This window comes from Ipomoea triloba, chromosome 8 (genome assembly GCF_003576645.1).
Source record: "Ipomoea triloba cultivar NCNSP0323 chromosome 8, ASM357664v1".
Classification (NCBI taxonomy): Eukaryota; Viridiplantae; Streptophyta; class Magnoliopsida; order Solanales; family Convolvulaceae; genus Ipomoea; species Ipomoea triloba.
The window spans coordinates 9,061,505-9,133,593 of NC_044923.1; the positions used below are offsets into that span (position 1 = coordinate 9,061,505).

General features: G+C 33.8%; 4 protein-coding genes and 3 long non-coding RNA genes across 7 annotated transcripts; 3 read left to right on the forward strand and 4 right to left on the reverse strand.

Annotated features, from left to right (window-relative positions):
• Nucleotides 1–11,086: 11,086 nt before the first annotated feature.
• On the reverse strand, nt 11,087–12,267 carry LOC116026588. The gene is made up of 2 exons (XR_004099861.1): nt 11,577–12,267; nt 11,087–11,510 (listed from the first exon to the last, which is right to left on the reverse strand). It is a non-coding gene; the product is annotated as an uncharacterized LOC116026588 (long non-coding RNA).
• Nucleotides 12,268–26,688: 14,421 nt separating this feature from the next.
• LOC116026599 (probable cinnamyl alcohol dehydrogenase 6) lies at nt 26,689–32,057 on the forward strand. Its single transcript, XM_031267923.1, has 6 exons — nt 26,689–26,783; nt 27,938–28,051; nt 29,146–29,373; nt 30,503–30,791; nt 31,328–31,481; nt 31,843–32,057. The coding sequence occupies exons 1-6, from the start codon at nt 26,689–26,691 to the stop codon at nt 32,055–32,057; spliced, it is 1,095 nt and encodes a 364-aa protein (XP_031123783.1).
• Nucleotides 32,058–45,551: 13,494 nt separating this feature from the next.
• On the reverse strand, nt 45,552–48,554 carry LOC116027808. Its single transcript, XR_004099999.1, has 3 exons — nt 48,241–48,554; nt 47,505–47,697; nt 45,552–46,054 (listed from the first exon to the last, which is right to left on the reverse strand). It is a non-coding gene; the product is annotated as an uncharacterized LOC116027808 (long non-coding RNA).
• A 1,229-nt stretch (nt 48,555–49,783) lies between these two features.
• Nucleotides 49,784–51,928, reverse strand: LOC116027906 (zinc finger BED domain-containing protein RICESLEEPER 2-like). Its single transcript, XM_031269676.1, has 5 exons — nt 51,230–51,928; nt 50,807–51,148; nt 50,329–50,726; nt 50,125–50,238; nt 49,784–50,075 (listed from the first exon to the last, which is right to left on the reverse strand). Exons 1-4 carry the CDS (start codon nt 51,852–51,854, stop codon nt 50,191–50,193), a joined length of 1,413 nt encoding a protein of 470 aa, XP_031125536.1. The 5' UTR covers nt 51,855–51,928; the 3' UTR covers nt 49,784–50,075; nt 50,125–50,190.
• LOC116026906 (zinc finger BED domain-containing protein RICESLEEPER 4-like) lies at nt 51,859–52,617 on the reverse strand. The gene is made up of 3 exons (XM_031268334.1): nt 52,276–52,617; nt 51,911–52,202; nt 51,859–51,863 (listed from the first exon to the last, which is right to left on the reverse strand). Exons 1-3 carry the CDS (start codon nt 52,615–52,617, stop codon nt 51,859–51,861), a joined length of 639 nt encoding a protein of 212 aa, XP_031124194.1.
• A 5,904-nt stretch (nt 52,618–58,521) lies between these two features.
• On the forward strand, nt 58,522–59,725 carry LOC116026679. Its single transcript, XR_004099876.1, has 3 exons — nt 58,522–58,694; nt 58,936–59,036; nt 59,618–59,725. It is a non-coding gene; the product is annotated as an uncharacterized LOC116026679 (long non-coding RNA).
• A 992-nt stretch (nt 59,726–60,717) lies between these two features.
• Nucleotides 60,718–61,614, forward strand: LOC116026907 (acylsugar acyltransferase 3-like). Its single transcript, XM_031268335.1, has 3 exons — nt 60,718–60,814; nt 60,904–61,406; nt 61,585–61,614. The coding sequence occupies exons 1-3, from the start codon at nt 60,718–60,720 to the stop codon at nt 61,612–61,614; spliced, it is 630 nt and encodes a 209-aa protein (XP_031124195.1).
• Nucleotides 61,615–72,089: the final 10,475 nt, after the last annotated feature.

Genomic DNA, 72,089 nt, shown 5'->3' on the forward strand with positions numbered 1-72,089 from the left:
ATTTTCAGGTTTGCCTATTTAATATTAACATTTTGCGCATTTAGTATTAAAAGATTGCACTTGTAAAATGCAAATGTGTATTGGACTTAAGGTTTCGATTTTAGAATTTATGACTGAATTTTTTATTTTATTTGGTTTAGTGATTCACTTTTTGTTGCTTAGGGTCTAGTATTTACGTATAAAATTTGTTTTTTTTTTTTTGAAATCGAAACATAATTGCAGAAGCGATAAACAAAACCAAAAGAAAAGGAGTGCTGCGCTATCGCCGCGTTCAGACATCCACCCATATCCAAACACAAGGCTAAAACAAAGATTAAAACAACTCCCGAATTTAATCCACAGAGAGTACTATAGCTAGAACATATATACACAAACTCTAATTATAGTTCTAATACTATGAAAGTAGAAAAAAATTTTTAAAAAAATGAATAGTCAAGAAAGACGGATTAAGCGTACACCTCGGATGAAAACAACCTAATCAAGAAGATGGAGTACACCCTGGAAGATTAATCAATTATTATTATTGTCATTAAACTATTACTGTAGTTGATCTGATTCCATGATTATATTGTATTAAATTCTTATTTATATAGATCAAGAACAGCTAGCGATGGTGGCACTCTATGTAACAACCATTGATGGACAATAGCTCAACTTGGAAGATAGATAATTAACATAAGGTCATTTTAGTATAATCAAGATTCATTTTTAGTACATTAAAGATTAGCATTCATTATTTAGAAACATAATAAGTCTCAATCAAAGTTATATCTCTCATTTATGTCCATATCTTTAGTGCTAATCATTTTGTACATTGTGTTTTTAGAGTTGTACTATACAATTGTTTGGACAAAAACACCCTTACCGTCATAACTTCCATTATCTTTTCCATTAATTTTACAATACACATGCATCTACCATAACTTTTTTTTATATTATTTAATGATAATAACATTTGTAGACATTATATATTGGATTACTATAATAAATAATTTTTTTATTTAGATTTTTTTTTTGAAAACAATATCTAAATAATTTTTATTTAGATTTTAATTAGTAAGAATTTGTAAGTTGGGTATTCTTTAAATATAAATATTGAGCATACTTTTTTGCGCATCGCGCACAGTATTAAAAATAAATATTAAAAATTCAGCGTCTCAAACTGTTTTCTCAATGACAATTTTGTCCTTTCATATTTAATGACTTAAATCATTTGTTTCCACATCAGAATAGTCAAACAATGGTTTCTCCAAGAACCATAGCAGAGATTCAGAAAGAGGATCTGACATTAATATCATTGTGAAGAAAAAAAAAAAAAAAAAAACCTCGAAAGAGAGAGCTGATAAAATTATATTGCCAACGACCACGGTTTGGGGAAATCGTTGACATCAAAAGTTTGTTCGGTTTCGAGTAGATGTAGGCACGATGGCTTAGCTGGAACGGTGGCGGGGCAGAAAACACGATACTCTGTCGCCTTTGGGACGACGGACATGTACTCCGGCCTCGTTTGAGGGTCGGTGAAGTTCTATGAGGCCTTGATGTAGCGCTTTAGGTTATGGAATACTGATTTTCCGTTCGATGCCATGGCGGCGGCGACGACAACGGTGCGGTGGTGATTGACAGGATCTATTCACGAGTTGGAATTGCACACGTTTCTAGCTTGGGGTAAACCATTGTTTGGCTATTCTTACGAGGAAACAGATGATTTAGGTTAATAACTGTGAAATGACAAAATAGACCTTGAGAAAACGGCGCGAGACAACCAAATCTAATTGAAAGACTATAAATGGTTAGAAATCAAAAGTCCGACCACTAAAAATTGTTGATTTAAATATTAAGGACTAAAATGGTTGTGTCACCAAAGTCGGAGGACGGACGCTGGTATTTACTCTTTTTTGGAGTCAATTTCATTTTTGATTCTAAATTTATAGGTTGTATTTCACTTTTAGTCCTTTTTATAAACATTTTCTTTGGTCTTAGTATTATTATGACATGACCATTTTTTGTCCTTTATCAAAAAAATCATTAAAATGTATTTAAATACAAGGGCATTTTGATCTTCAAATATGAATATTTAAAAAAAAATATAGTAAAAATAAAAATATAGTGGGTCATCCATTAAAAAAATCGAAATGCCCTTGTATTTAACGTCATTTCAATGATTTTGTTGATGTAAGACTAAAAATAGGCATGTCACAATAATGTTAGGACCAAATGTGGATATTATAATAAAAAAGAACTAAAAGTGTATTTGTTAGGAACATATTATTTAGATTTTGATAATACCAAATGATAGGAATTTTAGACCTCAAATTATTTTATTTAGACTTGGAATTTTCTACTCAATATTCGAAAAAACCGAATGGTACTTCAAGTAGTCAAAACACGTTCATCTGAATGATAACTTGAAAAGCTAGTCTCAACAAATGATTCGTAGAGTAATCTGAGTGGTTATCTCTCGAATGGTTCGAGAAGAAGATAGAAGACTGAAGATTCGAAGAGTAAAAAACTTCAAGACCATAAAAAGGTTGCAAAGGGCGAAAGTCAGAAGGACATACCTTTAGAAGTGTTAGAAGAACGAATGGTAAGGACAACCATTCATAACCAAAAGGTTGCAAAGGTCAAGGGGCATACCTTTCAAGGAGTTAAAGGGGCGAATGGTAAAGTCAACCGTTCGTATTCGAGAGGTAGTAGGTTTAAGGTTTGAAGCATTAACCTAGTTAACCTTTCGAAAGGACTGTTCGAGACATTCTATGGACCTACAGTCCGAAACCTTAAAACTTGAGCAAATGTGTTCCAGGAATAAAAAGTCCTAGGACAAGCTCACCTACTCTCCGAATTACATCTGGTCTCTATCCAATGGTCAATAGCCATTTGAATTTGGTCTTACCTCGAATGGACTCGCCTATAAATACCCTCTTCTAAGACTGAAGAAGGTGTTGGTCATTCTTACAAAGCTTCTAAGTGTTTAAGTTTCTGAGTATTTTCACATCTAGTGACCAGTGATTGAGAAAGAGAGACAAAACTACAAAGTTCATATCTAGATTCAAGATAGTTGAGCTGCTTACAAGCGAAGATCCAGATCAACAAGCCAGGTTTTCTTTGTTGGAGAAAGGAGATTTTGTTTTCTTCAATTTGTATTCTCTACTCGGTATAAATAAAAAGAAGAAAAGTAAACTCATTAAGGAGTTGAAACACCTGTAGAGTTCACGGCTGGCTTAGTGATCAAAGTGTGGTCGTTTGGTTATTGTACTAGAGATAATGCAACCTCTCTAGAAGTTCTAAGGAGAATAGAAGAGTAGAGTAGGCTAGTTATAGATGAACTACAATAAAAAAAAATCTCACTCTCTCTCTATCTTTACTTACTTTACCATTCTATTGCACATTATGAAGAACCAAACCTAAATCTTCCAAGATAAAACATTCGTGCAAACAAACTAAAAAGGGTTAACACAAACACTTAAGCATACGTACCTTTTCTGAATCCGTGTATCGCACACAAACACTTAAGCATACGTACAAACATCTAAGAAACATAAAGCTACAATATCTTTAAAATAGGAAAGTATAAACTTCCGTTCTGCATTATGTATTTATGTTGTACAAACTTTAACTTGAATTGCTTGGAACTAATAGCTTTTGGCCCGAATTTATTTCAAAACTTTATGGGCCAAATAAAAAAATTCAAAAATATGTTTATGGCCCATTCTTAAAATAAAAAAAAAGAGAAGGAGAAGAAGAAGAAGAAGAAGAAGAAGAAGAAGAAGAAGAAGAAGAAGAAGAAAGGAGAGAATTGACCAAAATTTTTTATTATAAAAAGAAAGATTGAAAGTGCATTTACTAAGTTTTTTTGTCAGACTACTAGGTATTCTGAGCAAGCTCTAACTATAATAGGCCCTTTAAGCCTGTACCATACTCAGATTAATCCTCGTTTACACCGAGTTGGCTCAATTAAGGAGCAAAGAATTGTAGGAAGCACCTTTAAACCCGTACCAACTAATCCTCGCTCACATCGGGCCAGCCCAAATAAGGGGCAAAATGCATTTACTAAGTTAGAAACGCCAAATTATGCCATGGACCAGGGTCTACCTTGCATTATAGATCCTAGTCCAAAAATAACTTTCAGATTCTATATCTATAGTTGACACATTATGTACTTGCAGTTAACAGTTTTTGTACTTGTAGCTGTGTTATTATGTTTCAGCAATTATTAAGTTATTTGTTCACATGTACAGAAATTGTTAACTGTATGTACAGAATATATTAACTGATGGTACAGAATTTTTGTATCAAAATTTACAATGCAATATGATTTGATCCATAGTATAACAATTTGTTAGAAACCGTGTTGACCTTGTGGGTACTGTTAAAGATGAATTTGTTATCATAGAAGAAACTGACATCCTTTAATTTGACTACTAGATGGTCCTGATCTAAAGTACACATGCATTCTTAGAATGAAGAAGTTAATAAAAATATATTCTCAAAGAAAAAAAAAAGTTAAATAAAAATATAAAGAATTAGAATGTTTTACCGTTTAATTTATAAAATATATATTATTTAGAAGTGTAAACATTGCATTTTTTTTAATTGAATTTATGGTAATTTCTATTTACTATTTAACCATTTATTAATGTTTTGTTTCACTGCTTTTATTTATTAATGTTATATTTAAAATTATGAAACAATTAATACTTATGCATATTAAAAAAAATTGGAAGTATATCCGATCCTTATATTTAATTTTCACAGTTTTCATACCATTCGTTTTCAATATTTTTTGAAATGTCATTCCACATTTCTCGTTTCCCGTTTTCCTGTTTCTCATTATTTACCATTTTCACGCTATTTGATTTATGTATAGTAATTGCATTGCTATAAGGTTTTCATATAAATTTAGGGGTGTATACAATCATGACTTTCATAGAATTTTAAAAACTTTTATGAATTTTAAAAGTTTGGAGGTATTCAATTCAAACTTTTAGAAAGTATTTAAAAGTCATGCGGTATTCGATCAAGATTTTTAAAGAGTTTTTAAAAGTCATGTGGTATTCAATTAAAACTTTTAAAGAATCTTTAAAAGTCATGTGGTATTCAAAAATATTGTTATGAATTGCTTATGAAAGTTTGTAAGGATGTATTCAATTTAGAATTTTAATGACTTTTGTGGACTTTTTAAAATAAAAAAGTTGATAAAAGTTTATGCAAGTTTTTTATACAGACTTTTATAGAGTCTTACAAAGTTTTAAAAAATTTTGAACGACTCTATGAAAGTCAATAAAAGTTTATTAAAATCTATCATTTTAAAAGTTTTTAAAAATCTACAAAAGTCATGATTGAATACACCCCCCTTAGGATGTGTTTGGTTCGCAAATGAGAATTGGAATAGGTATTAAATATTTGGTAATTGTAATGTGTTTTGGTGAAAGTATTTTGTATGTTTGGTAGTAGGGTGGAATGAGAATAATTATTAATAGTTGGGGAAGCGGCTGAGGAGGAATGTAATTAAACTCTTAGGGTGTGTTTGGTTGGTGGGTTTAGGCATAAGGTTTGGGTATCAAAGTGATCGTTATTGTTTGGTTGGTAGGTTTTTAGAATACTACTATAGGTTTGGAATACCCCATTAATTGGAAAACTCATACCCTAATAAAATAACAGCACGTTTGGTTCACGGAATGAATTTTGAGGTAATAGGAATGCTATTCCATAAGAATGGAATAGGCAAGGAATAGAATAGAAATTGTATTCTTTTGTTTGGTTCGCGGAAGGAATAGACTTAGGAATTATATTACAGTGTTTGGTTGGTTTAAGGAATAGAAATGAAATATGTTTTAAAAGACAAAAATACCCTTATGTAGTAATAATAATAATAATAATAATAATAATAATAATAATAATAATAATAATAATAATAATAATAATAATGTTATTATTAATATTAATATTATTATTATGTAATAATAAAATAAAACTTATAATAATATTAATAACAATAATAAGAAAAAAGGAATAATAATAATAATAATAATAATAATAATACAAAAACAAAATTATATATAAAATAATTATTTAAAAAAAAACACAAATGAGAGTTTTTGATCCCACATTGGTAACTCAAGAAGGGAAACTCATTTGAGCTTCTCTATATAAGATAATCATTGCTTCCATTTTAAAATTAACAACAAGATGAAGATGATGATGCCTTAAAGAGCCAAAAGCTCGCTTTAATTGCTCTTAGTTATAAATTTTTTTATATAAATAATATAGCATATATATATATATATATATATATGCGTGGCTGCGACACCATGCTGCAGCCGCGATAATTATTATTATATAATTAAAATAAAAATTCAAAAAAATACCTTAGAAGAATTCAATTAAATTTTAGGTTTAAAAAAAGGGTAAAAAAGAAATTATAATAAAATACCTATTCCTGAAAGGTCAGGAATAGGTTAATACCAGGGGGGCCCTGTTAATAGCTATTACCCTTGCAAGGGTAATAGCTCATTCCCAGGAATAATGTTCCTAGGGTAATAGCTCATTCCCAGGAATAATGTTCCTCTGGGAATACAAATGCGAACCAAACAAAGCTCATTCCCAGGAATAATGTTCCTCTGGGAATACAAATGCGAACCAAACAACGGAATAGGTTATTACTGGGAATGCTATGCCATTCCCTACCTATTCCGTGAACCAAACAGCCCATAAGAGTTTCATTCCCCTTCCTCCTTTCTTCCCCAACTATCTCATTTCACCTTACTACTAAACATGCAAAACACATTCACCAAAATCCATTACCCTTACCAACAGGGCTGGTTTTTTGATTTGGGTGGTCCTGTGCTGGTAAATAAATTGGGCCCTATCAAAGTATAAATAATCTGTGAAAAGAAGAAAAATTACAAAGAGAAAATGCAAAAAAGCAGATGCATAACTAAAGTATAAGCTAGAAAACATATTCAAGCAAGAAAAATGAATTTACTAACTGCTACAGGACTTAAGTAGAAGTATAAGCTAGAAAACAAAACAATATATATCAGAAAATGCGTGCGAGAAGAGTTGTGCCTAAATTTCAAGTTCAGTGCCCTGTCAACAAGTTCAGCACAAAAAGACATCCATTTTTTGCAGCCTCTTCTATTTGCTTTTGAACCATCCCTACTTTAGTTTTCCCCCTTTTGAGGGTACAGAGTAAGCTTTGAACCATACTTCTAAGATGCTAGCTAGTGCAACATCCAATAGCTAGAAACCTATAATAGCTAACCACAGCCAACATATGTAAGTAGTGTAAATAAAATGATGCTAAGCAAAAGAGTCATAATTATATATAGGGAAAGAAATGCAAAGACACCTGGGTGGGCGAATGACGAAATTGATGAACTGTTCAATCATCTCCGCTGTGGGCTGTGGTCGTTGGACTCTTCGCACTCTCGCAGGCTCGCAGATCTGATTCTCTCCGTCGCCGTCGCTAAAAGCATGCCAGTCGCTCCCGGCCTTCCGCGACTCCTCGTCTCTCCGCTGTGGCCGTCGGCTTCCTGACCTTCCTCGCAGCTCTAACTCTCTCCGTCGCCGTCGCTTCACGCACGCCGGTCGCTCCCAGCCTTCCGCGACAGCTAGGGGTGAGCATCGGTCGGTTTCGGTCGGTTTTCGGTTAATAACCGAAATAACCGAAATTTTAACCGAACCTTCATAACCGACCGAAAACCGACCGACCAACATTCATAACCGATATAACCGAAACCGACGGTTTTCGGTCGGTTAAATATAACCGAATTTTTTTAGTAAAATAGCTAAATTTATTTTATTTATTTGATTAATGTTAAAAGACTACATTATTAAGGGAAAAAAAATAATAACTTAGTATTTATAGTCAATTAAAATTAATGTCCTCAAGTACAATAGTAGTTTAGTGAGATATAAATTAACTATATACATTATATGATTAACAAATGTCGTGCAATCGTAACTTATATGAATCTATATACATTTAATGGTTAGGATTAGTGTACTCATATATGGAAATATGTACAGTATGTTTTATATATATATACACTGTACATATATTGAATATATATATATGTATACTGACATACTGTACATATATATTCAATATAATATGCACATTATATTATATATATATAACACTACATACACTATGTCAGTATACATATATATGTACATTATATTAAATATATATATATATTATATATATAACACCACATACATTATGTCAGTATACATATATATTCGTAGGTACATATATATGATTATGAATTATGAAACTATAATATTTTTAAAATAATATTAGTAAAATAAAGTAATTATAATTAATGTGATAGACTATGGACTTATAAATGTAAATGGGATGGGGTTAGATTTTTTTTTTTTACATTAGATTAATCTTCGGTTTTTCGGTCGGTTTTCGGTTTTCTCTTGAAAAACCGATAACTGACCGAAAAACTGAAATAACCGAATTTTTTTGACCTTAATAGCCGAAACCGAACCGAAAATCGAAATATTCGGTCGGTTCGGTTTTCGGTCGTCGGATTTTCGGTCGGTCCGGTTTTTTTGCTCACCCCTAGCGACAGCGTGACTCCTCGTATCTTCGCCTCACCTCGAAGAAACAAAAGCGATACAGACACTGCAGCGGGACTAAAGACGAAGCGTGAAATCCGTGAATATTACAGTCTTATTTATTTATTTTTTATTTTTTCGTATAATACAGTCTTAATTTTGGGCCAAAATAACTACAGATACATATATTACCTAATGGGCCCAAAGCTGGACTAGGGGCCCCCAAAATTTTGGGGCCCTGTGCTGTAGCCCAACTTGCACAGCCTAAATCCAGCCCTGCTTATCAAGTATTTGATACCCATATCGATTTCGATTCTCATGTGCGAACCAAATACACCCTTATTTTATTAGGGAATCGATTTTGCAATTAAAGGGTAATCAAAACTCATAGTACTGTTCTAAAAATCTATCAACCAAATAATAACAATGACTTTGATACGCATTCCTTATAGCTAAACCTGCCAACCAAACACACCATTAATTTATTCGATTGGTTTTGTATTTTATTTAACAAAAGACATGTTAAGATCAAGCGCTTACCTCTCATGTCTCGAACGCGTGATCTGACTCTGATACCACTTGTACAATCAAGTGCTTACCACCCACGCTAAAAGCTATAGCTAGTAGCGTAAGCTCAACTATTTCCTTACTTATAAACTTCCATCACATTATTCGAGACAGGCTGGGTGTTGGACTTGGCCCTTGGAAACTTTACCTGCCTTTGCCCAACAATCTCCAGCCACCGGGTTCTAGATATGACCCCTTTACCGGTCCTGCCCAACAAGACATTTATTTTTCCAATTTTAATATATCTTTATGATTTATTTTATTGGCAGAGCCTACTTCTTGGTTTATTGAGTTAATTCCAGCAATGGTCCTCCGGCTATGTTGATTTTTCAAATTAGTCCCCGACTTTTAATTTGGACAATTTAAGTCCCTTGACTTTCAAATTCTTTCCAATGTTGGTCCTTTCGTCAGGGACTAATTAAAAGTCAGGGACTAATTTTGAAAAATCAACATAGTCGAAGTACCATGGTTGGAATTAACTTTTGGTTTATTTATGTACGTTATCAGAGATTTGCAGAGTAACAACTTGTATATGAATAGGATTCTTTTGGCTTTTCCTGGAAAGAACATGCATTTTTAAAACTGTCTGATTACTATCCTTAATTAGCTGATGTACGTACTATGTTTTTTGGTATGCATGTTTACCTCACATGCTCCAGATAAGATTAATAAAATTACAAAATATATATGAATTATATAAATCAGCAGTAATCTATTTGAAACTTATGCATTATAATATATAACTTTTCCTGCTTGTTTAGTATATATGAATAGGACTGTTTTGTCTTTTCCTATAGAGGGCATGCTTTCTTCACGATCTCTGTTTACTATTATTAAATTGTTTTTTAATTGGTATGCTGGCCGCCTGGCCGGTGTACTCACATGCTCCAGATAAGATTAATAAACTAAAAAATATATATATCAATTATTTAATCTGCAGAATATAACTATTACAACTTGTATATGAATAGGACTCTTTTGGCTTTTCCTAGAAAGAACATTCATATATAATATGCTTTTTGAATTGTTATGCAGGTGTACAGTAGTGCACTCACATGCTCCAGACAAGATTAATAAATATATGCGTGAGCACACTATGGAGACACTTCGATGCTAGTTTAAAGTTTAGTAGCTTAGTTCATCCTCGAACAGACGGGCAAACTGAGGTGACGAATCGCAATCAAGGAAACTTAATAATAAAATGTGTTTGTGGAGAACACGTGAAATAGTGGGATTTTGTGCTGGCATATAGGCTGAGTTTGCATACAATAACAATGTCTATTCATCCATAGGTCGATCACCATTCTCAGTGGTCTAGACGAAAGCAACCTATGCATGCAATCGATTTACTACTCTACCTGCCAAGATTGAATTCAGGTTCTTCGGCGGCAGAAAAATATGCTTAGCATATTACTAACGTCCAGAAAGTAATCAAGAAGTATGCTTACTAACGTCCAGAAAGTAATCAATGTCTATTCATAAGCTCAGCCCAAAGAAGTATGGACCTTTCAGAGTAATCAAGAAAATAAATAACAATGCTAAATTGCTAATGTGATTGATCTTCCAGATGGGTGGAATATTTCAAAAACCTTCCATGTTGTCGATATCTACAAATATTTTCGTAATAAACGTCCATTGTATTCCGGTGACTGGAATGTGAGTCATTTTCAGGCAAGGGAGAATGATGGAGTACGTGAAACGGTGAAAAGCATTTAAAGCAGGAATAATTATCAACATGCATGAAGTGGAAGAGTTTTCTCAGTATGGCGGCTTAGCATCCCAGAGTCTTTATTATCCTTAATATATGCAGTCTCCTTAACTTTTTTTTTTTTGTCTTTCCCATTGCTTTCATTTCATGCTTCTAATATTTTCTTTTCCTTTGGTCTCCTATTTAAATCATGCTATGTGTGAGAATAGCAATCAGTTGGTAAATTTGAATCTTTTGGAGTGTTATGTAATCAGTTTTTTATTTGAAGAACTTCTCTGTTTTCCATCGTTATTGTTCTACATCAGCATCACCGTACCCTAGCCTTACACCATACCTTATTCGAAATCATACACTTCTTCTTATAAGGACAACTAATATCCTCCATTGTAACTACTGTAGGAGTATCTAACCCAAGATTCTTAAACCCTTCTAGACTACATACAATATACTTTGATGGGTGAGTAGAAGTTAAATAATCAAAAGGAGAAGGCGGTCGACATGGGGTGACTTAAGACAGTAAGATCAGACCTAATTAATGGAGATCGACGGACCGTCAAAATGAGTCGGTCGGCTTAGCATGAATAGCCTTGATCGACCTGAGGGGCTCCGAGTCTACCATTAGTGGATTAACCCTGCCGCGAAGCTCGGCATGAGCCATTTGTGCCTGGAAAGGTAACAAAGTTAGACTAAATAAGCGAAGGAAGAGTGTTAATGGAAAAAAGATAATTACCTAATAGCTGTGAAACGTAGTTGACTGGAGAACCTAGATAGGGTTAGCATCCTCTAACGACTTCTGGTCCTTAGGGAAGATCACATGCTCTAACAAGTTGAACATGGGAAACTTCCCTTTGACGACACCGTCGTCAGAAGAGGCCTCCAGGCTAAGCTTGATCTTTTTGGAGGTGGTGGCGGTGGCCAAGTCAGAAGGCCGTTTGGAGCCGATGGTCTGCCGGCGAGGTTGTTGATTTGGAGAGGAAGTGACGGCGGCAGTTGGGCTTGCCCCAATAATCAAAGGGGCTGGAGGTCGGGGAGCCGTCAGAGACGGATTTGGAGCAGTGGAGGTGGAGGTTGGGGCTTTGCCCATGTCAGCAGCAGAAGTTCAGGATTTGAGACGAGCTTGGTGGCTTGCGCGGCGATCGGCCATCTCATCGAACGAGTCTTGGGAGTCAGAGGAAGAAGAAAAGGAGATTTCAACAGGGGCGTCTTGGTCCTCGTCACCAACTTTCGCATTGGCTTCTACTTCCGCAGCGGCTTCCTCGGAAGAGTTCTCAGAGTCGTCGTTCCCTAGAGGAGTATATGATCAGGAAAAGTATTTGGATAAAATAATATATGATCAGGCAGGCAACCTATGGTAGCCGCCCCCTCAAGTAACAAGCCGGCGCGATTGAGTGCCTTCAGACGAGACCAAAGTTTGGCTGGGACCGAATACATGCCCTTCAGCATGGCCACACGCTCGGCTGTCTCCGCATCGCAAGGCGCCTCTTGGTCACGCGGAAGAAAGAAAAAATCCAGATGGTAGGAAAGTGGAAGGCGTCAAGGGGAAGGGTAGGATGAACAAAAAAAAAACTCCCTATTCTACTTTTTCAAGGAGTCGGACAGACCGGTCAATATACGACAGCCTCTCCATTGGGAAATCTGAACGAATCCCAGGGCACGATTACCTAACTTCGAGACTCGGAAAAGTTGGTTGAAAATAAAAACAGTGGGAGGAAGACCGAGTGTGTCACACACGGTTAAGAAACATGTAAGGAAACAATGAGAGTTGAGGACTAGTTGCCTAAGGCGAATTCTGAAATAGCGAAAAAAGGTGAACATGAAGGGATGAAGGGGAACTCGGGATCCATAGCAGACCAACCTATAATGAATCCCGATAAAACCATTGTGAGGCGAGTTAGTGATGTATCTATCGCTAGCGGCCAAAATGGCAACCGAGGGCTCCAACAGCGACCTCATGAGATTGAGCCCTTCGGCAGAAAAAGTGGAGTTTTAGTCAACGCGGGGGGGGGGGTCTAAGGACTCAGATCGACCTTGAGCTCGAGCAAGGCTGGTTTGTGAAGATGTACCGGCGTCGGTCGGAGCTGGGTTCAGGGGATTAGCATAAGGGGCGCTGGCTGGAGCAACCGTCTCAGAAGTAGAAAGTTGAGGGGTTATGAGTAACCCCGGCACGAGTGCGAGAAGAGGAAGCCATGTGTAAAAGAGGAGAGAGAAGTTGATGGCCTACTTGAAAAAGAAGGAAATAGACGGTTGGTGAGGGAGGAGAAACGTTGGAAGGGCGGCGAAGAACGACTAGAACCAACGGAGACCAGACGAAAAACAAAGAGAAAAGGCGCCAATGGATCCTCTCTCCACCCCTTCAATTTAACTTTCAAAAGCCTAATTACACTATCATTGGCAGATGCATTATCAACTGTGATAGTAGAAACTTTGTTGATACCCCAATCAATCAAACAACTATCAAGTTCTCTTGCAATTGTTTCACCTTTATAATCAGAAATTGGTTTTAAACTGATAATTTTTCTATGCAATTGCAAGTTCAGATCAATATAATGAGCAGTGATAACCATATAACTGACAGTAGTAGTACTTGCAGTCCATATATCAGTAGTTAAACAAACTCTAGCACTAATCATGCTCTTCAGTAAAGCTTTTTCTTTCATATACAATTCAACTACATCTCTTGTGATTGTTCTTCTTGAAGGGATAATAAATCTTGGACAAACAACACTACAAAATTGTTTAAATCCATCTCCATCCACAAAATAAAAAGGCAATTCATCCAAAATAATCATCTTAACAGTTGCCCTTCTACAAGCTTCTTGATTAAACCCAATCGCCACAAGATTATTACTACCACCTTTAACAACATTTGCACTTTCATGTACTGTTAGATTTTTTTGAGTTGCACTATCAAGATGGTCCTTAAATGCACTACATCTTTGATTATGTGTTTTAAAGCTACTAGTGCCACTAGTTGTTGGACACTTAAACTCTTTATCACAATAATTACATTTATACTTATCCTTGTTGTCATCCAATCTAGTAAAGTAATTCCATACCTCAAACCTTAGAGCAGTTGGTTTTGGTGGAAGTTCACTTTTTGAACGTTTCCTTTTTTGCCCGATCGATGGTTCAATTGACTCATTTGGACTTGGAGTGTCTTGAATACAAGATGAAGAACCATCCATCTATATAGTTAATATTTGATAAAAAAAAAAGTTATTGAAAATTTATAAATTAAAACAGCAATGAAACTACTGAAATTGCGTTTTAGAATAAAATTCCAATGAACTGGAATGCTGGAATTGCTTTGGAATTAATTCCAGTCACTAGAATCGAATTCCAGTGAACTGGAATTCGATTCTAGTTTACTAGAAAAATTTCACTTCAGAATTTCATATTAAGAACCCTAAAATGAAGAACCCAAATAGGCAAATATTATACCTCAAATTTAAGAACACTAAGGGGGTGTTTGGTTATTGGCTTATAAGCCAAATTTTAGCTTATTTGACTAAGTTTAGCTTTTTGACCAACCAATAAGCTATTTTGAAGTGTTTGGTAAATGGCTTATTGGTCTTAGCTTATTGAGCCAATAAGCTGAAAATTGAAAAGCTAATGAATGTAGCTTTTTGTATCAGCTTATTGGGAATCATGTGTATATTGACTATTTTATCCTTTGAAATCAATGGGATTTACTTTTAAATAGGTGGTATGTTTGTTATTTTATAATAATAATAATAATAATAATAATAATAATAATAATAAACATAAACGGGTGATGAGTTTGTCATTTTTAATAATAATAATAATAATAGAAAATAAATACGTAATAAAAATTGTTTTAGAATACTCAATATAATTTAATAAGAGTTAAATAAACAAAAATAATTAACTTATGTCCTTAAAAAAGTATAGATAATATCCAAATTTTATAATTATTTATTAATAAGAGTTTATCTTCTTGTTATATTTAAAGGTCGAAATTATACAATACACTCATATCCTTAAATGTCATTTTACATTCAATCAGCTACTAGTAAACAGCTAATTTACCAAACAGTTTTTTATAACCAGCTAATACGACCAGCTGGTCAAACCAGTTAACGCAATCAGCCTTCAACTACTAGCTAAACCAACCAGCTATCAGCTATAAGCTATCAGCCGTTTGCCAAACACCCCCTAAATCAAGATGAAAAAAAAATTAAAAAACCTAGATCAAGAACGATTAAGAAAACCTAAATGAAGAATTCAAATATCATAATCATACATTCAGACCCTAAATTCAAGAACCCTAAGGCCTAAGTCAAGCTATAGGATAGTATAGAATATAAATTATAAACTACAAAAAAACTAAGGAAAAGATTACCCAGTCATCTATCAATGGCCGGTGTTCAACGGCGGTGCGGCGTGACAGCGGTCAGCGATGGTCAGCCGGAGACGTGGCCGGTGGCGGAGACGAAGAGGAGAAGCGTGAAGTGTGTGGCTGCGTGCGGTCTGAAGAGAGCCATAGAGGAACGGACGAAGTGACGAACGAAGACTTACTGACTTAGGGTTTGACTTAGCCTAATTTATTTATTTAATTTATATATATATATATATATATATATATATATATATATATATATATATATATATATATATATATATATATATATATATATATATATATATATATATATATANATATATATATATATATATATATATATATATATATATATATATATATATATATATATATATATGATGAGTTGTATTTTAGCGGGAGGTGGAAAGAGTGTAGGTGAATAAAACGGGAAGAAGTTCCCGAGTATCGTCTCAAGGAATGGTATAAAGGGTTTGGTAGACAAGGAATTAGACACAAGAGTTCCTATGTTTCAAAAGCTAGTCCTAACGCAAGGGTTGTATAGGTCATTCTAAGGATATATCGAACACTAAGACGAAAGGTGTTGTAAGCAAGTATTGGAAGGGAGGATTCGGACTAGTCTAGCATACATGCAACTCTTGATTTTCTAAGGTACTAGGGGTTTGAAAACGCTCAAAGGACTCACATGAGACAAGGTCACTCACACCACCGCCACTCTCGTGGTCAATGGACTCACTTCTTAGACCATAAAGTCATCCTTGTGAACCTTAGGCTAGAAGAGGCATTATGACAAACACGTTATGTGCCTCTTGCCTTCCTACTCCCTTTTCTCAAAGGTGAGAAGGAAAAGAGGTTGGTGAGTTCTCAAGCATTCCCTATTCTCATAGGTGAAAGCTTGCTACACTAACTCTCAAGTCCGATTGGCCTAATCGGAGTAGAGATCACACAAACATCCCAAACCGCTATCAAGATATCCAAAAAGCATCATTCTACCATAGATATATGACATGAGAGCTCAAGAACAACATGCATGTTCAACTAGTCCTAATCCACTAGGTAACTAGCCACACATCTCTAAACTAATCATCATCAAAGCAATTAAACAAATCTAAGCTATAAGGATTGAGATCTAAACACAACTCAAAGCACAATTCAAATCAACAAAGCAAATCACAACTCAAAATTGAAGAACAAGAGAAGAAATTGAAAGATTACTTGATTGTAAATGGAATTCTTCTACAAATCTTGATCAATTGCAAGTTGACGTCCACAATCTTCTCCAAATCTAGCTACTTGAAATGAAATGTGAATGGAATTGAAGTGGAATTGGGAGAGAATTTCAACCTAATTCTAGAGAGAGAAATTTTAGACTAGACTAATCTGGAAAAATGAATGGGATCCCCCTGAAAAATGCCCCAAATCTCTATTTAAATCGCGCCAAACCGCCAAATTGTTATGCTGTGGACGCGCGTCCGCTGCGCGTCCAGCGGGATTCTGTGCGCGGCTTCGAAACTTCGAAGAGATCTCGGAATCGGACGCGGGCGTCCGGCTCGCGTCCGCTGTGCGTCCTAAGCAGACATCGCAAACTTCAGAGAGGTGATTTTCGGACGCAGGGCGTCCAGTTCGCGTCCTTCCCGCGTCCTAAGCAGACATCGCAAACTTCTGCACGCCATTTTTCGGACGCGGGCGTTCGGGCTGCGTCCACCATGCGTCCGCAAGGGCTGCTTCGAACCTTGATGATCTGGGACGTGGACGCCTGGACGGATGGGCGTCCAAGGCGCGTCCGGGCCCTTCCTTTGCTTCAAACTTCACTCGTGAATCATTCTTTGAAATCCATGCCTTTTTCACCTTTTTGCACAACGTTTTTACCTACAAAATGATCAAACACGTGCGGACTAGGGTCCAATGGCACTAACAAGCATTTTAACGCAATTAAAGCTTAAATCAATCACAAAAGCTAGCAAGTACGTGCAATGTGACCCGAGAACGACCCTATAAGTGTAGCATCTTTTGCACTTATCAATATATATATATATATATATATATATATATATATATATATATATATATATATATATATATATATATATATATATATTGATATATATATATATATATATATATGGTCGCGTTCAAATGCGTACTGGCCGCCCAGGAGAGAAATGCGGACGAATCACAGCGCGCCACGTGTCCGGAATGTAGTTGCACCTAACGTTATAACTAGGTGCACATCATGTTATAACTAGGTGCACCCAGGTGCATAAATGTTAACAAGGTAAATTACTTGCACCTGCAAGTGAAAATAGGTGCACACGTGCAAGTAAAATGTACTACAAGTGCAAGTAAATTGTACAATGAGCATCAATACTAAGTGCACCTAATGTTATAACTAGGTGCACATAGGTGCACCCAGGTGCATAAATGTTAACAAGGTAAATTACTTGCACCTGCAAGTGAAAATAGGTGCACACGTGCAAGTAAAATGTACTACAAGTGCAAGTAAATTGTACAATGAGCATCAATACTAAGTGCACCTAATGTTATAAATAGGTGCACCTAATGCTATAACTAGGTGCACATAGGTTGCAACCAGGTGCATGAATGTTAACAAAGTAAATTACTTTGCACAAGTGCAAGTAAGATGTATTGCAGATGCAAGTAAAATGTATTACAGGTGCAAGCGAATTGTACGGTAAGCATCAATACTAAATGCACCTAATGTTATAACTAGGTGCACCTAGGTTGCACCTAGGTGCATGAATATTAACAAGGTAAATTACTTGCATTTGTAAGTGAAAGTATTTGCGAAAATAGGTGCATGAATATTAATAAGGTAAATTACTTGCATTTGTAAGTGAAAGTATTTGCGAAAATAGGTGCATGAATATTAATAAGGTAAATTACTTGCACTTGTTAGTGAAAATAGGTGCGAAAATAGGTGCACTTGTAAGTGAAACTAGGTGCACTTGTGAGTGAAACTAGGTGCACTTGTAAGTGAAACTAGGTGCACTAAAGTTCCAGTTATTTACGAAAATGCCACCGTGTCATTTTTTTTTAAATTGCATCTGATTCGTTGATCCGGACACGTGGACGGCTATGAAGCGTTCTCATTTCTTACCTGGGCGGCAGTTCGCATGGGAGTGCATCCCTATATATATATATATATATATATATATATATATATATATATGAAAATTGGAGAAATGAAAAACAAAACAAAAAATAGAAAACAAAGATNTGGAGAAATGAAAAACAAAACAAAAAATAGAAAACAAAGATCATAAAGTAAAAATACTTAAATCTTTTTAAAAAATTATGGTCCGTTTGGTTCATGTAAAATAATTGATGAGGAATGAAATTTAAATTCCATTGAAAAAAAATTACTTGGAAGATTAATTGTATTGTTTGGTTAGTGGGAAAATAAATTACTAGGAATATTGATTCTATTATTTGGTTAGGTTTGAATGGTAAGAAATAATGAGTATAAATATCAATATTTCCTTACACAATAATTATGAAAATAGAAAATAATAACATTTTTAATACAACTGACCCTATTACAGTGTATTATCTGTTCATCTATACTTTTTAAACATGTTAAAGCACAAAGAGTCAATATTGTCTCCACTGGAACTCGATCTCATGACCTCTCATGATCTCATGGCAAAATAATAATAATTTATATATTAAAATATTATAAATTTAAAATATATTAAATAATATAGCAATATTCAAATAATCATTATTTGATTACTTCCATATCCAAACTATACTTAATACAATAATCAAGTCATATGAGGGTAGTTTGGTCATACTAGGTTTACCTTTATTCCCAAATGCTACAGAAAAAAAAAATAAAAAAAACCCTAAGATGACCATTTTCTTCATATTTTCAGTAATTCAAATTCATTTGAAAAAAAAAATTCCATACACCAAACAAAGTATAAATTAATTTTCCTCCACTTCTTTTTTTTTTTTTTTTTGAAAAAATTTTCCTCCACTTCTTATAATTCTAATTCCTTGATCAATATTTTCTAACGAACCAACCATTCCATATTAAAAAAAAAAATTACGTGAACTCCCAAAATCTATTCCCACATTTTATTCCTCACACAAATTTTTACTTTAAATATTTGTATTGTGACCCTCAAAATGAAGATAACATATCAATGTTTATTATGTCAAAAAGTAAAAATGAAAGTAAAATTTGAGAATCTATGTACTCCTTTCGTCTCTAATTCTTTGTCACATTTACTTTTTGCATAATTTTTAATGCAACAAACAAATATTATTAATTTTTAATTTTACCCTTCAAAAGTAGGTGTTATTTGTACAAAGTATAATTGTATTTATCTCATTAATTGTCTAAAAATTTAAAAAAATTAAAATGGTAAATTGAGAAATGTAAAATAGTAATTATATTCAATTAAAAAAAAGACATTATTTTGGACAGATAAAATAAAATTAAGACGAATGAAATAATTAAACTCATCTACAAATTAATTAGCTAATCTATACTATTAATAAAAACAAAATCCTCAATTTTAACTTCCTGCCCAAAACACTCCTATACTATTAAGGTTTATGTAATGGCCCAAAACACTCCTATACTATTAAGGTTTGTGTAATGTTATAAAATATGGTAATACAATTCCTAGGATTTTAACTTCCTGCCCAAAACACTCCTATACTATTAAGGTTTGTGTAATGTTATAAAATAAGGTAATACAATTCCTAATAAAATAAAAAAAATAATCTCTCGTCAAGCCTTTTCAAGTTCATTTTGGGATTTAATTTGCACCCACATGCGCACAACAAAGCCTTTATGCTATACAATTCAATAATCCTTAGAAAGAATCTTGTATAAGTAGTGATGCAAACCCACTTCCCAAACCAATGTGGTACAAAAGCTACTTGAAAACTTTCTCTCCATTTTTCTAATTCAAATTGGTCAGCTTTGAGAACCAATTTCTCATTCACCCATTATCCGTTTTGAGTATACAATATATCAATCTTTTCGTCTAATTACAAAGAACTTGAATCCACTTTGACCCGACCCAAATCGAAAGTGGACCCACATATATTTGTAACACAATATAGCCACTAAAATGCCATTTTATGCTACTTTTTCTAACAGTTATTTGTCCAGAAAATATCAACGTTCGCTCTACGTACGGTCAGCCAACAATCACTCAACTGATTATCCAATTACTCCCAAGTGAATTTTTTTTCTAATATAGTTATACTTACTGAATATCAAAATATAAGTGTACCTCAAGATCTTGCAATAACTAACCGACAAATAATTAAATTAATGATATATAATGCAATGCAAATTATCTACATATTGCATTTATACACTTATTTTAGAACACTGAATTATTTGCTGGAATTCAAATAATGATAACATCAGAAAACATAATCGATCCAAAATATATCTTTAATTGCGCACTATATAATATTTGATGTTATATAAATATTATAATTTATATAATTATATATCGATGCAAATATTCTTAATATATTATAACAAATTCATTTTGTACATCACACGGGGTAAGTTAATAATAAAGTTAAAGTGTCACGTGACTACTAAAGCTAGCCGCCAATGGTTAAAAAAAAAAAAAAACAAAAACAAAAACAAACAAAAAACAAAAAGCTAGCCGCCTATGAATTCTAAAAGCTGAAGTGTCACGTGAACACTACTAGGCGTTTTCTTTTTTAATAATAATCGTAAAATAGTAATAGCAATTTTATGAAAGATATTTCACTTTTTGGCGTTTTAATTTTAAAATTATTTTAGTTTTTAATTTCAAGTCTTTAAAGTGTCATCACGAAAAATTATTTTAGAATTCATTGTGTAACTTGTTAGGGAAATTTAGAGTGAAAGTATATATCTTTTAAAGTCAAAATTATTTAACCAATCAATACTTAGGGTGCGTTTGGTTCACACATGGGAATCGGAATCGGAGTGAGTATTAAATATTTGGTAATGATAATGAGTTTTGGTGAAAGTATTTAGCATGTTTGGTAGTTGGGTGGAATGGGAATGATTGTTAATAGTTGGGGAAGAAAGGAGGAAGGGAGATGAAACTCTTATTTAATAAGGGTATGGGTTTACTCATTAATGGGTTATTCCAAACCCATAGTAGCATTCACAAAACCTATCAACCAAACACAATCAATCTCTTTCATACCCATTCTTTATGCCTAAACCCACCAACCAAACACACCCTTATAAGTTGTAACTATACAAGTAAAATATTGTTGTCTAGTAATTCCAAGTTCAACTTCATGTGGAAGTAATTTATTAACATTTTTAGTTTCAATCAATCAGTTATGAACAACGTAACCTGGTTTACCTCCTTATAGTCTTTTACTGACTACAATCACAATGCGGAATTTACCTAGTATACACTATCAGATAGTGGCTATGAGTTTCTCTCGTCACAAAAAATGTGTTAAAAACTATAGGCATAATCTCCTATGAGAACTTTCATGGGACATTATCTATATGAGGCGTTCTAATTTTTCATGAGTATTACACTTTTCTTCATATATAACTATTATAGTTTTCCTTATAAGTAACACTTCAACCTCTAAATATTATATTTTAATTTTAAAATATTACAATTTTCTTCAAAGGTATAACATTTTTCATAATAAGTATTACACTTTTCAATTCCCTTATAAATAATACTCCAATCAGTTTTCATGATTAGTATTATACTTTGCCTTGTAAGTATTATGTTTTCTCTGGTAAGTAATAATCAATTATTGTATCCGTGATTTACACTATTAAATTACGTTAAATACACATGGGCATTTTGTTCTATGCAATTCTAAGTGTAGTTAATTCATTTTCCCTTTTTTGGTTCTAGATTTATATGTGACATTTCACTTTTATACTAGTCCCTTTTTTTTTTTTCTAAAATTGAACATCCTCATTGGTCATAAGTACTCATAACATTATTGTGGTATACCTATTTTTTGTCCTCCGTCAATCAATATATTTAAATGGCATTAAAAATGACGTTATTAACCATTAAAAACCCTCATCTTTTTCTCTTCTTGGTAATAGAACAATTCAAAAGTTCTACATCTTTTACTTCATCATATACACCGATCATATATTCATTAATAACATAAATAATTCATATTTCATTCATAGCATAATGAAGCAAGAAATGTTAACAATACATAAATCTACTACAAAACCTAAAAAAATAAATAAATAAATAAATAAATAAAAAACAACTGAAAATACTACAAGTCTACTTCATTGCAAACCTTAACAACAAGTTTGGTAGTATTTTTTGTTCGCAAAAATATTGTTCCCGGGAATGAGCTATATATTCCTCTTGCAAGGGGAATAGCAATTTCAAGGGCCTCCATAGTATTAAGCTATTCTTGAGTTTTCAAGAAATGCCTAAATTTGTTATTTCCTACTTTACCCCCCTCCCCCCCCTCTCTCTCTCTCACCCCCTCCCCAAATTAAATCTAAAATTTGTTTAGCCTTTTTTCCTTCATATCACAACACTTAGCTTCTTTATCACCAATACAACACTTACCTTTCTTTCAGGTTCAAACTCCTCAGAAAGGTATTTTTCTAAACTTATATATATATATATATATAATAGAACTAGATTTTAACAAATACTCCATACGAAGTGAATGTAAATTTTGTGTAATTAGAATATGAATATTTTGTTTGATAACAAGTTACACATCATGATTTTTTCTTACAATATTGTAGCTGTTAACTAATATATATATATATATATATATATAAAAAACAAAATCCTCCAAAACGAAATCCTATTTCCCGCCCAAAATATTGTACATTAAAACAATTAAAACAATAAAATAATATTAAAAGTACAATAATATTAAAACACGAAATCATATAGCATCAAAACATTGTTATACATTAGGATTAGTACATTGTTATAATACTCCCTCCATTCGTATTAGTATACCTGCAGTCATCAATTAGAATCAACAATAAAATCTATATCTATCTATATCTATCTATAATCTATAATCTATCTATAATCTTTATCTTTATATATATATAAACAAAATCCTCACTTTAAGCTTCCCGCTCAAAATAGTCTTACAATATTTAGGATGCGATTATTTCCTATATTCCTATTCGTTGTACAATTCTACATTACAATTCCTATTGTATCACAATTCCTATCCTACTACAATTCTATCGTAATAAGATACAACCTTATATAAATCCCTAATCTAATCCTACAATTCTACAATGTTTTATTTTGTATTTATTGTTATGCATTTTTTATGTTGTTAGTATGATGCTTCTTCTTTTTTGAGTTATTTTAGCTTTTTGCTTGGTTTTTTAAATTTCATGATCTTCCTTAGGGAACTTGCATCCATTTACAAGCACATGTTCAAATTCAAAGATTTTGGATCGCCTAATCCTATATTGTGGACTTTAAAAGAGAAACGCAGAACGCAGTGCAATTATTCCAGACCTCCCCACTTTCAAATCTGCAAATTATGTTGTTGCGATCAAGATATTGTTTTATTTAATATTGCTTAATTGTATATTGTTTTATTTAATAGAAATAAAATCATGGTCATGTTTGGTCATATTGCTTTATTTTGTATTTATTGTTATGCATTTTTTATGTTGTTAGTATGATGCTTTTTTTTTTCTTTTTTTTCTTTTTGAGTTTTTTCAGCTTTTTGCTTGGTTTTTAAATTTCATGATCTTCCTTAAGGAACTTGCATTCATTTACAAACACATGTTCAAATTCAAAGATTTTGGATCGTTAAAGGCTCCCGGAGGAGTGGATAGCAATCAACTATTTGGTAAATTCTTCTTAAAATTTTGTACTATACTGGATGTGTTCTATACTGCACAAACTAATATTATTAATTAATTGGTAAAAAAATTAATAAAGTTTAATTGGTAACAAAATTTTATTTACCAAATTCTGAGAATAATTAAACCATTATAATTGTGAATAATGAAAACAAATTCGGCCTAATTTTATAAGAAAAATAATTTATTAATTATTATTTACACCAATAATAATAATTCAAATACGTATCTATACTTCTATATCTATACTACTAATAATAAATATAAAATAATCCTTTGTGAAATTCCCGTCCAAACAATAGCAAAGATAAAATTGAAAAGAAAACTGATTTTACTAATTGATTAAAAATATAAAAAGATATTCGAACGAAAAAAGAAATGGAAATTAGGCAAATTGGAAAGGAAAAGGACATTACTAATTGACTGGAAATTAATTTTAAAAAACTTTTGAAAAAGTTAATTACACTTTCCTTTTAAAAACTTTAAATTATTTAAACTTGAAAAGAATTAATTAAACATGGGTTGTTAGATTATTTATAATAATTACAATTAATTCATTCAAATATCGAGGAGGAAGAAAAAACTCAATGCGATACAGTGAACATGAATATACTTAAGTTATAAAAGTATACTTACACATATATTAGTGTAATTGACTATTAATAATTGCCTAATAATTATTATGATAATTAAACTAAACATTGGTCTTTGAATTTATTTTTATAATAATTATAATTAAATTATTTCTAAATTTTCCCATATTTATTTAGTAATAATATAATTACATAAGTCATATTACATATTGATCTTTTTAAGATAATTGTAGACAAACAAGTCATATATTATTCAATTAATTGAGTAATACTTTTTCATATGCACAAATCTTATAATCAAATAAATGTACATGTTCAATATTAAATTTTTTTTATAATTTTATCTTTATTTTTATTATTTAAATATATAATAAAAAATTTATTTGTGGATCGCACGGGTAATTGGACAATTAATTTCTCTAATTTAAGGAAAAGTAGAAAACATCAGAAAACATAATCGGTCCGACAAATTTCATCAATTGCGCTATATAATATTTGATGTTATAATTTATATAATTTTATATCGATCCAAATATTCTTAAAATATTATAGCAAATCTATTCCGTGCAACGCACGAGCGAAAATACTAGTTATAGAATAATATTATTTAAACTCTTTTGTAATAATAATAATATTACTATAATCATAATTATGACTATTATAATTCTCTCTCCGTCCCATTTTGTTGATGTTATTTTTAATTCAGTTTTTCATAATATTAAGTTTAGTATTAGTATATAAAATTCATATATATTTAGAAACTACATTAAAAATTACTAAAGAAAATAAGCGATGAATAAATAGTTGATTTGACAATGAATAGTAAACAGGTTAGGCAAAATGAGACAGATGAAGTAATAATTTGTATAGGAATATTTATGTCTTTTAAAAATATATTTCATTTCTATTCCTGAAACCAACAAAACACTAGAATAACATTCCTAAAGTTTATTCATTCAGTGAACCAAACAATATAATACAAATTTTTGTTCTATTTCTTGCCTAATTCATTCTCTGTGGAATAACATTCTTATTCCGCGTACAGATATAAATCCAGGACCAAAAAAGAAAGAAATAAAAAAAGAAGAAGAAGAATTGACACTTAGAACTGAATAGATTGAAATGTCATTGGATGCCAGGCCATTTAAACGGCTTTGATGACAGATGACTAGAATGATCATGTCACAATAATACTAAGACCAAACATCGATATTTTGAAATAAAAAATGATTAAAAATAAACTAACCTGTAAATCTCAGTTCTTATATCGTGGACCGCGGTCCACAATGCATTGTGGACCGCGGTCCCAAAACGACGTCGTTTTAGTAAGTGGGAGACGGAGCCCCGTAATTGACACTACAGTTCATTCCAAAAGATAATGCCTTACATTTGTTTTGATATTATCGAATGAAACTGTAGTTATATCAAAATGTAACTGTAGTTGTGTTAAAATGTAACTGCAGTGTATATGAAAAGATATTGAATAACAGTTTCACATTTGTGTTTGATATTATCGAATGAAACTGTAGTTATATCAAAATGTAACTGTAGTTGTGTTGAAATGTAACTGCAGTGTATATGAATAGATACTGAATAACAGTTTCACTTTTGTGTTTTTATATTATCGAATGAAACTGTAGTTATATCAAAACGTAACTGCAGTTGTGTTGAAATGTAACTGAAGTTGTGTTGAAATGTAACTGCAGTATATATGAAAAGAAAGTGAGTGGCGCGAATTCATCCGTCTGTTTTCATTAATCAAAACGACGTCGTTTTGGTACCACGGTCCACGATATAATTTGCGTGTAAATCTGGGATAAAAAAATAAAATTAACTCGTCTTATATTTATTAACTTCTTTAGAACAAATTGATTCCAATCCAAATTAATTATGTGATAAAATATTTGATTAAAATTTGTTATCCATCCCACTATTCATTATAAAAAGCCAAGGAACCCTCCCTCATTTAGCATATCTCCCCGTACTATAGTAGTTATCCCACATTCTCCCACGTTCTTCCCCCCGCTAAGTAATGGCTACGGAAGCTACCAATCATGCACGGAGAGTGCTAGGCTGGGCAGCTCGCGATGCTACTGGAAAGTTAACGCCATTTATGTTCACGCGAAGGTACATTATGATTTTACATATATGCATACTGTAAGCTAAGGCATCCATGCTTGATAGTTTTCCACAGCTAATATATGAGTTCTAATACATTTACTCCAAATTCTACTCTCTCACTTTTGCTCCATGATATGGTAACCAAGAATAAGATATTTTCATCATGTGAATCATAGAAAGAATGTCTAAATCAAAGATTTGTGAGAGGGAGTAGAAGCACTATTCCAAAAAACCCTGCCTAGGCGCTCCTAGACCGAGGCGAATTGCTCCCTAGGCGTCCGCCTAGCGCCGAGTTGCTGACCGACTCGGCTGAATTTGACCGAGTTAACTCACCTAACTCGCATAGTTAGCCGAGTTAACTCGAGCGAGTCGACCTTGTTAATTTTATTATTATATTTATATATATTTAAATTTATTTATTTATATAAGTAAGAGAAGTAAGAGATATATTTTATATATATATATATATATATATATATATATATATATATATTATAATATATGACATACACCCACACATATGAATTAATTTTTTGTTTTTATAGGTCGTCGTCTAGAACCGCCTAGGTACCGCCTAGTCACCGCCTAGACCGCTTAGGTGCTAGGCGCAAGTCTACCGCCCAACTAGCGCCTAGTGCCTACTGCAACCATGAGTAGAAGTTAAGAGTAAGAAGTGACAATCATTATTGTTATGTGTACCATAAATAAAAAGTACATTATTTGTGTTAATAACACGCATTATTTGAAAGTACATTATTTGAGTACTGAAAAATATATTATTTTGTGTACTATCCAATAATGTACATTCAGTACACAAATAATTTATTTTTAGTATATTAAAAATGTACTTTGTATTCAAGAAAAATAACCTATTTGAACATTAAAAGCATATTATTTATATAATGTATATACAGTACATAAATAATGTATATTTTTATAATCCACACAGCACTCTGTGAACTATAGTCCATATACTAATTTGTTAATTTCTTTTTTTCTTTTTTAAAACTTAAACTGTAATATTATTTATCTATAAAATTTATAATTTTAAATTCCATGCAATGCTATCATATAGCATATCAAATTATTATTGTCTTCACCATTGAAGTGTGGATTTATACTTTCATCTAACTTATTTTACTTCAATAATGGATGTCAAGGGAAAATGGTGTCAACGACGTGACTATCAAGATCATGTATTGCGGAATGTGCCGAACTGATGTTCATTTTGCCAAAAATGATTGGGAAAACACCACGTATCCTATTGTTCCGGGGTAATTACATCTCATAATAAGTATACTAAACAAAAACTGATTACTAGAGATCATGTTTGCTAACATTGTTAGTTTATCAGTAAATTTTAACTTATTTGACTACTATTAGTTATTTGATTTGGTTAAATAATCAATATTAGTGTTTGATTAATTAGCTTTTTGTAACAGTTTATTGCTCTAAAATGCTAAAATTCAAAAGTTGTTCAAAGCAATTTTTTAATAAGCTTTTTGAGAAAGTTATTTCGCTTGTAATCAATTATCAACTAATAATTAATTTACCAAACACTTTTCTCCGATCAGCTAATGTTATCAACTAGTCAAACTCACTAACCCAATCAGCTAAAATATATTTATTAAATACCCCGATATTTTTTTCCATAATATAGGTCAGGAGAAATATCATAATTAGGGAAAAAATTTCAATTTTTGTTTTAAAATAGTCATGATTTGTAGTGCAGTCCCTCTGTTATGTTATGTTGTATAGTGTTATAAATGTGATATTTAACTATCAAATCCTATAAAGTGACTATTTTGATCTCCATGTCATCAGATGTAATTGTTAGTTTTGCCATAAATTTTGCACGTGTTTCGATTATCTATATTTTTTTTTGAGTATAACTGAAAAATCTAATATATGTGTCTAAAAATGAAAAGTAAAGCTAATATAAGGAACTAGAATACAAGTGAAATTTAAAACGAAATTAACAAAAGGACCAAAATAGTGAAATTTAAGTAATACAGTAATTGAAAGTAACACTGATATATAATAGCGTATAATAAAATTAAAAGATTTGATTTACAACGAGTATCGTTGCATAATTGGTCTTATGCCCCGAAATAGGGCCAAGTGGATGGAGAATGATTCTTTTAACTGAAAGTCATGTATATATGAGTTTGATTATTGTCAACGTCATTTTGATCGAACATCTTGCATAGGGTCTTCTTATTACAATTTAATCACTTAGGAGCGTATTTATCTAGTATACACCCAAGAAAAAAGATTAGATTTACAAATAATAACTTGACTAAAAATGCTTTTGCCCTATCATAATATATACTTTGCATTAATTAAATTATTTTGTTCTTAATTTCAGGTACGAAATTGTAGGGATTATAACAAAGACAGGAAGCAATGTGAGCAATTTCAAGATTGGGGATAGGGTTGGTTTAGGTTATGTATTTTCTTCATGTTTGGACTGTGAGCTCTGCAATACCTCAAGAGAGAACTACTGCGACCAAATGCGCCCCGTTTACAATAGTGTTGCTTCAGATGGTACTGTCACGTACGGAGGTTACTCCAAAATGATTGTAGCAGATCATAGGTAAAATCATGAAATATAATTATAACAATTTGAAAGAGGTTTTCATGTCTTAGGAAAATTCATATTTGTTGTTTGGGTAAAATGCACAATTGGTAAGATAGTACTAAGAGCAATCTCGATAGTTGTAGATTTTTGTGGATTTTTTGAAGGACAGGTACGTAGGAGAGAGAAGCAAGTGAAAAGGGAAAAAAAGGAAACAATAAATTCTAACAGAAAAAAATAAAAGCATTACTCGCCCAAAGGCGCGTGCATGCGCCTTATGGGTGCACAGATTGTTGCACACGCACAACAATCTGCGCAAATTTTCCCCATTCCTCCGAAAAGTGGACCCCACCCAAAAACCATATTCACCGGAAAAAATCTAGCAAAAAACTCTCCCTTTCCCATTAGATAAAAACCAATTCCTAGTTTTTTCTTTCTAAAAAAACTGAGCAAAAAATACTATTGTGGTTGCTCTAAGATGTAACTAGCAAATTATACCATGTACCAGGGTTCACTTTGTATTGTGAATCCTAATCCAAAATAACATTCACATTATGTGTCTGAAGTTAATATATATATTATGTAACTGCAATTAATGCTGGTAAATAAATTGAATGCACATAATAATATACTAATTACAGACATACTTTCTAAACATATTATGTGTTAATTTTTATTTTTTTTTGATAATAACCTCTCGAGACACATATTATGTGTTAATAGTTAACATATTATATTATGTGATTTGAATTTATTTACATGTACATAATTTATTAATTGAAAGCATATAATATGTTAACTGTAGTTTATAGACACATAATTTTTGAACTAGAATCCACAATATATTTAATGTGGACCCATGTCCATGGTATAACAATTGCATGTAACTCCAGTCCTATTATATGTTACAAATATCACCATAAATTGGGCACTATAGTGGATATTTTGGTGTCTCGATAATGTTACTATAGTTATTAATTCTGTCTTAAATTTCACATATTTTGGTCATCCATGTAAAAACAAAATTAGGCGTGGCAAGATTATATACAAAGTTTAAAATTATCAGTTTAAGGGTTATATATCACAAGAACTTTGCAACTTGATCTTTATTTAATTAATTTAATTAAATATTTGTGTAATAATGCAGGTATTGTGTGCACATACCAGAGAAGCTGCCACTTGAGAGAACAGCACCGTTGCTAGGAGCAGGGATAACGGTGTACTGTGCTATGAAAAATAGCAACATATTTGACTACCCTGGGAAAAGAATTGGAGTGATAGGTTTAGGTGGTTTAGGTCACATGGCTGTCAAATTTGGCAAGGCTTTTGGGCACCAGGTCACTGTCATTAGTACCTCTCCTTCTAAGAAAGAATTGGCAATTCAAAGATTGGGAGCAGATGATTTTATATTGAGCACTGACCCAACAAAAATGCAGGTGCATGCTTATGCCATATTTATATAGTAAATTTTGTTCAACATATATATATATATATATATATATATATAAATATAAATGTGTAGGCCTACGATTGACTTAGTTTTTTAGTTGAGATGAAACATATATATACTTTAATTTGATATCAGAGGATACTATGGTCCATGGTCCATGTGTTACTTGGAGCCCGTCAGAAGTAAATATCAGTTAGCATATTATTGTGTTTATTACATTTTAACTAAAAAACTATCATCTTTCAAAAAAAAAAAAAAAAAAAAAAACAACAACAATCTAATAATACAAGATTTACTTCTTAGGGATAATTGAATTGGTATCTACTTTCAATCAAACCATTGGAAGTATGTAGTAATAACTATCTTGCCTATGTTAGGTTATAGAGATCAATATAAGATCCATATTCTAAGGTAGATTCAAGAACAATATGTTGTCTAATCAATTTAGTCTTTTTTAAGTTTTATTTGCATATATCTTTTGGCTCATTATATTACATATTAAGTTATTTTAAAATTTTGCAGGGGAATAGAAGAAGTCTAGACTTCATTTTGGACACTGTATCTGCAAACCACTCTATTGGACCTTACATTGAGCTATTGAAAGTAGATGGCACCTTGGCTATTGTTGGTGAACCATCTAAACCAATCGATTTCCCTTCAACACCTTTGATATATGGTAACATTCTTCGTTTTCCAATTATCATATCTTTCTATTGTTTTTATTCAAAATTTTCTCCTTAGCTTGTTTTGTTTGAATTAGAGGAGTTATATATAGTTTCTTTGACATTTTGTTGCAAAATATCACTTCTTATATCTTACATGCCATTATTGTATTTGTACGTTTTTGTTTTGTGTTTGATTATTATGTGAATTCGCTATTAACTTATGTGGGTCGGGTTTACCAGTTCATGTACCTTATGGAAATTATTGAATTTAGATCTGTACATACACTTGATGCTTTGTTAAACATTAATTATTACACACACACAAAAAAAAAAAAAAAAACTAATTTTTTAAATTCTTTGTTTACTTCACAGGCAAGAGAACAATAAAGGGAAGCATAATTGGAAGTGTGGAAGAAATTGAAGAGATGATGGAGTTCTGTGGGAAATATGAGGTGTTGCCTGACATAGAGATTGTACCTATTAAGAAAATAAATGAAGCCTTTGATAGGCTTGCAAAGAATGACGTCAAGTTTCGATTTGTCCTTGACATTGCTGGCTATGGTGGCTACCAAGCATCGAGGCTCTAATAATGGTTCATATTATTAGGGATTTGAGAGTTGAGCTCCGCGCGCCGGATTTCAACATTATTACTTATTCTCTATGCTTGTGTTGTTTGGAATGTTTTCTGTCTTGAGTTTGTGGGTTGTTTGGAATTGAATCTCTAGCTAATCAATAATCTACTTGGTGATGCAAATTTGGTACTAAATTATATTATGTCTCCATTTTTTATGATGTCAAAACATAACACAGAAAGATCGAGATTGATCAACCAATAAGGAGGTTTTATTGATTATACTCTCACCAAAACAAAAAGATAATTTTATTGGAGGTAACCCCAATCAAGATGGCTAAGGATACAAACTTGTAACCATAAAGTCACAATTTCGAATTCAAACCATCTTGGTTTGAGCCAATCAGTTATGGACAACCTAGGCTGATTTACCTATTTGTGGGTCTATGTCAGCTAATGTAACACCCCCAATTCTAATACTGAAGTAACAACAGTAAAGGAGAGAACATAAAGGAATAAAGATCAACTACTGAATTAATAGTGCGGAACAAACATATATATACTCCCTCCGTCCCATTTTATATGTCTTACTTTCCTTTTTAATTTTTCACAAAATAGTGTCATCTTTCTAAAATTGAACGTAACATAACTATCATTCTACATTTTCTAATTTACCTTTTGACGTTTCAAATTTCTAGAAAATTAATGAGGCAAGTACAATTGTACTTTGTACAAATAACACCTACTTTTGAGAGGCAAAATTAGAAAGTTAGTAACATATGTTATGTTGTATTAAAAACCATGTAAAAAGTAAATGAGACAAGCAATTAGAGACAGAGGGAATACTTTAATATTCAAAATATGTTTTGCAACTATAATACATATATACCATCCAATCAGTTCTACAAGAAGGATTTCAGAAGACTTATACTCAAGTACTCAACAAGAATGATAAATTTATTATATTATAATTTATTAATCAACATATATATAAATAATAATAATAATAATAAGCTCATCCACATATACAAATATAATAATCCGTTAACCTTGGCTAGTCGTTTTGCTAGTAAAATGTGCAAAAAGTAAAGACACAAGAAATTTATAGTGGTCCAGAAAGAAATTCACTATAATTAGTTCACACTCTACAATTACAGTGAATAGAACAAATCAAGTGTCAAAGCTCACACTTTTGATCAGGTTTAATTTTTATAGGAAAATCCCAATACTCTTCCTCTATCTGCACAGGGTAGAAAATAATAGTTTCAACACATAGATTGAAATGCTGAATATGAGCTTTTGAATGCTTGAATGCTAGTTGTCAACAAATATTTCTTATATCTGTGTATCATCTCACAGATCAGAAACACTGATTTAAAAAAAATGTGGTGACATTTTCGTAAATAATTGAGCATCAAAGTGAAAGTAAATTATGTTAAAAGTGCAAGAAACAGTTTTATATCGTGCACCTAAGTACAAGTAAAATGTATTACAAGTGCAACAAATAATGTACACTGAGTATCAATATTAAGTGCACCTAACGTTATCATTAGTTGCACCAAACGTTATCATTAAGTGCACTTATGTTAATGACTTTATCATTAGGTGTACAAATATTAACAAGGTAAATTACTTGCACTATTTAGTGAAAATAGTTGCACTGGTAAGTGATTTCACTTGCACTTTTTACTTGCAAACTTGCATTAGCTACTTGCACTTTTAACACATTTTATTTGAACAAAAGTGAATTATTTACAACAATGCCACCGCATCGCTTTTTAAAATTACATGTGATTCGTAGAATCTGGACACGTAGACGACTGTAAATAGTTCTTAGTTCTCGCCTGGGCTCCCGTTTTCACCAGAGCATATATATATATATATATATATATATATATATATATATATATATATAATATTTTGAATACTACTGACTCTATTACAATGCAGTATCTGTTCATAACTACTTTCTCAACCTATTGAAGCACAAGAATCAGTATTGCCTCCACTGAGGCTCAATAAATTGAGAAAGTAGTTATGAACAAATACTGCATTGTAATAGAGTTAGTAGTATTCAATATATATATATATATATATATATATATATATATATATATATATATATATATATATATATATGCATATTATAATAATGCAGAGGGTCGGAATGTAGGGTCCTTTGAGGTTGGAGGTTCAACATTTTGGGGAACAGAGTTAAAGTATATTCTTAGTTTAATTGGCATATCTTCTAACTTTTTAAATCCTATATGGTAAAAATTTATTTTAGACTAAAAGTTAATTCAATTTCTGAATGTGATTAATATTATGATAATAGGTTTTTTTTTTTTTTTGTGTAATTTCTAAGTATACAAATTTTATTTTCATGTGTTGTAATATGCAAACAACTGCTCTCTCCATCAAATTTGTTTGCAATACTTTTCCTTTTAGAATGTGAACAGTACAAAGTGTTATATAAATATAGTCATGATCAGGTGTGGCCGTGTGGCCTATTTTTCAGCTATTAGATCATATCAACTCATCAAATCAATGCGCATAATATAATAACTATATATATATATTATATATATATATATATATATATATATTACAGAACACACCATTCTACGTACTAAAACGCACCAGAGAACAGATAAAACACACCATTATATTCCACACAATATACCAAATATAGTATAGATTGTATTACCATATTTTACAATATTACGCAAACCATAATATTATAGGTATGTTTTGGGCGTGAAGTTAAAACTGAGGATATTGTTTTTATTAATAGTATAGATTGCATTGCAGAGAAATATATATACTGAACTATTACCATTAGTAATTCTAGTCTAGAATTGTATTAGGAATACGAACGTAGGGAAGAATATTTTTTATTAGGAATTCTATTTGAATTTACAATTGTATTAGGGATAGGAATTGTATTACCATATTTTACAATATTACGAACACCAAAATATTATAGGTCTGTTTTGGGCGGAAAGTTAAAACTGAGTATATTGTTTTTATTAATAGTATAGATTGCATTGCAGAGAAAAATATATATACTGAATTATTACCATTAGTAATTCTAGTCTAGAATTGTATTAGGAATAGGAACGTAGGGAAGAATATTTTTTATTAGGAATTCTATTTGAATTTACAATTGTATTAGGGATAGGAATTGTATTACCATATTTTACAATATTACGAACACCAAAATATTATAGGTCTGTTTTGGGCGGAAAGTTAAAACTGAGGATATTGTTTTTATTAATAGTATAGATTGCATTGTAGAGAAATATATATACTGAATTATTGACATTAGTAATTCTAGTCTAGAATTGTATTACGAATAGCAACGTAGGGAAGAATATATTATATTAGGAATTCTATTTGAATTTACAATTGTATTACGGATAGAAATTGTATTACCATATTTTACAATATTACGCAAACCATAATATTAGGAATTCTATTTGAATTTAAAATTGTATTAGGGATAGGAATTGTATTACCATATTATACAATATTACTCACACCAAAATATTATAGGTCTGTTTTGGGCGGAAAGTTAAAACTGAGGATATTGTTTTTATTAATAGTATAGATTGCATTGCAGAGAAATATATATACTGAATTATTGCCATTGGTAATTCTAGTCTAGAATTGTATTACGAATAGGAACGTAGGGAAGAATATATTTTATTAGGAATTCTATTTGAATTTACAATTGTATTAGGGATAGGAATTGTATTACCATATTTTACAATATTACGCACACCATAATATTATAGGTCTGTTTTGGGCGGGAAGTTAAAACTGAGGATATTGTTTTTATTAATAGTATAGATTGCATTGCAGAGAAATATATATACTGAATTATTACCATTAGTAATTCTAGTCTAGAATTGTATTACGAATAGGAACGTAGGGAAGAATATATTTTATTAGGAATTCTATTTGAATTTACAATTGTATTAGGGATAGGAATTGTATTACCATATTTTACAATATTACTCACACAAAAATATTATAGGTCTGTTTTGGGCGTGAAGTTAAAACTGAGGATATTGTTTTTATTAATAGTATAGATTACATTGCAGAGAAATATATATACTGAATTATTGTCATTAGTAATTCTAGTCTAGAATTGTATTACGAATAGGAACGTAGAAAAGAATATATTTTATTAGGAATTCTATTTGAATTTACAATTGTATTAGGGATAGGAATTGTATTACCATATTTTACAATATTACGCAAACCATAATATTATAGGTCTGTTTTGGGCGGGAAGTTAAAACTGAGTATATTGTTTTTATTAATAGTATAGATTGCATTGCAGAGAAATATATATACTGAATTATTACCATTAGTAATTCTAGTCTAGAATTGTATTAGGAATAGGAACGTAGGGAAGAATATTTTTTATTAGGAATTCTATTTGAATTTACAATTGTATTAGGGATACGAATTGTATTACCATATTTTACAATATTACGAACACCAAAATATTATAGGTCTGTTTTGGGCGGAAAGTTAAAACTGAGGATATTGTTTTTATTAATAGTATAGATTGCATTGCAGAGAAATATATATACTGAATTATTGACATTAGTAATTCTAGTCTAGAATTGTATTACGAATAGGAACGTAGGAAAGAATATATTTTATTAGGAATTCTATTTGAATTTACAATTGTATTAGGGATAGGAATTGTATTACCATATTTTACAATATTACGCACACCAAAATATTATAGGTCTGTTTTGGGCGGAAAGTTAAAACTGAGGATATTGTTTTTATTAATAGTATAGATTGCATTGCAGAGAAATATATATACTGAATTATTGACATTAGTAATTCTAGTCTAGAATTGTATTACGAATAGCAACGTAGGGAAGAATATATTTTATTAGGAATTCTATTTGAATTTACAATTGTATTACGGATAGAAATTGTATTACCATATTTTACAATATTACGCAAACCATAATATTAGGCATTCTATTTGAATTTAAAATTGTATTAGGGATAGGAATTGTATTACCATATTATATAATATTACTCACACCAAAATATTATAGGTCTGTTTTGGGCGGAAAGTTAAAACTGAGGATATTGTTTTTATTAATAGTATAGATTGCATTGCAGAGAAATATATATACTGAATTATTGCCATTAGTAATTCTAGTCTAGAATTGTATTACGAATAGGAACGTAGGAAAGAATATATTTTATTAGGAATTCTATTTGAATTTACAATTGTATTACGGATAGAAATTGTATTACCATATTTTACAACATTACGCAAACCATAATATTAGGCATTCTATTTGAATTTACAATTGTATTACGGATAGAAATTGTATTACCATATTTTACAACATTACGCAAACCATAATATTAGGCATTCTATTTGAATTTACAATTGTATTACGGATAGAAATTGTATTACCATATTTTACAACATTACGCAAACCATAATATTAGGCATTCTATTTGAATTTACAATTGTATTACGGATAGAAATTGTATTACCATATTTTACAACATTACGCAAACCATAATATTAGGCATTCTATTTGAATTTACAATTGTATTACGGATAGAAATTGTATTACCATATTTTACAACATTACGCAAACCATAATATTATAGGGCTGTTGTGGGCGGGAAGTTAAAACTGAGGATATTGTTTTTATTAATAGTATAGATTGCATTGCAGAGAAATATATATACTGAATTATTACCATTAGTAATTCTAGTCTAGAATTGTATTAGGAATACGAACGTAGGGAAGAATATATTTTATTAGGAATTCTATTTGAATTTACAATTGTATTAGGGATAGGAATTGTATTACCATATTTTACAATATTACGAACACCAAAATATTATAGGTCTGTTTTGGGCGGGAATTAAAACTGAGGATATTGTTTTTATTAATAGTATAGATATAGATTGCATTGCAGAGAAATATATATACTGAATTATTACCATTAGTAATTCTAGTCTAGAATTGTATTACGAATAGGAACGTAGGGAAGAATATACTTTATTAGGAATTTTATTTTAATTTACAATTGTATTAGGGATAGGAATTGTATTACCATATTATACAATATTACGCACACCAAAATATTATAGGTCTGTTTTGGGCGGGAAGTTAAAACTGAGGATATTGTTTTTATTAATAGTATAGATTACGCAAACCATAATATATTTAGGTCTGTTTTGGGCGGGAAGTTAAAACTGAGGATATTGTTTTTATTAATAGTATAGATTGCATTGCAGAGAAATATATGTACTGAATTATTACCATTAGTAATTCTAGTCTAGAATTGTATTACGAATAGGAACGTAGGAAAGAATATATTTTATTATTAATTCTATTTGAATTTACAATTGTATTAGGGATAGGAATTGTATTACCATATTTTACAATATTACGCAAACCATAATATTATAGGTCTGTTTTGGGCACAATATTACGCAAACCATAATATTATAGGTCTGTTTTGGGCGGGAAATTACGCAAACCATAATATTATAGGTCTGTTTTGGGCGGGAAATTAAACAAACCATAATATTATAGGTCTGTTTTGGGCGGGAAATTAAAACTGAGATAATATTATAGGTCTGTTTTGGGCGGGAAATTAAAACTGAGTATATTGTTTTTATTAATAGTATAGATTGCATTGCAGAGAAATATATATACTGAACTATTACCATTAGTAATTCTAGTCTAGAATTGTATTAGGAATACGAACGTAGGGAAGAATATTTTTTATTAGGAATTCTATTTGAATTTACAATTGTATTAGGGATAGGAATTGTATTACCATATTTTACAATATTACGAACACCAAAATATTATAGGTCTGTTTTGGGCGGGATGTTAAAACTGAGGATATTGTTTTTATTAATAGTATAGATTACAAGATGAGTGAAATCATAATTCTACTGCTGGTATTACGATTGTGTTAAATCAAAATTATGCTACTGGTATTACGATTGTGTGAAATAAGAATTCTGCTGCTGGTATTCCGATTGTTGTTACAACTTACAATGTTATGAAAAACAGGAAAAAAAAATAAAAAAGAGGCGAGGTGGATGGATAACAACAAGAGAGAAAGAGATGTTAGTGATGACAAGGGTAAAATGGTCATTTTATAATTAAAGTTAATCAACTAATGGCTGTTTGGTTCACGGAATAGGTAGGGAATGTCATAGCATTCCCAGTAATAACCTATTCTGTTGTTTGGTTAGCAGTTGTATTCCCAGGAATAATGTTCCTGGGAATGAGCTATTACCCTTGCAAGGGTAATAGCTATTACCAGGCATACGCTTAGCGAAGGCCTTGAGGAAATGAGCGTCCTACTCTGGATGTTGAGATTTCTAGAAGCCAAACAGAACACAAATGGAGTGTAGAGCGCATAAATGGCCTCCTCGCTATGCCCACTCCTTCCGCCACCTCAATAGAGAGTAGCTTCGGATTCCCCGCCACCGCGGGCTTTGGATTCACCGACGCCATCCAAAAAGAGAGTGAAGTCGTCCAGATCTGAGCCGTCCAGTTTGAAACAAATAACAAAAAATTGAAGGGAGACTTACTAGTGGTGGTCGAGGCTAGCAATGGCAGTGGCAGAGGCTAGCAGTGGCGGTGGCGGAGGCTAGCAGGGTCGGCGGCAGGTCGAGACGGAATGGCGGTGTCGGCGGTGGCGTTTACTGCAGGTCTCGGCGTCGACATTGGAAGAGATGGCGGCGTCGGCATCGGAGGAGACGGCTGCATCGGCGGAGGAGGTGAGAGATAGAGGAGAGGAAACATGATGGCAGAGGAAGAAATGGAGGAGGCAGCGTATGAGAGATTGAAATGGCTAAGTATAGTCTCTCTGGACGAAGAAAATTAAATCGCGGTATCTCGGGAAAGGGTGATTGACTTTCCGCGGCACCTATAGGAGCGGGTGCCGCGGAAAATATATTATTATTTTAATATTTACTTTTTGCGGCACCCACCGAGTTCGGGTGCCGCGAAAAGTTAATTATTATTTTAATAATTTACTTTTCGCAGCACCCAATCTCGGTGGGTGCCGCGAAAAGTAGGGTCTTTATTTTATTTTAGGGAATACACTACACCTTTTTTAAAAGGTGTAGCTAAAAGTTGTATTTATATGGTCAATTTTGTAGTAGTGAGGGCCCCCCCTGGTATTAACCTATTCTTGAGAGCTCAGGAATAGGTATTTTTTATTATTTCGTTTTTACCCTTATTTAAACCTAAAAATTTTTAGGTTCATTTTTTTCCAGATTGAATTCATCGCATCATCTCTCTGTCGCACACCTAAACCTAAAACTCATCGCATCACCGATCACCAAACAAAGCGCAGTATAATGTCGGTTTGTACAGACTCCGACGACCTCCAAGCTCTCACCACCGCGCAACGCCGTGAACTCATGGCGGCGGAAGCCATGGAGTCCGACTTCGAATTCGCATTCCACCTCCAACTCCAGGAAGCCTTAAACGCCTCCCTCTCCCTGCAGCCTTCCACCTCCACCGATCCCCCGTCGACACCGCCTGACCACAAACCGTCATCATCCGCCGCCACCGCCGCCGTCGACGGTGAAAGTCTGAGTTACACCGCCGCCCTGTCGCAGGAGCTTGTGAAATTCCAGCAAGAGCTCGATGACTAGAAGCTTTCGGTGACGGAGTTCAAGAAAATCCGAGACGATCTTCACCGTCCGATTCACGACCAGAAGTTCGCCGAGGAGATCATGCGGATTCCGGAGGATGAGTGGGAAGATTGGGGCGGCGACTTTGAGCGGCCGTTTGGGGAAGGGAGTTCTAAGAGTGTAAACGCGGAGGTTTTTAGGGTTTATTTTTGAGTCTTCTATTCTCTATGCTTCCAATTATTGTATAGTTATCAGTAATATTCCTTATAAAATTTTGATATCCCAATTCATGCATATTTTTGTAATCATCTTGCATATAATGTGCTTGTATGGTCATGGTAATGGAGTCCAAAACGTTTTGCTGCATATAATATAATATAATAATAATAATAATAATATTCATAATAATAATAATAATAATAATAATAATTATTATTATTATTATTATTATTATTATTTGGTACAAGGGCATTTATGTCTTTTAAATATATATTCCATTTATATTCCTTCCGCGAACCAAACGCTAGAATACAATTTCCAAGTCTATTCCTTCCGCGAACCAAACGCTGGAATACAATTCATATTCTATTCCTTACCTATTCCATTCCTTATGGAATAGTATTCATATTCCCTTAAAATTCATTCCGTGAACCAAACGTGCTGTAAGTGAAATCGGTGCTATTCATAGCTTTTAAGTTTTTGAATTATTACCCAATAAGCTATTGCAATAAGACATTTTACTGAACATTCAACATAGATTATTAACCAGTCAAAGCCAAATTTTGGCTTATTAATCATTTACCAAATATTGCCAAAGACCCAAACACCCTCAAATAAACAAGCGGTTGTTTGATTAGATTAAAAAAAAAAAAAACTTTAAATCCATCCAAAAAACAAGGACCATAAGTTCTTAATACAGGAGGGGGTGCTATCATTTGAATATCCTAGGAAATAGGAATTTGTAAAGTGATCTGGAGATTAATCTTAGCCCACATCAAGGTTACGTTCACCAATTGTTGAGGGTCTAGGGGAGCGACAACCTCTTGGTGTACTTGAATGAATTGTCTAGAAAACCCTTGAGATTCTGAAAATTATGCCCTGAAGGCTTATGGTTGATAAGCCTTGAATTAGCCCGTAATTATGCTTCATTTGTACTAAAATATGAGTAAATGCTAGGTGATTGTGCCATAGTGAAGTATATTTCAGGTGTTTTCGGCTTGAGGGATGGAAATCGGGATGATGTTGAGGCAAATTGGTTCACAAATGGAAGGGCAAATTCACGGCAAGGATCAACGATGAATCGGAGCGAAGGAGTAGTCAGGAAGTGCCACCATGAGGGTGTCATGCTGGAGGTGACGCCGTAACCATCAGTGTGACACTCTGGCCAGCTTTCAGATGGTCAGGTGTCACGCTGCTAGTCACGCCGTGACCTGTAGCGTGACAAGATCACCATCTGAAAGTGGCCTGTGTGTCACGATGAAGGTCACGTCATGACCTCCATCGTGACCTGCAGGCCACTTTGCGAATCCCAGGCATCACGCTGCATGTTAAGCCGTGACTTGCAGCGTGACGTCCTGGGACCTGCGGGGCTTATGTCTGGTCACGATGAAGGTCATGTCGTGACCTCCATCATGACTAGGCATCCTGGAGGCGGTTTATTTGGCGCAATAATGCAATAGTATAAATATGAGTAGGCTTTATTTTGAATCTATCTTTCAAATTTTCTAAGTCTTTTATAGGTTTTCTCTCCACAAATACTTTAGAACATTTATTCATTACAATTCCATTACTTTTGAAGAAGATTTAGGAAGAATTCTCTATTGTAATTACACATAAAATTTCAATTTCAGATTTGATTTGTACCCATTCAATCCAGTAAGAATTTCAATTTCTTTTTCTTGCAATTCTCAAATTTCTTTTGTATTTAAATTCATTGCTTATTATTCCAATTGTTTTAGTTTAAAATTTCATTATGAATTGTTAAATCCTTTGGGGATTTAGATTGAATTGCTTTGTATGAATACTTATATGAATTGAATTGTTTAATTTAGGTTTTGCATTGCTTTTAATATAAATGTGATTGTGGAATTAGGGCATTATTTGACACTTGTTTGGTTAGGATCTAACCTTTCAAGAGATGTATGGAATTGGTGTTTCACCAATGAGAGTAGAGATTCGCCATGGCTAATCCTTTCCACATTTCTAACTTGCCCTTGAGAAAAGGGAGTTGGAAGGGATTATGCACACAATGTGTGCTTGATTAAATATCTCACCTAGGCTAATTGATATGAGAATAGGATTAGAACTTTGGTGGTAGCCAATGTCCACGAGAGTGGCATTGGCATTGACTTGGTTCCCTCACTTCCACGTTGAGCATTGTTTAGCCTAGAACTTTAGAACTTTGAGAAGCATTTGTACATTGCTATTTGATATAAATCCTCTTCTTTATCATTGTTTATTACTTAAATCAATTACTTGTTTTGTCTTTATCTCATGCAATCAAATACATTATTTTGGTTAGCTTTCAAACACTTGATGAACTCGTGTTTAATCCCTTGCTACTTGAATCCTTCCTAGCCATTCTCAGAGTACGGCACTCACTAATTCAACCACTAAAAATATAACTTTCAAATGGCGCCTTTGCCGGGGAATGACATCGGTTTTGGGTAGCAAGTATGGTCGACCTCATTTTCCCCCCTTAGCTAGTTTTTTTTACCTCTGAATTTTTTTTTCTTAGGCTAAGGTTTCTAATGAAGCAATTGTTGTAACACATGATTTCACATACTTTGTGTACTCTTTTTCTTGACTAGGTTTTTCCCACTGAGTTGCTTATTGAGTTAACGAGGCATGAGTATGGTACAACAATGGACAAGGAAAGTGTTATAAATACTTTATTTGTTATATGGCCATTATCCCACTTCTCCTACTTTAATGCAGATAATGTATGGTTGTTCCTGCATTTTTTATTTTTTTGCATTTTTCTCTTCCCTTTACTCTACTCTCTGTCTGTTCATGTGTACAATTACGTTAAGACTGTCCATGAAGACTAAGCTACAAAGGGCCGATTTAGAACAATTTATTAAAGTGTGGATATTATGGGTGGATTATGTAACCGTTGTAGTGGTCTTTGTACTTATGTTTGTCATTATTTCATTCCATTACTAGTAATTTACTATCATAATTATATATATTCCTTATAAAGTTCTAATAAGATGTTAGTAAAAAAAATTAAAAAAAAAAAAGGTTACTATGAGTCTATGACTACAATTTGTCTCTTTTCATTCCCTGCATTTTGTATGATAATTCGTTTCACTAGGGAATGCTACAAGCTAAAAGGAAACAATTATAACATGTTATCAATACAATATATTCTTCAGTGAACGATATGCTAATTTTTTCGTTATCATTCCTAGTTGTTCAAATGGAATATAGCTGCACATTTGTATTCTAGGAATGTGTGGTTCTTTACAATTTATATGTTTTTTAGATAATTGTTTAGTATGAATGTATGATATATGTTTATGGCCTATGCTTGTATATGTGATTTCATATCAAGTGTGTATATGTATAATATACATACATATTATTTCGATATGTATGTTTTTCAAAAAATAAACAAAAACATTCTCACTCTCTCTCACACACACACTTTTTCAAAAAATAAACAAAAACAAACAAAAACATTCTCACTCTCTCACACACACATTTTTTTACCATAATATATAATGTTTTTAGAAGAAAAAAAATCAAGACCTATTTTTTGTCGATCTGTTGTCGCCGATATTTGCCTCCAATCTACGTCCCTAATGGTCGTAGCTCCGGCGATGAAGGCTGCACTGATGGTGGATGTCGTCGGCGCTCGGACCGTAGGAGGAGACGACGATGGTGGTTGTCGCCAGTGCTTAAACCAATATATGGAGGTGGCGGTGACGTCAGGCGCTGGTCATTTTTCATGCTATTAAAAAAAAGAAGGCTATGCATTTTGGGTCTTTAGGTCATTTTTCATGTTATTATTATTAGTTGGGTCTATATTTTGATTTATTCAAGATTTGATATTATATTATTATTCAAATTATTATTTGAATTTTATTATTGAACTAATTTTACACGCACATTGCGCGAATGAGTTAATGTCCAATGTTTATATTTAAATAAATATTTGAAAGTATATCAATGCAAGATTATATAGGAGAAGTTTATACATAGGTAATTGAATGTCGAATTTGTTTATTTAAATATGTAACTCAAAGTATATGAATCCAAGATAATATATGAAATTCATTATAATTTTCACTAAAATAAATATTTGCAACTTTGTAAAATCGATAGTCTAAAAATGATAGTCTAAATAAATACTACTTTTGGTTTGAATTTATCTAAGTATTCTTAATTCTCTTTTGAGTAACATTGTCACTATCTTCATCTTTACTATTTGTCCTCTCACTAGTACAAAAAGACACATGCACTACACCTGTAAATGTCTTTCCGCTACACTTGTAGAGGTGTAGCGGATGGAAGTGACACTAAAAGTCCTTGGCTTTCCGCTACACCTGTAAAGGTGTAGCCTAAAGTATTTTTTTAATTAAAAAAAATGACTTTCCGCTACACCCGCTTCAGAGCGGGTGTAACGTAAAGTATTTTTTTAATTAAAAAAAATGACTTTCCGCTACACCCGCTTTGGAGCAGGTGTAGCGGAAAGTATTTTTTAAATAAAAAAAATATGACTTTCCGCTACACCTGCTCTCTAGCAGTTGTAGCGAAAAGTCATAATTCTTAATATATATATATATATATATTCTACTATAATTAATAAAGCAAACCCTACACATGACCACCATAATACCAATAATGCACCCCAAGATTAACAATAATTAAAAACAACCAAACACAAGAATATACAACACCAAAAAACTATTCCTGGAAAGCACTCAAACATTTCACAATTGACTAATCAAAGCATAATGTTCTTAGAGGTAGATTTCACAGTTCAACCACCAAATTGAGGGTCCCCACAACTTCATTTTAATGGACACAATCACACACTCAATTATGCTCCTCATAGAAGAAGGATTCGACACTGGAGTGGATCTGAAGTTTTGTGCATTTTAGTATCCAATACACAACAGGACAAGACAGAAGAGAACTTTTCCTTTTTGTGTTGGAAGGAGAAAAAGGTTGGAGCAGGGGAGGAAAGTAAGAGAAAACATTAGATCAAGGCACTACCTACAAGATCCTAGCCCTGACTTTTTCAGTAGGATGAGGAAACTCGATCTTACAATCCAGACGACCAGACCTCATCAAAGCAGGATCTAAAATATCAGCTCGATTTGTTGCTGCAATGACCTGGATGGCAAGAAGCAGACACCAATAAGATGCAGTCAAACGGTAATACATCATCCTCTCACTAGCAATTTAAAAATGAAATAAACATTGAATATGCAGATATAGTAAAAATTTTGCAGCTTTGTGGTAGAAGGAAAGAGGAGAAAGTGCACAAATAAGGAGCACATCACTGTCCTGCCTTGAATAGTTCTTAAAACAAAAAGAACATATTATATCCCATATATTAAAAAATAACCTCCATACCAGTTTCTAGTCAATCCTTCAGATGATGCTCAGGACTAAATCTTTATAGGAAAGAAAAACAAGTGAATACAACTTAGGCAACACCAATGTTATTTTTTTCTCTTCTTTACATTGTTTGTAATTTCCAGAATTAGGAAAAATAATAGCTTGTGGAATTATAGAATGGAGGATGGGATGAATGAAAATAGAACAAAAGTGCTTCCAGAGTTTATTGAAATTTTAAATTTCAGCTTATTCCATCTACCTTTATGCCATCCATCTGAGCAAGATCTGTTCAAGAGGCAAGCTCATCAGCTCCTCTACATCCTAATAAATGGAGATAGTTTCACTTGGACCACATGATAATAACTGAGTTGCTATGGCCTGAGGACTTGCTGTCAAATGGGTTGATCTCCACTATGATCAATCCCAGGTGGGATGTGCTAATCTCTGTTTAGTTCCCCTAATCCCAGGTGGATGGGTTGATATTATTATGATTAAACACTTATCTTACTAAAAACTTATTCATTTTTTAATGCCAACATAACAAAGAAGAATGGCATTCAAAGAGAATTGGAATCAAATTTGTTGAACTATTTACTATACTGAAAAGCAAATTGAAAGGCTTTGCTGTAATATATGAAACAATGGAGGGTCAAGTGCTAGCCTTAGAGGTCCTGATGAAAATATCCCTTATCTTATCATCAAGGTGACTAAACTAAAGGAAACAAAACTCAAACCACATTGGACAAACCAAAGAATGCATGACAAAAAATACAACAGACAGTAGATATTCTTCAAATGCCACATGGGAAAGGTTTTCAAACAAATAAAACATAAAGTTAATAATCGAATCAGTAATGCTGCTAGACAGTTTAACATATGTATGTATTAATAAATCCATAAATTAACTTATAAATGTGAAATTTGGAACCAAATCTCATAAGTGACCAAGTGAGAACTGAAGATTGTGTAACATTGTTGCATAACTAAAACTTTTAAATTTAATCTTGCATTTCATAACTTATGTTTTAATAAATGTTCCCTACACCATTGTGCTATCAACTAGGTTAGTACTCTTTGTTCCTGCCTACAAACATAATGCTCTGACTAGCCTAGAATAGCCAATCACACCTATGACACAACAGTCAGAACAGACTATTAGTATGTTGGGCAAAATGACCTATTCATTTAGTCAACAGAGATCACCATAGCAATTTGGTCATACCTTATAAGAAGAAGTCGGGGAGGGCTCATTCAGCTTTGCTTTCCATTCGCGAAGCATCTGGTTAAACTGCTCCTCAATAGTACGGCTCTCCTTCCTCAGAGACACTGCAGATCAGTAAACATCCCTTGCAGATCATCTACCCGGTACGACTCTCCTTGAACTCTTTCCCAACTAGAAGCCCTCAATTCTTAACCTGCAAAATAAACACATAGACATCCTTGACCTCTGACATTCCAGCTTGAATTACTAACTAAAGAAATTAAAATTCCATGATCATACCAATAACCAACAGTTGTAATTCCCTAAAAAAAACAGCCACAAACAAGTTTAAATGCCCAAAAGAAGAGGAAATAAAGATATCAATGTCTATATCCTAAGAAATTACAAGCTAGCATGTAGCATAAAGACTTTGAGGTGCCTAACTTATGTAAGCACTGAAGCTCTTGACTTTGAAAGATCAAGCCTCTGCACAATTCTGCAAATAAAAAACAAATATACAATGCCATAAGGCAGAACATCTCCTCATACGCAATTGATGAATAGGAATATTCTGAACAAAATCAGTGCAAAACCCTACCACAATAATAATAAAAATTCAAAAATAAATTTTTAAAATTCAAATATAACACAATAAAATTAATATTCGAAATAAATTTAAAAAAAGGAAATAAATAAATTATACAATACTAATTCGAAATAAATAAATATAAATATAAAATAAATAACAAAAACTTACGTGCAAATCGGCAGCGGTGGATGTGGTGTTTAGCGTCGACAATCGGTGGAGGAGAGGGCGGCGACGGCTGAACGCGAGACAAGGCGGAATGGAGGGCGCCGGCTGCTCAACCCGAGACGAGGCCGGAAATGGCGCCCGGCTGCTGAACGCGAGAGGGAGGCAATGGCGGGTGACGGCGGTTGAACGTAGATGAGGGAATGGCAAGTGGCGGGTGGCGGCCGGCGGCCGGCGGCTGAACGAAGAGGAAGGTGTGCGATTGGAGACCCTAGGAGAGGAAGGGTTCGCGATTGGAGAGGTTTTTTGCGATTTGGGGGTGCCGTGCAGATCTGGTTAGCGACCCTGGGGTTGTTGGGTAATAGATTATTTGAGTACTTTCATTGTCAACAAATTTCCCAAGTAGTTAATATGATTGGTTTCAAACTATTCTTTTTTATTTTTTTCATGGTATTAATAAAATACTTGATAAATAAATATATAACATTATTTTATATTATAACTTTGATATTTAATTACAAGATATTGTAAAAATAAGATAATGGACAATGTAATGAATATCAATTGATAAATTTGAATGTAAAGAATCTTTGCATGGGAGAAAATAAAGACAATATAACTAATGAAATTATTTCTCTTATTTAATTTAATTTTTTGATAATGAATAATTTTTTCAAATAAAGGTATTGTAGACACAGAATTCTAAATTAAAGAAATACATATGTATCATTCTTTGTTGTAGCTACTAATTTATTTAATTTAATAAGAATAAAATAGAGTGAGGAACTTAATTATGCCAAATTTGATTGGGATGAGGTTCGAACCTAAGACCTTTCTTATAGAAATTATAGGGTAAGTTAAAAGTTAACAGGATATGGAAGAGAATATTTAACGGAAAACTTAACGGATAATCATATAACTAAGGATAAATTAGGAAATCTCAAGGAAAAATATAAATCTAAACAATCTGAACCATCCATTTGATTAAATAATTTGATCGCCATTTTTTCTACCTATTTTAGACCTAACTCTCTTTGACTCTTATTAGTATATATATATATATATATATAGTAGATAGTAGATATGCACATATATTAAATTATTATTATTGTACAATTTATTTAAGAGTTTATTACCGAAATGGTCCCTCGACTATTGCAAAATTATCAATTTGGTCATTGACAATTTTTCTTGTCCAATTAAGTCCTCAACTTTGAAAATATTAATTATTTTGGTCCTCCGTTTATTTTACCGTTTGATATCCGTTAAATCGAGACTAAATTTGGTAATTTCACTATAGTCAAGGACCATTTCAATCAAAATTAATTACCGAAATGGTCTCTTGACTATAGCAAAACTATCAATTTGGTCCCGATTTAACAGATGTTTAACACCAAAATAAACAAAGGACCAAATTGGTTAAATTTTTCAAAGTTGAGGACTTAATTGGGCAAGAAAAATTTATTTGTGTGAATATGGTTTATTACTTGAACATAGGGGTGTAAACGAGCCGAGCCGAGCCCGAACTTAGAGGTGCTCGAGTTCGAGCTCGACTCGAAACATGAGAGCTCGAGCTCGGCTCGAGTTCGATCGAGCTCAAAAAATGAAGCTCGAGCTCGGCTCGTCTTATTTTCGAGCAGCTCGAGCTCGGCTCGATTGGCTCGACTGTTCGAACTCGAGCTCGAGCTCGAGCCGAATATCGACTCGTCATGGCTCGAGTTCGAGCTCGTGTTGGAGCTCGAATTTGACTTAATTAACTACATGCATGATGCATCAAATAATAATAATAATTTTTGTACTCATACATTACTAATAATACATCATAAGTCCAAACTGCATAGTTCAAAGTACTCAATAGTCCATACAAGCTGACAATTCCAAACTGCATAGTTCAAAGTACTCAATAGTCCATACAAGCTGACAATTCCACATCAACTACAAGTCTTCATCGTACTTTCATGAGTTGGATAAAGGTAGATAAATTTCTTGGTACGATTTATCTTTCTGAAAAAAATAAAAGGTAAACAAGCTTGTAGTTAACTAGATATTTTTAAAAGACAATGTAGAAAAGTTATAGATTAAAAATAAACTTACTTTATTTTTGGTAACTCCGTGTATATGTCGAAGCCAATCACCCCCACAAAGTAAAGCTTGTACTGTTTCCGGTAACAATGATGCACGATAAGAATCAATTACCCTTGTTCCAGCACTAAACGTTGCTTCTGAAGCCACACTAGTAACAGGTATAGCTAAAATATCTGCCGCCATTCTTGACAGTATTGGATACTGCATTCTATTCATCTTCCACCAGTCCAAACAAGAAAAGTCACTAGGAAGCTCATTCTTTTTAAGACGCCCTTTTTCTAAATAGTCCACTAACTCTGATCTTTTAGGTTCTGCAGTCTCAACTTGTGCACAATATGCATCAAAATCATCCCAAGTATGTGTAGAACTTTGGTGGCTGACTTGGCTCTCAAAAGCCATTGAAGAACCTAGTGTAAAAGTTAAATTGTTAATATAAAATAATAAAATAAAAATAATTATTTGGTTGATTGTGCAAACTGCAAAGTACCTGCCGGACTTGTAAAAATTCCTTGGTTGATTGATTTAGCAACATACTCTTCATAAAGAGTATTAATGATCTCCTTCACTTTTGAAATATTTTCTGCAGCTTCCTTACTAGAATAAAGTCTAGGAAAACAAAATTCAACTGCAAGCATTTTTTTTGTTGGATCAAATACAGCACCTATAGCCATCAACAAATTACACTCACCCCAATATTTATCAAACTTCATCTTCATTATCAGAACCAAATTTCGAATAAAGGAATCTTCATCATCTACACGACCATCCAATGCTGATTTGATTTTTTGAACTTCCTGAAGAAATAAATTTGAAGTTGGGTACTCACAACCTGAAACAAGTAACAACATAAAACCAATTAGAAGAAACAAAGTTTTGTACTTAAAGAAGAATCAAATTAAAAGAAACAAACCTGAAATTACGTGAGTTGCTATCCAAAAAGCCTCTAATATTGAGCAAACTTTGCTAACATTATCCCAATCAGCTTCCGATGGACAACTGTCAAAGAATGGATCACGATCTTGTAGCATCTTAAAAGCTTCTTTGAACTTAAGTGCACAACTTAACATCTCAAAAGTCGAGTTCCATCTAGTCTTACAATCACGAATCAATTTTCTATCTTTCAATTGCAATTGTTGCACACAATCTGCAAATTGTATACGCCTAGCCTCTGATCGGTTCACATATTCCACACTATCTCTAACATCACTAATGATGTGTCGGATCTCTTCTAATCCATCTTGTACACACAAGTTCAAAATGTGCGCACAACAACGAACATGAAATAAACGTCCTCCACATACCAAACTTCTTGATCTTTGGAGTGTATCCTTCATATACCGAATAGCAGAATCATTACTTGAAGCATTATCAACTGTAATTGTAAAAACTTTCTTTTCAATGCCCCACTCTTTCATGCATTTGAATATGGCATCAGAAATCTGAAGACCTCCCCTCGGTGGTGGAATGTTGATGAAGCTTAAAACTCTCTTTTGCAATCTCCACGAAGAATCAATCCAATGGCCAGTGACAACCATGTACTCAATCTTTTGATTTTTTGATTTCCAACAATCTGTTGTCAAACTTACTTTACTAATGCATTCAAGACTGTTCTTCAACTTCTTATTTTCAAGCTCATAAACTTTCAAACAATCTGCCTTGCTTGTGTTTCTATTAATTTTTTTCCACTCGGGCATACCTCGTTTCATCATAATGTTGAATCCCACTTCTTCTAAAATGGTAAATGGATGTTCATGCATCATGATCCAATGAGTAGCAGACTCCCTCATTAATTCCATGTCAAACTTTCCAGGATGTAATGGAGGAATGGAAGATGAAACTCCCTCACTTGGCAAAAAATTTAACTTCATTTGTTGATCAATCATCTACAAAATCAATAATACAATTACTATTATTGATGCATAGAAAATTTAAGCTAAAGAAAATTTATGTAGTTACCTTCAAATTTGTCTTTCTTGTAACACATTTAGCTTGATGCCTCTTCAAGCTACTTGTGGTGCCCGATTTAGTTAATGTGAATTGTTGATGACAATGGTTACATTTTGCCTTCTTTATTCCATCTGGCTCAATAACTGTAAAATCATCCCACACACATGATGTCTTTTTTCTCTTGTTTGTTTGAAAATCTTGTTGGCTAACTGTTTCTTCATTTTGTTGTGTATCATGGTCATTGGAATGTAATCCTATTTTTTCAAATGCTCCAGCTTGTTCATTCACCTCAATATTTGTNGTACAAAGTGATGAGCTTTGATTATTTAGGCATGTATATTTTAGGCTCATTTATGTTGTACATTAGGCTCATTATTTGTATAGCATAGTTGGATTTATTCAACACATCTTACCCTATTTACTTAAAAATATGATATTCGATAAATCTAGATTTACTATTTGTATGTAAAAAATTCACTATTAATATGTATAAATTTCGCTATTTGTAATAATGTGTTTTGAGACATGATTCGCAGCATATTTGTCAACAAATAGAGGTACCTAAAATATATAGCATTATAGCATACGCAAAAACAAGTATATAAGATCAGACGACTATACATCACCTACAGAGAGTAGTATAGCTAGAACATATACAAACTCTAACAGCCCGTTTGGTTCGCTGGAAAAGATTTGAAGGAAATGGAATTCAAATTCCATGGAAAACAAATTACCATGAAAATAAATTCCACTGTTTGGTTGGTGGAAAAGAAATTACTGGGAATATAAATTCCATTGTTTGGTTGAATTTGGAATGGTAAGGAATTATAAATATAAAGACCAAAATGCCCTTAGTAATAATAGTGATAATATATATACATATGTAATTAATAACTTTTGTTGAGGGTAAAATAGTCCAAGCCTTAATATTTTCTTCCCACCCTCCATGGAAAACAAAATACCTACTCCTATCAAAGAATTACTTTTCCTTAACTTTTGGGAAGTGGAATTCCATGGAAACCATTTTCCATCCAACCAAACAAGAGAATAATCTATTTTCCTCAACTTTTTGAAAAACTTTTTCCATAAAATTGGTTTTCCATCCAACCAAATATGCCATAAGAGCATCCACATCAGTGAATATTGTTTAGCTTTTATCATAAAAGGTGCCAACAAAACAAGAGAGAGAAGAAGAGAGAAGGTGAAATGGGTCACCCTGCAAGAACTCTATTTTGGAACAGTAACCACTAACAGCCAAGAGAAGAAAAGCAACCAAGCTGTGTGCGTTTCTGACAGTTTGTATTTTTTTTATTATTATTTTTAATTTGATTTGTTTATTTTTTTTTCCTCCTCTCATTTTCTCTTTTCTAATCACACTTACAAAAATTGTTCAAAAATTGTGAAATAACTCATGGATAAAGATGCTCTAATTGTAGTTGTTCTGAAAAAAAAAAAAAANGTACAAAGTGATGAGCTTTGATTATTTAGGCATGTATATTTTAGGCTCATTTATGTTGTACATTAGGCTCATTATTTGTATAGCATAGTTGGATTTATTCAACACATCTTACCCTATTTACTTAAAAATATGATATTCGATAAATCTAGATTTACTATTTGTATGTAAAAAATTCACTATTAATATGTATAAATTTCGCTATTTGTAATAATGTGTTTTGAGACATGATTCGCAGCATATTTGTCAACAAATAGAGGTACCTAAAATATATAGCATTATAGCATACGCAAAAACAAGTATATAAGATCAGACGACTATACATCACCTACAGAGAGTAGTATAGCTAGAACATATACAAACTCTAACAGCCCGTTTGGTTCGCTGGAAAAGATTTGAAGGAAATGGAATTCAAATTCCATGGAAAACAAATTACCATGAAAATAAATTCCACTGTTTGGTTGGTGGAAAAGAAATTACTGGGAATATAAATTCCATTGTTTGGTTGAATTTGGAATGGTAAGGAATTATAAATATAAAGACCAAAATGCCCTTAGTAATAATAGTGATAATATATATACATATGTAATTAATAACTTTTGTTGAGGGTAAAATAGTCCAAGCCTTAATATTTTCTTCCCACCCTCCATGGAAAACAAAATACCTACTCCTATCAAAGAATTACTTTTCCTTAACTTTTGGGAAGTGGAATTCCATGGAAACCATTTTCCATCCAACCAAACAAGAGAATAATCTATTTTCCTCAACTTTTTGAAAAACTTTTTCCATAAAATTGGTTTTCCATCCAACCAAATATGCCATAAGAGCATCCACATCAGTGAATATTGTTTAGCTTTTATCATAAAAGGTGCCAACAAAACAAGAGAGAGAAGAAGAGAGAAGGTGAAATGGGTCACCCTGCAAGAACTCTATTTTGGAACAGTAACCACTAACAGCCAAGAGAAGAAAAGCAACCAAGCTGTGTGCGTTTCTGACAGTTTGTATTTTTTTTATTATTATTTTTAATTTGATTTGTTTATTTTTTTTTCCTCCTCTCATTTTCTCTTTTCTAATCACACTTACAAAAATTGTTCAAAAATTGTGAAATAACTCATGGATAAAGATGCTCTAATTGTAGTTGTTCTGAAAAAAAAAAAAAAGAAAAAAAAAAGAATAAAAAATGAATAGTCAAGAAAGACGGATTAAGTGTACACCGCGGATGAAAACAACCTAATCAAGAAGATGGAGTACACCCTGGAAGATTAATCAATTATTATTATTATTGTCATTAAACTATTACTGTAGTTAATATTCCATGATTATATTGTATTAAATTCTTATTTATATAGATAAAGAACAGCGACCGCGGCATTGTATATTTGTGTGTAACAACCATTAATGGAAAATAGTTCAACTTGCAACATAGATAAATAATAAACATCATTTTTAATTTAGTACATTAGATGCTCATTATTGAATTGAAAGTTTATTTTTATATATACTAAAATATTATGGGAAAAGGTACAAATAGGCAACTGAACTATTTAGGGATAGCAATTAAGCCACTGAACTCCAATAAGCTCCAAATTCATTCCTGAACTTAGAAAAAAAAAAGAGTTAATTCCATTTTTGGTCCTAGATTTATAGGTGACAATCCACTTTTAGTCCCTTTTTATTAAAACATCCTCATTTGGTCCTAGTATTATTGCGACATGACCATTTTTAGTCCTCCATCAACAAAATCGTCGAAATATCGTTAAATACAAAGACATTTCAATCTTTTTTATACAAAGTATGTTGAACCACTATATTTTTTATGTTTATTTTTTAAAAAACATCCATAATTGAAAACCGAAACGTCATTGAATTTAACGATATTTAAACTGTTTTGTTAATAAAGGACTAAAATGGTCATGTCACAATAATACTAGGACCTAAAATGGATGTTCTAATAAAAAAGGACTTAAAGTGGATTGCCACATATAAATCTAAGACCAAAAATGGAATTAACTCAAAAAAAAAAAAAGCAATTAACATTTTTAACAGGTTAACAATAAATTTGTGCTGATTAGGATGCCATGTGTAATTTTTATTTTATATTTCTTTTATTATCATCCTACTAAGAATTTGACCTTAATATATATATATATATATATATATATATATATGGAAAATTGTAATTTATGCCCCTCCATAATATGTCAATTATCAATGTCACCATTGAATTATTGTGGTGTAAATATTGCCCCTCAATTTTCAGAAACGGTACATATATTGCCCCTCCCGTGGTGTAAATATTGCCCCTCCTTCGTTACGAGAGGGGCAATATATGTACCGCTTTTGAAAATTGAGGGGCAACATTTACACCACTAATAATTCAGGGGTGACATTGATAATTGGCATATTATGGAGGGGCAAAAATTACAATTTTCCCTATATATATATATATATATATATATATAATCCTAATCATATGAGATCTACTCCCAGGTGATAAGTTGTGGAGAAATTCAAACAATTGATTTGTAAGATCTTATGGATGTGGAATCAAATAAAAAATGAGTGGGTAATTTTAATAAATATTACAATTTTTTAAAATGAGAGAGGTAGTCATTTTCATAAATTTTACAAAGTTTTGTTTATTTTTAACCATTAGGTGTACTAGATCAATGGTTTAGATTTGTGCACAGGTTCTCACCTAGGTCATGGTTCTCACTTGATTATGGACGTGTGTGTGTGTGCGCGCGCGTGTGTGTGTAAGTGCGTTCATGTGCGAACCACTCGCCCAAGAAAGAAATGAGAATGTATGTCATCCGTCCACGTGTCCAGATCTAACAGATCAGAAACACTGATTTTAAAAATATATATAAAAAAAACACGATAGCATTTTCGTAAATAATTGAACATCAAAGTGCAACTAAAATGTATTACAAGTACAAATAAAATGTATATATAAACAAGCACCAAAGATAAACCGTGAAGTATTTATTACTTGAGCAGAAAAGTGCATGTATTTCTGTATGGACAAACCATGTCCTTGCTACTGACTTTGATTGTCAATCATATAGGAATTTACAGACAAACTTATTGAAGACGAGGAGTTGTCGGAAGATCAAAAAGATGCCTTCAAGGTAAACTTATTATTTGCAATAAGCATGTAACACTATCTTGAGCACCTGCAAACCCCACCCTTCTTCCATCTTCCCTTTTTCTATTTCCTAATACTTTCAGGAGAAATATCCTATCCTTTCTGTTTTGAGCACAATATCAATTAAAAAGAAAACTACTCCAATATGGTGCATTTTCAGATCATTTTCAGATCATGGTATATAGGTGTTCTGTTTGGTGTTATTAAAAGGCTTGGCAGAAAAAGATGCTTGAGCTTTGGGGCCTAAGCAATTTGGCATGAAGTGCCTGTAAAGTTTAGGGTACTCTATAAATGGGCAAGAAGTCTGTTGCAGCCTAATGATAAAGCAAGAAGTAATATTCTGGTAACTGAAATTACAATAGAGATCATGCGGAGTTTACTTTTTCATATATTTTAAGCTGCTCATTTTTCTGCCATAGTAAGAAGGTAACAGTTTCTTTTATTTTATATTAATTAGATTTTTTTAGGCAATAAAAAATATTTATTTAAAAACTACATAAAAAGCTTTATTAAACACAAATAATCAAATTCAAAAATTATTAGAAAATACGTTCAAAAAAAAAAAATTATTAGAAAATGTTAAAGAAAAAATGATCTAAGAAGGGTTAATTTGGCCTTAAAAACTGATCTAGGAAAGGTTAGTTTGACCTTTAAATAGTAAAATGGGAGAGTAGTAATATGTAACTGTATCAATAAACCATTCTAAGGCTCCCTATATCTTACTTATAATTTTACACTACCATCTAATTGCATGTATTCAATTAACCAACTTGCCATGTATATAAGCTATAAAGGTCGAACCAAGTGTTAGATGATTTTATATCTTGCAGCCATACAGTTTATGGGGAGGAAGATGTTGTCTGATGTCTCTCTGGGAAGTCTTCCTGAACTGGCATTCTTGTGTATTTTGATTATTTGTGGCATCATCATTTAAAATCTTACTCATGACTGTGTAGATGGCAAAAAGCCTGCTGTTGCTGCCATACAAGGACTCGCACTTGGAGGTGGCTTAGAATTGGCATTGGTGTGTTGTTTATATGCTCCAATAAGTCTTTTATACTTGAGTAATATGTTAATATGTGACTGTATAGCTGGCTTTGGAGGTACATTTCTACTTGATGTATGTTTTAATTTCTTGAAATATTCAAGTTCATCTTAATATATTTTTAAACTAGTGGTTTGAGTGTTTGATATCTTTTTCAAGGTACACAACGTCTTCCAAGGCTTGTGGGATTGCAGAAAGGTGTTGAAATTAAATGATGCTGGTAAGTATTCTGGCAAACATTATGATTTATGAATGATGAAATTTGTATGGCAAATGTGCCGGTGGTGGATGAGAGGCATATAGAAGAGAAGATTTATGAGTGTTTGATTGGGATTCAACAATGTTGATTTGCAGACATCTAAACCCATATTGTCTGAAGAAGGGAAGAAATTAAGTCTGATTGATGCAATTGTGTCCCCATCAGAATTGATTAAACTGTCATGGAGGATACAGTGGAGTTCTAAAGGTACCTATTTTTTTGCTCTTTCTTGCTCCAACCCAACCGTTTCTGAATAATGAGGAGTAAAGCAAGTTTTAATTTTTTACAGGAAGCTAGAAATTTCAAACAGCTTGTGGTCTTTAATTTTTCTTGCAAGATGTGCCTGAGTCTTACCATCTTTGTTGTCTTCTGTGTTAAAATGTGAAGTGATGACTCAGATGCATACTTTACAAACAATAAACAAAGTAGTTAAGTTTGTGGCTTGCCTGAGAATAATGTTATGAAAAGCTTTGCTGCTGATAAGGAAAGGGCTAACAATGTTGCAAAGATCAAAGTAGTGGTATATTTCTTTATGTCTTTTCTATGTATTCTTCATTATAGAACCTCATTGTTTGTTTTCTCCTTTTACTTTGTAGAGCTTTCTATGGAGTATGGACTCCCTCCATCCTATCAAATAAGCATCATTAAGCCCTAGCCATTACTTTTCATCATTTTCTTGATTGCTTAATGAGGTGTTTACCTTCTGAAAACTAGATCATTTCTTTTCTTGACATGGTTGTGAATGGATTAACTATATGCAGGTGCGAAAGAGACCACTAAACAAAAAAGAATTGATGAAGAATGAGGAAGACATAATAGAAACTCTACCCAACTCATTAATAGTTATGAGACAAAGCTTAAGGTTTGTGTACCAGAAAATTTTTGATTGTGTTCTAGTAGTTTCTCTTTGTGCCTTGTGGTTCTTATCTTGTAAGTATAAGAATTGGAAAGATGTGAATGATATTGAAAACTGCTTTTTATAGTCTGCTCTTTTCATTCCTTTAAGACTTGTGCTGCTATTGCATTCTGTGCCTTTACTATGACAAATGTTTGATTTGATTACAATAAGAATAGTTAACAATTAGGTACTGTTCATGTTCAACACTTGGCAATGTGTTGTTTAATATGAAAATGCTGATTTTGCAAGGACAATATTTGCTTATGGTGTTACTAGTAGTGGAAAGACACATACTATGCATGTATGTTTTGTACATTTCTTGAATTGAAGAAAAAGCTCTACTTAGCTTAAACAACACTGTGTAGTGAGCAGTTAAAAAGTGATTCTTCAAGCACTGAAATGCTGAAAGGCTTGTTTCAATTTCACCAATCACATGGATGCAAATTATCTTTATCCTCTGTCTCATTGGATTGAAATCCACAAATGCTGTCTTCTTTAGTTCATAGCATGTCTTTATTTGCTTGTCACCATTTTTTTTTCCACAGGGAGATCAAAGTTCTCCAGGTATAGTTCCGTTGGCAATAAAGGATGTTTTTAGCATTATTCAAGATGTAAGTGCTTTCAATTTCACCTTTTCATGAAATCTGTACCCAGTTTTATACAGTCTATATCACTCAAAGGTGCTCCAAATCACTGGTGCCGACTTTTGCCATTTATATTTTCATAATATTTGTTTTTTGGCGTGGGATTTTAATATTCCTTTATGCACTTTCTGCCCCCAGATTTTACTTATCGCCCCTACTCTTCATGCCTATATTTTCAGGTGATCAATGACTTGCTTGATCCCACTGGTCAGAATTTGCGTATTAGAGAAGCACAGGTTGCACAGGTTTTTGCTGTCACCAATATTAGCTTTCACCTTATATTTGACTTCAAATTCTTTTTTTGTGTATAGTGACACTGTTTCTGCAATTAGTTTTGTTTTCTTGAAATCCCTTGATAAACAAACAGATGCTAGCAGTGTGTAGTTCAAATTGCTTTTATGACTAAGATGGTTAGTTGTTAAAAGGCACTCTTTTAGCCACTCTTTTTATTTTTGCTTGCTTCAATGTGCAGGGTACTTGGTGAGTATGTGTAATGACTATCAATTTTGTACAGGAAAAAAATTGTATTTATTATTTTATCAATTTAATTTTTTTTCAAATAATTTTATTTTTTTAAAATAATAATGACTATCTGCGTCTGGAACTGGGCAGTTCCGGACGCAGCTGCTTAATTAAAAAAATATATAAATGACCAGCTGCGTCCGGACCTGGGCAGTTCCGGACGCATTTGGTGACTATCTGCGTCCGGGACAACTCCGGACGCAGATAGTCTGGGCTAATTGCGTCTACGGCATATGCGTTTGGTGTACTCCTGACGCAAAAAGTCCAAAACTCCAGACGCAAATACCCCATTTTGTACTAGTGCAGCCATTTAATATTGCCCATGAATTATTTAATTACATTTGATTAGATTCTTATGAGTGATTAAAATAGATTCCTTGTGTAATAATCTGTTCTATAAATAGCTTACATTTGAGTTGTCAAATACATCTACCTGCGGCCAATTCTTCTACTGAGTATTTTTCCACTTATACAAAAAGATGGCAATTATATCATTACCAATTCCAATGGTGTCCGTTCTTGAAAAGAATATTGTGAAGCCATCGTCTCCAACCCCAACTTCTCTCAGAACCCACAGTCTCTCTTACATTGATCAAGCCTTATCCAGCATGTACCTCCCCTTTGCCTTCTTTTATTCTAAACCCCAACCCAATAATATCTCCCAGCTTATGCAGACCTCTCTATCGAAAACCCTTACAGCGACTATCCATACGCCGGGATGCTTAGAGACAACGCCTCCGTGGAGTGCAATGACACGGGAGTCGAGTTCTCCGAGGTTCGAATCCACTACTCCATGTCCGATGTTCTAGGTAATGTCGAAAATACACAGTCCATAGTTTTCCCGGAGGAACTGCCGTGGAGAAACTGGTATGGCAAGTTAGCGGTGGCTCAAGTGAGCCATTTCGAGTGTGGAGGAATAGCAGTGAGCGCTGCCTTGTGTCACAAGATTGGGGATGGTTTCACCGTCACAAAGTTCATCAATGATTGGGCTGCCACAACGCGTGACCCCCACGTCAAACCGTTTGCACATTTTGTCAGAGATTCTGTCATTCCGCCGCCGGAGAAAAGCCCTCCGTTGCCCACCCCGGTGATCGTGGCGGAAACTCAACATTGTTGCCAAAAGAGATACTTTTTCTCTACCTCTAAGCTAAACTCCCTTAAAGCAATGGTATGTTTTTATTCAATTTTTTTTCATAATATTTAGTTTAATATTAGTATATAAAATTTATATGATGGTATATAAAAGTGATCGGGTAGTAGAGGAGTCGATCGGCAGAAAGGGAAAAGCTAATAGAACACCGGCATCCTGAATATGAAAGGCCCGTCACTATTCCTTCTTGGGTCAGTCGGTAGGTGACAACAACTTGCGTGCATAGGGTGAAATGTCAAAAGATATTTGTATGATAAAACGGAAGGTCAGTGACTTCCCGAGTGTCGGTCTCGAAGGAAGGACGTGGAGGTGTGTCAAACATTCGGGAGTTTACTAGACTGAATCCTACATATGATTTGAGAGTGGTGAAGGGTGGAATTGCAAATGAGAGTGTAGTTCATTGGTTGGTTGGAAGTGTAAAAGAGTAGTAAGGTAAAAGTGATTTTGGGAATATGTAAAAGGGGTAGGGATTGGATAGTGTTCATGAATATTGCATAGTGAGAGTCTAAGGTCAAGGATTAGGATTTCTAGGATATCATCTAATCAAGAGTGTGTTGTCTTAGTCCTTTTCCACCTTGTGTACTAAGGCTTCTTTGACTTAGGAGTGCCTACAAGCATCCAAAGTTCTAAGAGACATTTTATCGAACACTTAAGCTACACACTATCCTACTATTCTTAAGAAGTTCATAGGAACCTTGATTGTGTAAAGCTTTAAATCCTAACTCTAATCAAAGACATGAAAGAGTCAAGAGCTCAATCTCTCATCTAGATTGGCCAAATCCAAACAAGATCTCATCAAAACAACAATCAAAAGACAAGAATAGATAATCCATCAACACAAACTCATAGATCCAAGATATAGAAATAAGATCATCACAAAAGCAATATTCAATCACATAATCCAAATCCCAAGACTAAATTAGCTACTCATGATATGAAATGAAAGTAAAGCTAATTCAATCCAAGAACAAGATAACTAAAATATAGAAATGTAATAGAGATCACCTAGAGAAAAGAAGATCTTCAATCCAAGCTTTGTTGTCTTCTACAATGGAGATTGATCTAATCTAAAAACTAAGAAAAATGGAGAAAACTCTCCAAAGAAAAACTAAGAAAAGTGAAGACTAAAATTCTGGAAAATCCTTCTCAATCCCCCCTATGAAAATTCATCAAAGGGGTTTAAATAGTCTCCGAAATGACAACCCTAGCTGAAATTCGCGCATCACGCCTCCACGCCTCTCACACGCGTGTGAGCGTGCGTGGGGAGCTTCTGGAAAGTTTCCACGCTTGCTCACACGCGTGTGGCCTTCCAGATCAGTCCTCCGGGGCTCCGCTTTTGCCTGGTTTGCTCTTTAAGCTCATCTTTTGGTCCTATTTGCTCCCGGGGCTCCTGTTTTACTTCTTTTAAGCTAAAAATAGCTTTTGTGTATCAATTAGTGATTTTCAAGCATTTACGCACATAATTTACCAAGTAAGGATGCTATAGACGCAATAAAACACCCTAAAATGTGCCTGAAATAAGGGTGTCTCGGAGTCTTATCAAATTTTCCACACTTTGTTTCTTGCTTGTCCTCAAGCAAGACATTTTACTCTTTAAGCATATAAGTCTCCGAGATACTCTCCCATGCAAAATAAAGCTTTTGGCAAGTCAAAATAATGGGTGTCTAAGACTGTTGAAACGGGGGAAATCATTTGTGTTATCTACAAAGGATTTTGGTCAGATGCCAGCAACTCAAGAAATATTTCCGGGAAATAAAAACCTTTCGTAGATAAAATAAAATAAAACAAAGGATCACACTTCTCGCACCATACGCAAGCATGCATTTCCAAAGTTTTGGTTCACCTTTTATTTAAATAGGGCCTCTAGCCGATCTCACTAGTGAGAACGATGTGCACTAGCTAATCAACTTTCCATCCTTATACGCCAAAGCCCAACGTAAATGTAAATGAGGGTAGGGGCATGGACCACTCACCGCTTTTGGCTTAGCGCGGTCCCTCTTTCTTCTCACTTCCTAGGATAACGTCATCGAGCCACCCGACTTCACATGGAGATCCATGCTTTTTCGAAGGTCAGTGCAATGGGTACTCGAATCCTAGCAAAGCGGCTCACCTCAGCTCTATTTTCTCAATTCTTGGGATCTTTTTATGTGAACAACCGACTCCAGATAAAGCTTTTTGCTTACCGAAGACTATGGTTTGGACACAACCCAACGAATTGGCTTCCCTCAATTTTAAACTCTTTGGTGATTGGCCTTTTGCCTTTTCGACTCCTCCTCGTGTCAACCCCTCATGCCTTTTTCTATTTAATGTTCAAGGGTTTTGTTTTCTCATTAAGCTCACCATTAGGCTCTCCTTTTGCCCCATGCCCTACCAAGGTTAGTTCAATTCCGGGCCTTGCTAGTTTTATCTTTCTCAAATTAAAGAGTGCACACTCTCACTTCGAGAGATCCTTGACTAAGGTCCTACGTAAATAAGAGGTGAAAATCATGCAAGCAGGCAAGAATATAATCTTATTTGGCTCTAAACTCTCTCATGGGTGCGAAAAGTAACTTCCTCAAAGATATTTCGAGAGTAAAAATTTTTGGGCATCTAGTCAAAATTCTCCCTAGATAACACAAATGATAACTCTCTTTTCAAAACTGCAAATGCACCCGCTTATCATTCCCAAGAGCTTCACTTCTAAACTAAGCATGTAAGCATGTAAAGCACGAAGTGCGTCCTTTCCACACTTTAAAGTAAACATCGTCCTCGATGTTTCTATACGCACAAGGTAAAGGAACAAAACTGGGATTCTAAAGATAGACAAAATAAAAAAAAAAATCCCTTTCCACACTTTGGAAATTGCTCTGGGATAAAGGGTATGCATCAAACAATCCTATTAATCATGGCAAACTCTAATATACTCATACACAAAGCTATAAAGAAAATTTTCCACACTTTAAAGATCAAAACGGGGCTTGAAATTAGAAAAGGGATAAGAGGATAAACCAAGTATGCATCCCTGTTTCCACACTTTAGCTTCCATCATAGGTCAGCTCCCGTTATAGATGCTCTATAAGAAATGGAGACATATCATACAAAAAAGGGTTTTCGGAGTACTATTCAATTATTAGAAAACTGATAGAAATATAAGAGCAATAATAATAATAATACAAACTTAGATAATAAAGCATAAAAATAAGTAGAAATATCTGAATAGAAATGCGGAAAAGTAAAGCAGTTGGAAATTAAATAACCTAAAGCGATAAAGTAAAGTAAAGTAAAGAGATAAGAGAAATAAAGGTCGGAACCCCGCGCATAGGGCACCTAGTGTTCAAATGGGACCATCAATCAAAGTAACCAATGTCACAGGACTCAGAATCAATTGCCAGTCAATCAGGATCGAGAATAGTCGAGGTAGGTATCACTCATCACCGAAAGGATGGGATTGCCTATCGAATCGAGCTTCAAGAGCGGCAATTCTTCTATCATTTTCCTCCACCGCTTGTCTCATGCGGTTGAGGTCCTCGGTGTGCACATCCTGTCTTGCCGCGATTGATGTGAAATGGCCTTCCTGCCAAGCGTGCTGCTCACACCAGTAATTCATTTGTTCCTCATGGAGCTGTCTCTGTGTCGAGGTCCAATCCATCGGGATAGAGCCTTGTTCCTGTGCAGCTTCTTCCTCCTCATTCTCTTCCTCGTCCTCATCATTATCAGAATCATTTAAATCAGGTGCATCATCACCTCCAAGCCTTAGTTCTGCAGCAAAGAACTCACCCACGGTAAAAGGAATTGAGCAACCATCCGATCTCTCTCCCATCAGCTGGTTCAGTAGACCCAACCCATAGCACAGTTTAGTCACGAAAGGTCCAATAAACACAGTCTGAACCTTTGTCTTCTGTTGGGTTTGGAGCCATTTCCTAGCCTGAACGCCCATGTTGATACTGACGTTATTCTCCATGCACCACATGTAGAATAAGTCCTGCTTGTATACCTTGTTTCTATTTGTTGTTCGGCCAGAGAGATTTATAGCAAAGGCTAATCTGATAGCCTTCAAAGCATTCCGGGTGATGAGCTTTGCTTTCAAATTCGAAGAGTTGTACGGGGCATTGTTTGTGATGCTTCTCCAGTATCGTCTAGCAACTTCATCTGAATCAAAATCTTCTTTGAAATCTCTAAAATATGGCATGGACACGCTTGTCGCATCATGAAAACCGAGTGTAACACCCAAAGTGTTAACAGACATACTGTAGTGATTGCCGAAAAGAGTGAATGAAATGGACTCCCTTGCATCGTTGACTTCCTTCCTGATATTCAGGGTTGCTAAGAATTCATAAGTGACAGGTGCATATGTGGGTCCTCTCCACTGAAACAGATAGCGGAGCTGTGGGTGCCCAATGAACGTATTCACTTCTTGCAAACAACCAAACTCTATTAAAACATTGTCCTCAAAGTGACGGCCAACAGAAAGCTGCTTTCCCTTATAGTTGTCAACTGTTGCGAGTTGAATGGGTGTCAAGTGTCGTAGAGACCTTGATCCCGGCTCTTGCATAGCCTGTTGAGCTGTAGTGTGCTGTCGTGTCCTTGATCGACTCGATTCTCCTACATCATGTTTCGATTTCTTTGCAATCTCTTTTGAGCGTCCCATCCTACAAATTATAGAAATTATGATTTATGGTCTTTGAATAAGTCACCACTATATTAATGTAAAATTCCTTGTCAAAATAATGGGATTTGAACATATAGGGTTAAGAATTTTTCAAAAATTTCGCCATAGTTTCCCCTATATTTTGGACAATTCAAGCATAAGGATATCAACAATATCATTCCATTATCACACACATGCATAAATTCATCATAAGATATGTCAATTTGATAGTCAAATGAGAAGTCAACTACAAAAGTCAAGAATTTCAAAAAGTCAACTTCATCTTCTTCCCCAAATTCAAAATTAGGGTTTCAAAATTGAAAATTCAATTTGGGCAATGTAGCATGTGAAAAGTCAAATTGATGACATATAATAGTTCTATAACAAGTTTAATCATCAACTCAAGCATTAATTTCATAATTTCAACAAGAAATCTAACAAACCCATTTGTTCATCAATGGTGTTCACACTTGAAGTTCAAAAATATACAACAATCCATCAATGTAACCATCAAGAATGAAAGAAAACATCAAAGGATAGTTCTACTAAGCATTATGACCAACATAATCATTCAAAATCATTCAAAATCATGCTAGGCAAGGTAGAATAAATTTCACATTCAAGCTCTTCCAAACTCATGAATATTCAAGGATAAAGAGTTAAAAAGATGAAAAATTACCTTGATGTTGATGTTTTAATCTCCCTTGAATGGTAAAAAGTGAAAAGTATGTTCAAACCTTGAGTTTGGGTCTTCCTTGCGTGGAGAAGAGAAGAGAAAAATTGGTTTTGGGAGCAAAATAGGGTGGAATGGCCGAACAAGGGTTTTAAACCTGTAGAGGCCTTCCACGCCGGTCACACGCGTGTGACCGTGCGTGGAGGCTCTCTGCCTCGCTCCCACACTGGGCAACACGCGTGTGAGCGTGCGTGGGAGCTTACTGCTTCGTTCCCACGCACGGCTACACACGTGTGAGCCTCGTGTAGGTCCACTGCATCGTTTTCTTCTGATTTTTGGCCTTCCCTTCCATACCTATATCCAGTTTAAACTCTTCCAAAGCAATTTCTAGTCTCGAATCCTACAAATTAGTCCTCAAAACATGGTTCCAAACGGTTGTGGCAATTTATTAGAACAAAAACATTAAAAACGAAAGCATAGTTATAACGTAAAATATTTTATTAAAATCTTGGGTTGCCTCCCAAGCAGCGCCACAGTTTACGTCATTGGCTAGACGCATTATACCTGGGTTTGAATTCAACCATATTCTTTGGTGGTGGGTAAGAAGCATTTTGGTACCCACGTGTTTTTCCAAGTAAGCTTATCGTTCCTCCGCTTCGGTTTTGGTTTCACTTTTGATTTGACCTTTGCCCTTTCATTGTCATTAGCTCCTTCTTTTGCTTTTTCCTTGTCATCATTCTTGGCTTGTCCTTCGAATCTCAGGGTGATTTCTCCTGAACTAACGTCTATTCGTGCACGACAAATAGCCAGAAATGGTCTTCCAAGAATTAAGGATTCATGGGGATCATCATCTCCCATCTTACAGACAATAAAATCGACAGGCACAAGAAACTTTCCTATTTTTACTAAAACATCCTCCACTAAGCCTTCAGGATACCGTGTGGTTCCGTCAGCCAAACGTAGAGTCAGCCTTGTCGGTTTCAAACGTGGTAAGTTCAATTTTTCAAAAATATTTAAAGACATGACATTGATAGAAGCACCAAGATCAGCAAGAGCGTTTCTAGGTTCCATGCTCTGTATAGAACATGGGAGCAACAAAGCTCCAAGGTCACCCTTCTTTCTGGGGTTTCCTTCAGTCAAACAAGCCGAAGATTCTTGGCTTAAACATGTAAAATTATCACCAATATCATTTTCAAACAACTCACGGCATTCTTTGCTATTAAATAATTTCCGAATAAAAGCTTTAAATTTACCTTCTCGAGCTGTTTCTTTTTCTTCTGAGCTTTTGATGTTGTCTCTCGGTAATTCCTTTCCTTTCGGGCATTCTTCCGAAGTGGTTTCCTCCTTGCGTTCTTTCATCGATATGGTGCACGAGCTGTTCGCATTTTTTAATTCAAGGTTAAGACTACAAGAGGTAGCCTTGTTTCGTTGGTCGTCTACCTTACATTGACAAGTTCCACAGATAGCATCCATTGGATCACATTTCTCATGTGCTTCTTCTTTGGCATCAATGGCGTTGACTCTCTCCTTTGGATTGTTTTCAGTGTTGCTCGGGAGTTGTCTGTAGTGCCGATCTGACATCATCTTAAACATTTGAGAGATTTGATTCTCGATTGTCTTTAATGTAGCCTTCGACTCTTGGCGAAGACTAGAGATTTCTTGCCTAATCTCTTGAGTAATTTCTTGTTTCAGATTTGCCCGATCATTTTTGAGTTCCATGATCGTCCTTGTAAGTCTTTCATCTACCTCACGGATGTCATCCCTTCTTTGTTGAGTAAAATCAAGTTGAGAGTCATATTGTGGCCTGAACTGGGTCATTTGATTTCCATTTCCTTGGTTTTGATTATACATCAGTCTGTTCTTGTCATTTTGTCCATATACAGGCTTCTGTCCATAGTTGTATTGTCTTTGCGCTTGATAACCATCATTATGGCTATTGTTCCAACCCTCTCCCTGTTTCCAATTGTTGTTTGATCTTTGGTTTTGTCCGTAAGCATTGAAATTGGAGTTCCTTTGATAATCTACCGCCTCAACCTGTTCAGATGCAGACGTAGAAGTGCAAATGTTGGTGTCATGAGGTCCTCCACAGATATTACAATAAAGTGCCAATGCCATACAAGGCTTGGGTTTTCCTTCCATTTTTTCTACCATAGCCTGTAGCTTCTTGATTTCGTGATTCATTGCTTCGATTTTTGCCTCACTCGTCACTCGATTATCAACTTCATAAATTCCTCCATGATCTCCTCTTTGTTCATACCAACAGGTTGTGCTTTTAGATATTCTCTCGATTAGTTCCTCAGCCTCTTGCAAGGTTAGAGAGACAAAGGCACCGCTGGAGGATGAGTCAAGCAACCTTTTTCCTTCATCCGTCAACCCTCCATAGAATGAGCTAATCATGTCCCATGGGTGCATCAGATCTGGTGGGCATTGCCTTTTAAGAACTTTAAATCTTCGCCAAGCCTCTCCCAAACTTTCAAGTCTTCCTTGCTTGAATTCCTGTATCAGCCTTCTAATCCTCATAGTTTTTGTAATGGGAAAGAACTCGTTCATGAATTCACGGTGCAACTGCTGCCACGTTCTGAAATGATTGTCGCCTTGGCTTTCCAACCATCGTGCTGCCTCTCCTATAACTGAAAATGGGAATAATTTAAGTCGAACTATTTCCTCGCTAACGCCTTCTTGTCTGTACATCCCACATGCTCGTATAAACCTTGTGATGTGTGCGTTGGGATCTTCAGATGGTAATCCCGAGTATTGACTGTTTTGAACCAGTGTGAGAATAGTTGGATGCACGTGAAAGTTGACATTCTCCATTGGAGGTACATAGATCGAGTTGTGCATGTTAAAATCCGGAGTCATGTAATCTGCAATTGATCTTTGTGGTTCTTGAGGGTTTCCATAATATTCCTCTTCACGAATGTTCTCTTGATTATTTGCTCTGTTAGCTTGCGGTTCTTCAATGATTGGTTCTTCATGATTAATCGGTACTTGTGGATTAATTGGAACTGGGGGTGGATTTGGTACTGCTGTGCCTCTTCCTTGTGGGTTTCTTGTTGCGCTTGATGAAGCCATTTGTGATCCTTGGGTATTTTTCCTTCTAGTTGCTCTATTAATTTCAGGAATGTAGGGTAGTAAACTTTGATTTTCTTTTGCTCTCGTGTGCATTCACCTAGTAAAATTATCAATGAAACGAAAATTTCCACAATTGACTAAAAGTAGTCAATTGGGTTAGTAGCAAAAACAAGTAAAAACAAAACAAAATTAAGTGGAATGGATTAACATTTCTCAAATCTAACATTCATGCAATCAAAAGTAAACAAAAACATATGACAACCTATTGCCTTCCCCGGCAACGGCGCCATTTTTTTGACAACAACTTGCGTGCATAGGGTGAAATGTCAAAAGATATTTGTATGATAAAACGGAAGGTCAGTACCTTCCCGAGTGTCGGTCTCGAAGGAAGGACGTGGAGGTGTGTCAAACATTCGGGAGTTTACTAGACTGAATCCTACATATGATTTGAGAGTGGTGAAGGGTGGAATTGCAAATGAGAGTGTAGTTCATTGGTTGGTTGGAAGTGTAAAAGAGTAGTAAGGTAAAAGTGATTTTGGGAATATGTAAAAGGGGTAGGGATTGGATAGTGTTCATGAATATTGCATAGTGAGAGTCTAAGGTCAAGGATTAGGATTTCTAGGATATCATCTAATCAAGAGTGTGTTGTCTTAGTCCTTTTCCACCTTGTGTACTAAGGCTTCTTTGACTTAGGAGTGCCTACAAGCATCCAAAGTTCTAAGAGACATTTTATCGAACACTTAAGCTACACACTATCCTACTATTCTTAAGAAGTTCATAGGAACCTTGATTGTGTAAAGCTTTAAATCCTAACTCTAATCAAAGACATGAAAGAGTCAAGAGCTCAATCTCTCATCTAGATTGGCCAAATCCAAACAAGATCTCATCAAAACAACAATCAAAAGACAAGAATAGATAATCCATCAACACAAACTCATAGATCCAAGATATAGAAATAAGATCATCACAAAAGCAATATTCAATCACATAATCCAAATCCCTAGACTAAATTAGCTACTCATGATATGAAATGAAAGTAAAGCTAATTCAATCCAAGAACAAGATAACTAAAATATAGAAATGTAATAGAGATCACCTAGAGAAAAGAAGATCTTCAATCCAAGCTTTGTTGTCTTCTACAATGGAGATTGATCTAATCTAAAAACTAAGAAAAATGGAGAAAACTCTCCAAAGAAAAACTAAGAAAAGTGAAGACTAAAATTCTGGAAAATCCTTCTCAATCCCCCCTATGAAAATTCATCAAAGGGGTTTAAATAGTCTCCGAAATGACAACCCTAGCTGAAATTCGCGCATCACGCCTCCACGCCTCTCACACGCGTGTGAGCGTGCGTGGGGAGCTTCTGGAAAGTTTCCACGCTTGCTCACACGCGTGTGGCCTTCCAGATCAGTCCTCCGGGGCTCCGCTTTTGCCTGGTTTGCTCTTTAAGCTCATCTTTTGGTCCTATTTGCTCCCGGGGCTCCTGTTTTACTTCTTTTAAGCTAAAAATAGCTTTTGTGTATCAGTTAGTGATTTTCAAGCATTTACGCACATAATTTACCAAGTAACGATGCTATAGACGCAATAAAACTCCCTAAAATGTGCCTGAAATAAGGGTGTCTCGGAGTCTTATCAGTAGGTGAAGAAGGCCTTAAGGCGTCTATACCTTAAGCTATGCAAGGATCGCCTCGACTCCTCGGTGGTCGGTCGGAAGAGGTTCTGGCCGACTGAGTATATAAGGCAGTCGGCTAGTCTTCGATAGACTCTTCAAGACACTCGGTGAAGGTAAAGGATTGAAGGAATCAACAGACAATCATGAGAGAACGGATATCATTATGAGCATTTAATGTCTTTTAAGAGCTATTATTTGTATCATTAATTAAGAGATTAATTGTGTAACCGACCAGATGCATGATATAAATAGTTGTACAAAACCCCTTGAGAGGGGGGAGGGGGGGAGGAGGAAAAAGGAGCGAGAGAGAGAGAGATACCAAAAATTCACTTGAGAATCTATAAAATACACTTGTTATTCTTGTTATTTTCCGGTAGTGTTGGCCCGCCGGCCGATCGCCTGAAGATCGGGAAACCATCACTGGCGCCGTCCGTGGGGATCGAATAAAAGTGCCGCATCTCCGGTGAAGCAATGAGAGAGGCAGGAAAGGCAATCAGTGCAGGGGGACGACCTCGTTCCAACGACTTACGAGAGCAGTTGGGACGGTCAAATGGCCGCGATTTGCGAGAACAACTAGCTCGACCTAATAGTCAAGACTTAAGAGAACAGATATCAGGGCATTCCAATGGAGCACCCTCCGGCGGAGCCGATTTAAGAGA

Coding starts and splice junctions, on each gene's coding strand:
- LOC116026907 (XM_031268335.1), top strand. CDS start 60,718: ATGGCAATTATATCATTACCAATTCCAATGGTGTCCGTTCTTGAAAAG. Junction 60,815..60,903: donor AACTTCTCTCAGAACCCACA/GTCTCTCTTACA, acceptor AATATCTCCCAG/CTTATGCAGACCTCTCTATC. Junction 61,407..61,584: donor TAAACTCCCTTAAAGCAATG/GTATGTTTTTAT, acceptor TTCTTGGGTCAG/TCGGTAGGTGACAACAACTT.
- LOC116027906 (XM_031269676.1), bottom strand. CDS start 51,854: ATGGTTGTCACTGGCCATTGGATTGATTCTTCGTGGAGATTGCAAAAG. Junction 50,727..50,806: donor AATTTTTACAAGTCCGGCAG/GTACTTTGCAGT, acceptor CTTTTACACTAG/GTTCTTCAATGGCTTTTGAG. Junction 50,239..50,328: donor ACGGAGTTACCAAAAATAAA/GTAAGTTTATTT, acceptor TATTTTTTTCAG/AAAGATAAATCGTACCAAGA.
- LOC116026599 (XM_031267923.1), top strand. CDS start 26,689: ATGGCTACGGAAGCTACCAATCATGCACGGAGAGTGCTAGGCTGGGCA. Junction 30,792..31,327: donor CTGACCCAACAAAAATGCAG/GTGCATGCTTAT, acceptor AAAATTTTGCAG/GGGAATAGAAGAAGTCTAGA. Junction 31,482..31,842: donor TTCAACACCTTTGATATATG/GTAACATTCTTC, acceptor TTTACTTCACAG/GCAAGAGAACAATAAAGGGA.